This window comes from Anguilla rostrata, chromosome 2 (assembly GCF_018555375.3).
Source record: "Anguilla rostrata isolate EN2019 chromosome 2, ASM1855537v3, whole genome shotgun sequence".
Lineage (NCBI taxonomy): Eukaryota > Metazoa > Chordata > Actinopteri > Anguilliformes > Anguillidae > Anguilla > Anguilla rostrata.
This window is the reverse complement of record NC_057934.1, coordinates 64,481,048-64,553,136: the sequence shown is the minus strand read 5'-3', so window position 1 is coordinate 64,553,136 and position 72,089 is coordinate 64,481,048. Positions and strand designations below refer to the sequence as shown.

Below are 72,089 nucleotides of genomic sequence, written 5' to 3'. Positions count from 1 at the left end.
AAGAATGAAGAGGAAAGGCTAATACTGGATGTATTTCAGACGAAGAGACTTGTTTTTATGGTCTATTGGGGAGCATTAGGTGAAATGGGCAGCGAGCGACTGATTGGGGGAAAATAGGGCATACAGATATAGGTCTCTCTCTCTCTCTCTCTCTCTCACCATCTCTCAAAAGGGGGACACACGGACTGAATGGTGCCTTTTCTAAATCAGGACAACAAGGAGAGAAGTGGACTGAAAGGTATGAAGGGAAAGAGGAAAGGCTAAAAGGTTAGTGACACTATTAGCTCAGAGAGAGAAAGAGAGAGAGAGAGAGACGGAGGGAGGGAGAAAGAGAGACAGAGTGAAAGGGAGGTGATACCAGTCGGAACTGACCTTTTAGTGACTTTACTCTAACTATCATATCATTTAGCGCAGACCTATAACGCATTAGAGGAAGCACCGACGCTAATGCTGAATGGCAGAGCACTATTAAATGTGGCACTCCGTGTCATATAAGTGAGTTTAATACGAGTACATTTGGAGCCAGGCTATCCAAAAAAAAAAAGAAAAGAAAAAACCACATTCAACAAACCAAGCAACTGCCGGGCCTGATAGAACATCGCCCCCGAGAAAGTGAGAGAGAGAGAGAGGAGTGGGGGGAGGGAGGGAGAAAAAGAGAAAAAGAGAAAGCAACAGACAGAGACACAGAGACGGGGGGGGGGCGGGGGGGGGGGGGGTTGGGGGGGGTGGGTTGGATTTCATCCCTGAAAAACACAACAGTGTGTCCATCTGAAATGACACCGACTAAATGCTGCCTGCCTCCGGACACAGGAGAGCTGTGACTGGTTGGCTGGGCACTGGGCTCCTCCTGCGTTTGTCTCAACGGCAGCTAGTCTCAGACGCGAGTCCACCACGCCGTTCACCCTCGGCGCCGGGGCTGGCCCGTGGCATAAACGCTCTCTGTGGTTGCTTAGGGCCACAACCGCTGGGGGGGTGGGGGGGGGGGGCACACGACCACGAGGGGAGGGGCCACACATCCAATGTTCATCTATGGTAAATAACGTCAATTTTCGTAATTACGTTATTCATCCCCTAACGCAGGCGGTAAAAATTTTAAAGGGAAAGGCAACAAATCCATCCCCCCCCCTTCCCCCCGCTAGATAGAATCCAACAGCCACCCCCCCCCCCCCCACTTTCTTAAGGCCACCAAAATCCTAGGGCCGGCCCCCTGCTCAATTAGTCCCAGATTACTCCATCCCACATCCATTTTCTGACGCCGCAAGCCGCTCCCAGCGACAGATCGGTCACTTTGGTCTCAAGGCGATGGAGCAGAACTGTTTTTGTGACCAGGATGCACTGCGGCATACAGACATGTCCACTGCAGGTCACAGCACAGCACAGAAGCACTTTGCTGCAGCGCGTCTGTCGTTAGCATGGCGTTAGCGTCACTTCGGGTCGTGGCTTTCAGTGGGACGGCGGGCTTGTTTCGCTCCTTCTCGAACAATTCGGACGAAACAGCGGGCGGCGGCTGCCCCTAGCTGTTCCTCTATGTGCGGTAGCGGAGGTGAGAGGTAAAACAGGTCACCTCACGCCTACGTACACGCGCACGCAAGCGCCCACACACACGCGCGCGCACGCACACACACACACGGACAGGCACACGCGTAAAGGCGCATATATGGGTGTGCACGCGTACAAAGACACAACCGAGCACCGCCTGACTACTGCGAGTCTTTTTACACAGGACATACAATTTTATCACAGATCAAAACGTTCTCTCAAAAAAAAAGGTATACGCAATGTTTCCCTCCTCTCATCTCTCGGAATGTACAGAAAATCTTTCTCTCTCTCTCTTCTTTCATCCTCCATCTCTTCCCCGCTTTCCCTCCATCTCACTTGCTCCGACTTCTATCATTTTCCACATTACAGCCATGAACTCCACGCTCTCTTTCGGTTGTCATCCATACCTCTCGTGCCAATTAACGCTGACAAGCTCTCTCCCCCTGTCCTACCTCCATCCCACTGTTTTCCCTTTCATCTCCTACTCTGGTTAAAAGCGATACGACAACCACCCTCCATCTCCCTGCATGTCCATTTCCCTTCATCTGGTCCTTTCTCCTGTTCCCTCCATCTCTTTATCAACCTCGTTCTTTCCGGTCCTCTCAGTCCTCTCTCTCTCTCTCTCTCTCTCTCTCTCTCTCTCCAGCCGCACGATTTTCCCACAGAAGTACATATTTCCCTCTCCCTCCGCCTTACTTTATATAGATAGAGCTATGTATGTGCAAGAGGTTGCCATGCCAACTGCCTCAGCAGCACTGAGTCTTGTGTGTGTCCGTACGTGTGTGTATGTGAGAGAGAAAAGAGAGAGAGAGAGAGAGAAATAGAGGGGGGGGTGTGAGAGCGCAGGAGGATGAGAGAGGTAATCATTAAATGAAAGATAGGGGGAAACATTCTTTCTCGCTAGCCCTTGTTTCATCACTTCCTCTTTCTTCCTTCTCTCATACATTCCAATTCACACGTGCCCCCATTTACCTTTAGGCCTCCTGCTATCCTGTCTTTCATTCTACTTCCCCTTTTTATCACAAGCCTTTTTTTTAAAACCCGCTTTTTAAATTTCATTTGTTTCACATTCAATCATTTTCCTTATATCTGTCTTCATTTCCCATTTCCAATATGTCGCTCTGTGATTTTAACAAAGGGAAAAAAAAGAAGTTAAAAACATGCATTGAGGAAGCGCCTGTTCCTCTTTCACACCCACACACTTTTCTTTATGAGCCTCTGTGTTCCAGCTCCATACGTCTGCTCCATCTTGTCTTTGCAACGCTCCCATAATCAAGCTACAGCATTCATCCTGCTTACCCTCCCTTTCCAAGGCCTTTTCTTTTCTACTAGCCTGGCCTTTTTACATGCAAAGTGTGGAAAACCACGTTTCCTTGCCCAAAAAAATTCTGAACCCAAAAGAATTTGTTCGAAGAAAACCCGTAAGAGGAGATTTCCGTGAAAAGATCATTTGGCTCACAGCTTTCAAAGGGCATTCCTTTGCAAAGAGCAAATGGCAGCTTTTTATGGCACAATTGAAGTGCATGCATTATGCATGAGCAAGTCACGTTCTTTTAGTGTTTTTATTAAGTATAAAATTAAGGGGAAATTTCCTGCTTGATACTTGTCCTAATTTTCCAGCTTGATGGACACTAAAAGTCAAGTTGTATGGGGCACCAAATGCGACATCAGATTTTGTGCACTAAAGGCATGTAGTGCCATGCAATGTTTTTTGTAACATAAAACGAAAAAAACGACTCGTTGCATTTTGTGCAAGAAAAGCTTTGCATTTTGTGGGGAAAAATGTTGAATACGTTTTACATTTTGTGCACAAAATGTGAAATGTGCTTTGCATTTCATCTATGAAATGCAAAACACATTTGACAATTTGTGCAGGAAAGACAAAATGATTTTCAAATGATTAAAATAAAATCATATTAATTATACGCTACAAGCATTTGTAGCACAAAGCGCATGTTCTTTTGTGACACTTGGCAGATACAAATGCATTTTGTGGCCACAGAATGCACTGTTTTGACACTTTGTGAGTATTTTGTGACATAGGAGTAAGTCTTACCACAGTTCCTCAGACATTTCTTAATTGAACAACTGAACAACTTGAAAACAAACCGTCTATATCACATGACTACACCAGCCAATCATAACAAATAGCTTCTTTTTTTTTCTTTGCGGCCACAAAACTCCATTTTGTGTACAGAATGCTTGCCAAGTAGCAAAGAAGTGCATTTCATGGCTGTCTAATGCATTTTGTGCCACAAAATATATTACGTGCCGCAAAATGTTAGCCAAGTCTCACAAAATTACATTTTTGTAATTACGTTTTGTGACCAGTAAAAGTACTTTTGTGCCACGAGATCCTTGCAGCGCATAATTAATACGGTAATCACATATTATAATTCTATTATAGTCATTCAAAAGCGCATTTTGCCTTTCGTGCGCAAAATGCAGTGAGGTGTTTCTTTCAGGCCGCGGCACGGGAAACGCGGAATGCACGTCGCGCGCGACATTTAGCATGCTACGTTCGGCGCCCCGCGATGCTAGCGACGAGGCGCACGCATTGTGCCGGGGGCTCTTGTGCACGTTAGCGAGGCACGCGGACCGCATTCAAACCACCGGCGGCGCCCGGGGAGGCGGTCCGTGGCGAAGGAGAACAAAGCGGCGCGCCTAATCCCATTTTGTTCCATTTCCCACGTTCCCCGGCCCGTTCCCGGCCCATCGTTAGCGGCGCGCATTTCTGCCCGCTAAGAGGTGGACAGTTTGTTCAAAAAAAAGGGAGGTCCAGAACATCTGAAAGCATTTCTGAAATGAGGAAGAATAGGATATGCAACACCGATGGAGGCCTAATCGGTCTCCCAATACTCGAGTATGCTCTCTGTGGATTTATTTCTACGCGTCGCATTTTTAAGTGTTTCGTGGTCATTAAAGGTGAGGAGAGCTGCCGGCGTGTTGCAGACGCCCGCCAAAATGAACGGGGCGGGTCACCGAGGGCTTTGGTGGATTTCATTGGGCGAGACAATGCGTCCATCACTGGCGTGTCCTTCACCACTGACTGTCTCTTCAATGCTCAAAAGTAGAAGCTGACAAAGACATCAATGCTGTGGATTTTTTTTTTAAACTATATATATATATATATATATATATATATATATATATATAGCCTATAATCGTGTACTTTCAAATCTGCTTGTAAAATGTCTGGACTAGACTCTTACTACTGGGGAGGGCATGGCGAACGGTAGGTTGCTTGGATGCTAGCTTTTGTCAGCATTAAGCTACAGCGAAGCAGGATGAAATATTATCGACTTGTAGTCCCTCCTTTTAGTTATACCAGGTCATCTTCATTCAGATTCTCTGACATTCCCACTCTGTTCTCTATTTCCGCTCTCCCAATTCATCTCATTCCCTTTATCGCCCTATTCCTTGGAGTCTTTCACTGATAACATCTCCAGCTGTCACTCTCCCACTACCAGCGCCAGCGCTGTCTCCAACTTCTCTTTCACGTTTTATCTTTCTTACATTCCAAACCTGAATATCTGCCACCTCTTCCTCTCTCTCTCTCTCTCTCTCTCTTGTAAAAAGGGGCAAGGTGGGAAAAAGTATCAGAGGTCATTCTGTCGGCCTCCCCTCAAAGCCCAGGATAAAATTCGGCACAAAACGGAGCCCAAAAACATCCATAACACACACCATCTGAATGAAATATGCCCATACTTCAAAAATGTCCTCTCCTTCCAAAAAAACTAGAAATACATATATTCATACCTATATCTGGTGCATTGTCATTTAAAGCACAAGTGAAGCATCAGCACCCTGAAGCACTGGCACTTTACAGATTCCCGCTCTACCTTGGCGGCCATGATCATGGAGGACCCTCCTCGGATGCCCAGGATGGGGATGTGGGTTTGGGCCGAGATGAAGTCCAGGATCTGGGCGATGGCCTCCTGGTCGGTGTCGTCCCCAAACACCACGCCCTGCAGCCAGTGCTTGGTCATGAGGTCGCAGATGCGGGTGATGATGCTCTTGGGGTCGGTCTCGTTCATGGTGACCAGCTCCACGTTGGGCGGGAGCGGCATGTACAGGAAGTCCTCCTTCTCCCGGCCCTCCACCAGGGACACCTCGCTAGAGTTCCCCACCAGGATGACGGCGATGCTCAGGCCCTGGGTGAGCTTCGGGGGCGGGGGCGGGGGCGCGGCCACCGGCGGGTAGTGGGGCGGAATGATGGCCACCCTGCCCCTTTCTCCTCCTCCGGGCCCACCTCCCCCGCCACCGCCCCCGCCCCTCCGGGACTCGCACACGGGCACGAGCAGCAGGGACAGGCAGAGGAGCGACAGAGAGAGGGAGAGAGAGAAGGAGGGAGGAGTCCTGTGGCGGGAGGAGCCGTTTCCGGGAGGGGAGAGCAGGGGAGAGAGGCGCCGGTCCAGAGGGGCGGACGGGGGGAGGCGGTGGCAGACAGGCATGGTGGAGGAGTGTAAATGCAATCCCTGAATGAAAAGAGAGAGAGAGAGAGAGAGAGAGAGAGAACCAACAGAGGATACTTAATACAGCATTTACGCGCTGACTGAATCCAACAGGGTCAGTTTGAGGGAACAGTGCAGCACAGGGGTTAGAGAGGGGGACAGAGAGGGCAGTTCAGGCAGCATGTTCCCTTACTAACACACCGAGACAGGGGCTGTTTATTATGTGTTCAAATAGGGTATAGACTGAAGCAGAATACATTTGTACACAGACTAATATTTGATGACACTTATGCCAAAGTGGGACAATGGTTTTTAATTATTTATGATATAAACCTTCCCCAGGGATGAGAGTGAGTGAATGAGAGAAAGAGAGAGAGAGAGAGAGAGAGAGGTACAACGAGGGGAAGTAGAATGATATATTTTCACTGACTGACTGATACACTGACAGACTGATTCAGACACCAAGAGGCTTACTGAGTGACATACAGACTGGCTGATCAACGGACGGGCTGATACCCTCTTCATGTCACTTATCCCAGTTACGACCCTTGCCCCCAGCACACCTCCCTCTCCCTCTCAGCCCCCTCTGAATGACTGCAGATTGCCTGCCATTATTTATAGCTCTTTTCATTAACGGTGATGCAGGGAGGGAAGGAGAAGAGAGGGAAGAGAGGGAGTGAAGCAGCTCCCATAGTTAGTCATAGCCTGCTAGATCAAATGTGAGGTGCGCGACCGCATCTGTGTGTGTGTGTGTGTGTGTGTGTGTGTGTTCCTGTGTGCATGCGTGTGTGTGTGTGTGTAGGTGCATGCATTAGTGTGTGTGTGTGCGTGTGCGTGTGCGTGTGCGTGTGTGTGTGTTCCTGTGTGCATGTGTGCGTGTGTGTGCGTGTGTGTGTAGGTGCATGCGTGAGTGTGTGCGTGTGTTTGCGTGTGTATGTGTGTGTGTGTGTATGTGTGTGTGGAAAACACACAGAAACTAGTTTTAGATAAAATATTCCTGCAAGTGATTAAAACATATAGCAGAATGGGGCAATGAAAAAAGGCGAAAGATAAAACAGAGCATAAGGATAAGGGGGGAAAGTGCAATGCTGCAATAAACACGCAGAGAAATAAGGGGAGACACTGGCAAGATGAAAGGGAGGTATGGAGACTATGACAAAAAAGCTTCTTTGAGAGAACTAATTAATGGAACCTTGTCAGCACTAATTACAGGTCCACATGTTAATTGTCAATTGCTCACTTTTCTAAAGGAAAGCTCGAGAGAGTGGGGGTGAGGGAGGGAGTAGGAGAGATAGAACAATGGAGGGAGGGAGGGAGGGAGAGAGGAAGGGAACGCAGAGATCGAGGAACATGTACATACAAATATATGCAGAAGGTCAGCAGGAGCAGAGATGGAGGTGGAGGGACAGAAAAGCAAAACCATGGAGTAAGAGAGAGAGGGAAAGGGAGAGAGAGAGGGTGAGAGAAGGAGAGAGAGGACCAAGAGAGTGAGAGAAGGAGAGCGAGAGTGAGAGAAAGAGAGAAGCAGAGAGAGAGGGAGAGAGAGCAAGAGAGTGTGAGAGAGAAGAAGAGAGAGAGTGAGAGAGAGCGAGAAAAAGAGAGAGGGGGCATTGTGGGGGGTGGTGCGAAGGGAACATGGAAAAAGTCTAACTTAGCATATGAACAAGAGGAGGAGAAACAAAGAGAGGAGTAGATGAAGGACACGAGACAAGAAAAAGAGGAGCAACAGACAGAGAAATGGAATGGTGATGGAGGAGAGAACATAGGCACAGAGAGAGATTCTCCATTTGAGTTTGCTCTTCACTTTAACCATGCTCAGTTTCCATGGTAACAGTTGAAATAAGCCTCCACATAAAGTGTTGATGGACAAGGAGATACACACAGACACGTTTTACACACTGATACACACTGACACATCATAAACGCGGATATACACTGACAAATCATCCACACTCGTGCACACTGACATATCATGCACACTTTTATATCCTGACACTTCGTACGCAGAGATGTTCACTGGCACTTCCAACATAATGATAGTGTACACACACAATAGAGCTAATACACAGGAGCTACTTTACACAGTAATCCATTTTACACAGGAGTCATGGATATATTTGGTGCATTTCATGCAATAATTATAACACGAATACTCCTTTCACTTTGATAGATACAGAAAACCTGCTAGACCAAGGGTGAGCTTTTCGTATATAACAGAACTATTCACCTAAAACAGTATGACTACGCGTGTATGTGTGTGGGTGTGTGGGTGTATGTGTGTGTCTGTGTGCGTGCGTGCGTAAGTGTCTGTGTGTGTGTGCGTGCAGGCGTGCGTATGCGTGAGTGTGTGTGTTTAGTGTTCTCTAAATTTATTCACACTCTTGATGAAAATGAGAAAATAAGGCTGTATAAACAATGCAGTTAATGAGCCATATTGTATGCTCATAAATGGGAAAATTATATTATTTTATACATATAAGTTTTCCATTTTTAACAAGTAATTTTTTTGTTGTTGTTGAAAATACAGGTCAGTGTTTTCAGTACTCTGTGCACCCTCCCTTCGCACAGATAAGTCATTCTTCAAGACAGCATCTTTCAAGATCCTTCAGACCCCTTAGTCTGCGCTGATGGACTGCTTTCTTCAATTCAAAAGACACATTTTCCATCCAGAGACAGAGGTGGCCATTGCAAAAGAGTAATTTTGTGGTCAGTTAAGCATTTCTTGGTTAATTTAGAGGTACGCCTGGGATCACTGTCTTGTGAAAGACCCGTTTGCTGCCAAATTTGAGTTTCCTGGCAAGGTCATACCAGGTCAAAATGTCTTAGTACTTGCTGGAATTAATGATTACATTCACTTTAATAAGGACCAGCGGATGTATAATAAACCCAAAGCATCAAAGATCTGACCGTCATATTACACTGTAGGTATGACGTCCTTTTCAACATGAACATCCTTTTTTTCCACGTCAAACCTACCACTGATGTGCACGGCGAAAAGGCTCGATTTTAGTCTCGTTTGACAATAACAACCTGTTCCAATCAAGGCCGGGCATCGCAGCCAAGCGTTACGATCAGATGCCACACCACTGTGTGTTGCTGTTGATTTCACTGGATCTTTGTGCGCAGTAATTTTAATGAAAACCAATGGAACACTGAGCTGATGACTGGATTATGAAGTACCCGCTTCTTCTCTTAAAAGACATTCCGGCTGATCAATAATTGCAGAGCTATTAGGTTAACAAAATGACTTATTCGTGTATAGGTATTTATTATTACAATTCAGATGTTAACGAAAAATTTTAAAACGAAATTTAGCATATTTAAATAACCATTCCACCCGTTTTAAAAATGCTTCTGTTGTTATTCCAAACGTTTACATAAAACATAAAGTTCTATTTGGTAGGCTAGCATTCCATCATATTTATTTTTAGTGAGAGAGTCACGGTGTTGATTAAGCTCCGCTTAATATGTGGATGTAACTTGTCTTCATGGAGCACAACCCTTGTGGTTGAATTGGTTCCTGTTAGCTCAGATTATGGTAAATGAGGTACTGTACTCCATAGAAGACTATGACGAACAACTGGCTAATGTTTACGCGTCGCAGGCTTCTCATCTTCGGCGGAACTATAACTGTGAGACTAGCAAAGGTCTTAAGAAAAAAACCAACCCCCCGTCACAGTTAAGTAGACTGATGGGCAACGGGGCTCCTCGTAAACCAGCCAAAACCTATTCAGCTGATCGACTACTGGCTTTAATTACGGTGAATAATGAATTCGTACACATCCGCATATCTGCTTATCTGTTTCCTGTCAAATTAACGTAAGGGGCACTCCACTGAATAATTCTGATTTGGCATGCTGTCCTTTAAAGCAGCTGGCTGATAATCTTGGAATCGCAGCACATCCTGGAAGCACCGCGCGCATCCCCTCGTGATTGGGAATTTGGAAGTTTGTAGCGTTTTCGGAGATTACGTCAGACTCAAAGCTTTGTGGGACTCTGAGGACTGAAAAGCCTGCTTGGCTCTGAAAAGCAACCGATTCCAGATGGAGGCGTGTAGTTTGCCCATGATATAATTCTTTATTTATTTCTCTCTTATTTCTTTTTTTTTTTTTCTTTTTAGCACTGGTACCAGTCAGACTGGATTAAAACTGCACATAGCGCTTGTAGCGGAAAACTATTCAACGTTAACCTGAATATACAGTAACAGAGCTGTCCGTTGTCAGTAGTGAAGTCGGTTGTCAATCCTCTAATCAAGAGTGGCTGAGCTCTCGGAATCATTGCCTTGAAGATGGAAACACAGCCAAGCAGTCTGCTTGCATAGTGCCTATGACTCATCTGGGACATTCTGGATGGTGTGCTGCTCAGATGGTAGAGGAAACCGCACAAAATCTTAGCTGCTTAAATCTTAGCTAGCTAAAATTAGCTGCTCGTGATACAAAGCTAATCAATGTGATGGCCTCTGAAAATTTTTTAATTTCTAAATGATAAGATTCTCTGACCTTTTAAGATTCTAAATATTACAGTATTAAACATATAAATGTCACCATAATGTTAACGTCTCCCACTGTAAGCACAGAGATCCTCAAATCACTGAAAACCACCGAATCCAATTGATAAAAAAATCTCTGAAACCCTAAAAATCCCTTGACACTGACCAATATCATGAAAATTGACTGCAGAGGGTCATGGCAGAAAAGAGAGTCACAGGGGGGAGAAAAGATGATGGAAAGAAGGTGAAAGCAGAGATAAATGAGTCGCAATGATAGGATTAAATATGGGAAAAGGTATGGAGAGAAAGGAAAATTGGAATGGGCATTTCTCTCTGTCTCCTCTGTTCAAGCACTGCTGTCTTGTTGTTTGCTTATGTCTGTCACCTCTCTCCCTCCCTCCCCTCCCTTTCTCTACATCTCCCTCTCTCTATCACTCAACCTGATGTATTCTTGGGGATTTGCCATAAACTAACATAGACATGCCAAAGACACACGTCATACACAGACACAAATTCATATGCACACACAGAGACGCACACGCGAGCACGCACGCACACACACACACACACACACACACACACACACGCACACACGCACGCACACACACATACATGCACACAAACACACACATATGCACACGGTGCAGCAAGTTGTCTGGGTCTGTCAGAAGGAATAAGGTGTAATTATTACATTTTTCTAGGTGGCTTGATATCCCTTCCCATTGGGAGATGGTAGTGGGGTTGCGAAGGACTGCTTCTTCCCGAAAACCTTACTTCAGCATCCCCATCCCTAAAACCCCTTTCCCAACCATCCTTCTCTCTGCTCATGGTTAATTAAATAGCAAGCTGTTGTCTGTTAGTGCCAAGTGTAACATGGACAAGCACTCTAACTTAGTCACAAATATACAGGTTCTTCACAACAAAGTTGAATAAGCAACTGATTTTATGTTATAACTAAATAATAATTCCGACTGACATAACAACCAGAGCATCAACATTAATAGCAGTGATTACTAGTAGCACAACTGCAATGATTTATACTACTTATATCAATGTCACAGTAATAAAATAGTATAAAACAACAAATATCACAATAATAAAATATTCAAAGTAGTGGCAGCAATGAAATAACAATAAAATTATTATTGCTGTTATCATCATCATCACCATCATCATGGTCTTCATCACCATCATGAGCTAATCTTATCTGTAGTGCCTTACTATGCAGAAGCCATAAACCCAAATGTCTCATTAAATAAAATCTTAAGATTAAATCTGACATTGCATGTCCATCGGTTACGATGGAACAGTCGCTGATGTGAAAGCTATTTTCCACTGGATCAGGTTTAAAGACAAAAAAAAAGGAACAACATTTTTACGGCAGGAACATTGTATGAGCTATGAAAACGTTTCAAGAGGCGGCACTAATGTATTACAGAAGAATAGCGGGAGAAAATTAGGAAATAGAGAGAGACTGGAGAAAAAAATCAGACTGGTAATGGAAAAACATAATTTACGGAGATGTAAGTGTTGTCGTCAGCAGATATAAAATTTTGCTTAATGCTGACATTGGAGGGCAGATCTGTCCACTTGTGAGGAAGCTGGAGGTAGATATGGAAGAGGAGGACTGAGGCCGGTAGATGAGTATCTCAGTAGACAAGAGGACCCACAGCGAGAAGTGGCGTGTAGACAAATCGCTCTTGGAGGGGAAAATGGAAAAGAAAGGTCTGCCGATTACAAGTTAACGAAAAACGAGGAATTACAATAAGGCTTGGATGGTGCAAAAGATACGCTGTCTGCTTCTTAAAAATCTGGTCCTGAAAACAAGACATTGGGGCTGGGGCTGAGGCTGGGGGGGGGGGGGGGGTGAAGAAAATAGATTTATGAAATCTCAATTATGTTTGTTCATTTAAATTCAGCAGTACGCGACGTATTTTAGCACACATCAGCTGCTTGTCCTCTTTTTGAAAGTCATGTTCGTTGCAAGCAATTGGACCAGCTGGTCAGTTATACTGCTGTGCTTCAACTTTGATCAGAATGAGGCTGATAACTGCTGCGGGGGATGACAAACTGCCAGTTTTAACGTTTTTTTTTTTTTTTTGAGAAACCCTCTCAGGGATCGCTACAGTGAGGATATCTATACATCTTATGTTCCCGCATTTGTGAATTCACATGAAAGTGATATCAAATCTTTGTCATTTTTTGTCAGAACTCTGGAAATCTGTGCAAAATCCTCACCGGGCACATCTACCAGGAAATACAGACGTAGCACTTCAGCAGAAAAGGCTATTATTATATTCATAAATACACAAAAGTGATCCATGCACAGAAAAAAAAATGTTTTGTTGGATAAACTTAAAATTTTAGGTTCATTCAAATGTGTGATTCAAATGTGATTTACTGGCAAACGTGACATACATGGAGACTTCATTTCACTGAAAATGAGTCTTGATTGATTGATTTTGACCAAGACAAAAAACAAGGTTTCCAGGTTCACCATCATTAGAATGAAAGCATTTAAACTGAAAAGAATATTCTCTCTCAGTTTTCTCTCTTTCTCTTTTTACTGACTTTCATGAGCATGTGTGAAAATGACTACTTCCTCTGTTCTTTGTCTCTTCCCCCTTTCTTTTTTTTTGAAGAATCTTCTCTCTGTTATATTACAACCTTTCCTACTCACACTCATCAAATACCCCTTTGTCCTCATCTCATAACAAAGATTCAGATCTCTCTCACTTTCAGGACACTGTTCACCCAGTTTGAAACCCAGTTGTACTTATTTCCTGTTCCCCGCCATTCCCTAAAGCTCCATGACCCCCCCATCCTACTTTAAGTCTGTCGAATTCAAAATCAAACATGCACTGTTGGTATGACAACAGTGGAAGCACAACCAGGAGAATGTATGCACCGCACAGAGCTTTGCGTCTTAAATGGCTGTCTCTGCGCTAAACATAAATTAAATGCGACTGATTAGAAATTGAATGCAAATATCCACATATGGTTGTGGGGGAGGGGACGACGACGAGTGAATCAGAGAATAATTAACTAGTTAATGCCCAGATTGTTACCAGAGATTTCTTTTTAAAGCTTCAATAGTCATCCAAAAAAAAAATATTCACAGATGGAAAAAAAAGTGGTAGAGATTTCAGCAACTTTAGTTGGCCCGCGAGCTAAAAACTGGTTAAAGCTGCTCCAGGACAGGGAAACTGAAGCTTGGTTTATGGCAGCGCTACCCTGAGTCACTTCCTCCTCGGCCGCAGCGTGGCGGTTACGAGTGGAACGTGCCCCAGTGACCAGCAGCCACTCAAGTCCGTGCTCCTGCTGTCCACTTAACAGAGAGATCTGTTCGCCCGGCGGGTGAAGCTGCGCAGGCCTGGCTGCTCTGCGCACAGCTGCGCAAGGACGCGCGCAGTTAGTTAGTCAGCGGGAGGCGGCAGGGGAAACTGTCACACCTGGCGCCACGCGCAGGTACAGTACGGTACATGGGGTGGACGCTTGTATCAGACATGTTATTCCTGAAGGGCCAAGTCGACATAAAAGCACAGATATGTTGTACAGTGCCAGCATGGCAACCTCGAATAGTTAGCCAGAAGATGCTGTGTCTGTTTTGTATGTAGTCATCATTTGCAGTCTTTTGATTCATTTTTTGTATGCAACGACACCCACCCCTCCCCCCCCCCCCTTCCACCAGCACCAGCACCACCATCGCCAACACCATTAGGGTAATTTGTTTCATTTGTTCTAAAAATTATTTAAAACTTATAAACATGTTAACATGTTCTCAACTATTAAATACAAGTATAATGAGAGTAGTAAAACTGACGACACTAAGATTACTTAACAATAAAGTATTAATACTTTCATGCACTGCAATGTTCTAACATTATTTTTTATTCAACTTTGTTGTGGTTAAGAAGAAGCGGCAGAAATAGCAGCAGCGCTTATGGTTGTTATCGTCATCATCTTACATCCCCTTACGTAAAAATGCCCTCTTTCTCAGTCTATGTCTCTTTGCCTTGTTCACAACTGACTGATTTCCTTTTCTTTCCACAGTAAAAACAAAAAGAGCCTGATGTGGCGTGTATGTTCAAAGTCAAACGGATACGGGAGGTGTAGAGAGGGAGAAAGAGAGAGAGAGAGAGAGAGAGAGGGAGTGATGGATCGAGAGAGAGAGAGAGAGAGAGAGAGGGAGAGAGAGGGAGTGAGGGATCGAGAGAGAGAGAGAGAGAGATGTTGGTCAGATGTGGAAGTGTCTGTGTTCTATATTGAGGAAAGTGAAGTATAAATAGGTAAGGAGTAGTGGAAGAATAAAGCAGATAAGGCTGGAAATGGGAAAGAGGAGAGAGAGGGTGAAGGAAAAGGGGAGATGAGAAGATACAGTTTCCCCAAGATGAAGCAGGGAAAGACAAGCAAAGTGATAAAGGATCTCCCTAGCAAGGCCCTGTCCAGGAGGAGGGCAAAATCAGGGGAAGTCAGTGGAAGGAATAGAATCTTATTTTTAAATTCAACTATATTAACTGTGTTTTTAATTTCTTATTTTGAGGAAAATTGTCATCATTGTTATACTTCACTACAAACTGACAATCAATTAATTTAAATTTCTATTGAACACCGAAGACTGGGTCTCAAAATATCAGATTGTATTAATACTCTCAGAACATCCAAATGACATCATATTTTTGACTATTCCTAACTTTGCTTAAAATTATTAGACCATGAAATGGTCTTATATATCATTCATAACATGTTAATAACATCTGTTATGCATTATAACTGACATCATAAGCGTACATATTACAAAAACACATAACAAGGAATATAACATTACTACACATAAACAAGTGGTCTTCACAGAACATGTGACAAACTACGCAGTCACTAGTGGCATAATTATATGATCATTACATGCTTCATAACTTTATGTCGCTTGGTAAAAGCGGCTCATAATGTCTATGAAAGCTTATGACACAGATCATGGTCATTATTCAGAGGTAATGAGGGAATAAAGTAATAAAGTTTAAATAAAATAAAGTGCTTCCGTAAACATTTATAGTACAAATAGGCCAGAAACAAAAGAATGCAGGCAGAAAAATTAGCAAAACACACACGCGCACATTAATTGCTTGCTCACAAAGCCATGTGCACAAATCCGATACTCAACAACGCCTGTTAAGAGTCCTCATTCAACATTCTCACATTGACACAGTCAGACTGCAGTTTAACATCCTGAACACCCAAGAAAAATACAGATTTATGATTGCACACAAGGAAATTCACTCTCTCCCTGATTCTCCATCTCTCATATTCTAATTCAAGGATGAGAAAAGAATATTATAAACAAACAAAAAAAAAAATGAATCGCTTATTATGCCTCTATGGACAAGTCAACGATGAATAAATTTGAAAAATGACAAATATAAAACACCTAAATGTTATCAACGCATGAAATATTATCCATGACCACAGAATGCCCACAAAAAGGATTATCTAACTGGAATGAAATCCAAATATCACACACTCACACCCACACGCGCAGATAAACACAGATTTAGATTTTTTTTTGAAAGAATGCTTGGCAGACGAACTGTACGTGCAAACTGACACACGAGCAGGTCAGGTGAAATCAAGGAGAGTGAGAGACACTGGAAGGGGCCTTACCTTGAACATTGCCAGCCCAAATCTCATCCCTGCTTCTCAGAACTGGCATGGTGGAGTCGCCTGGGTTTCCTCACTCCCTCTCATAGCCTCAGATAGAGGGAGGATGAACTGATGAAGCCGCACAAATAAAAGGAGGATAGGATGGACAGAAAGAAACGAAAACCGTGGCGGATGTATGTGTGACGGTCAAAAGGCTGGCTGTCCGTCCTTCCCCAACTGAATGATAAATGAATTCATGAATGTTTGAAATAGTTTTAAAAAATATATATTTTGTGTAAATTCACATGGCAACGTGATTAGAGTTGAATGAACGTTTATCTTGCTGTTTTGATAATGCGATGGAAATCAAGATATCATAAGATATATCTGAGTTAAATGATCCCTGTATGAATACACAGGGAACCAGCTGTTTTGATTGAAATCTTTTTTTTTTTCCTAATTGTATTTGAGAAATGTTATAAATGTTTAACGATGCTTTCCTCTAGGTAAGTTGATTGTACAGCTTGTAAATGTGTAAAAAAATTACAAATAAGTTACTGATCACTACTGTGCTGGATAATAAGATAATAAAACAAACACAATGTTTTTAGAATTGATCCAAGCAATATTTCAAACAGAATCAACATCTGAAAAAAATCTGTTCTTTTAAAATCAAATTGCTTGGTTGTTCAAAATTTTAATTACAGAGAATAATTTTAAATTGGAACAATTATGCACAAATCTATCTATGTGTAAATAAAAGCAGTTACCATAAGAATAGCAAAATAACGTCATAGAGAAAAGGAGATCACAAAAGAAATCTGAAATACAGTAAAATCACTACTAAAATTATGCAAGGTTATCATGGCACAGATGTTTATATATGGCAGTTTATTTCCTTAATAACAAACAGGGTAAAGTGTGAACAGTATTTCCTATCTCAACTTGTTTTTTAGTTTCACGCTTACCTATGTGGATATGTTTATGTGTGTATGTCTGTAAAAAATTGCTGTTTTGTGCATGTCTGTAAATGAACAAAAAGGAGGAAGAATGAAATGGAGAGAGAGGTGAAGTGGTGGGGAGCTCTTTTCATTCCTCTCTTGTCCAGCTCATAATCCTTTTGTTTCTCGATGAAGAAGGGCGGCGTTCTCCGTCTTTTTCCGTCTCCAGAGTTCTGTCTCCTCCGTATCGAGCAGGTCTTGGTGTGAAAAGGCTTGTGTGAGGGACACAGGTGTGAGGGAGGGAAGGTTTCCTTTCCTCTTCAGCCTATCTCCTCCAGACCTCCTTATTCAGACACTGCCATGTCTGTCATTTTGTCTGATCCATTCTTTTTCAAGATAGGACTGTAGGGGAGACAAGCAATGGAGGACAAGGTGAGATTTAAAGACGCAACATTGGGGGAGCAAGCCAACGTTTCAAAAAAGTTCTAATGAAAATGTTTGCAAAACCCAGTGACACTTCAACTTAGAGTAAGTTTAAAACCTGAGCCCTAATGGCATTTGGTTCAGGTCAAAGTGACATTTTGACATATACAGGCTGAATTTTTTGAATAAACCAAAATAACTGTCCAGTTATATTGTTGTCTGGCAAAAATCCACATCCCTTGTCTACTTGATCCAGCAGATTACACAAAAGAATTCTCACTCGGACAGCCATGGAACACTACCTTTACTTGTACATTGCTGTTGGTATTGAATCACATGTGTCAAACAATACTTTTCCACAAAGATATCCACAAAATAGTGTTCGTGTATGCAAATTGACTATGTAATATCTCTCTCTCTCCCATCTTTCTCAGCATGCATAGTAAGGGAATCTGCACAAATCTTAATTCATTCAGGCAAAGTGATTATTTATGTATTCGACCAAATGCGTGATCAAAACCCCCTCTTCCTTATTCACTCTTTAAAGCCTTAATGAACTAAAACTGGATTGGTAGTAGTGTAAATAATTAAAGCAGTGGAATTTACATTACTACGCATTACTGTTATGTCAAAGTCATATTTCTGTGTGTAAGAATGTGCACAAAATATTTCATAGCCTAAATTATAACCACAAAATCCCAACATTCCTTTATCTAACCAAAATGATGGAATATGGGGAAAAAATTTTTTTAGCATCTTCAGAGAAATACATTCTATATTCTGTATTTTATGAATTCATAAATATGTACACATACACATATACTGTACACACACAAATATGGTAAGCAAAAATGATTAAACCACCAATATTAGTATATAAGACAAATGCACCTAATTCACAACTTCAGAAGAATTTTGTTCCCGGTACCAGTAAATAATTGCCGATAATCACTGACACTCTTCACACTTAGTAACAATTCAAAGCCTAAAAACTTTGTTATCAAGACAAGAGAATATATATTTTGGGGTTGGGTGTGTGCTGGGAAGCCAAACTGGTTTTGAGTTAACCTTCTCAGCCTCATTCTATACCTGAATTCAGACACAAGTAGTGGCCATTTTGGAGCTGAAGTTGAATGATGGTTCGGAGTTACCTTCAACTGCTTGTAATGAAATCAGTGGAAAACAAATGTGGACAACCATGCTTATCCTATTTTTGGAAATATCTGGTCAACCATCACCTGGGGTCATCAAATACTTAAGGTGCAGGGCTAATTTTGGCACCATTTACAGGTAAGACGGACAGGTCAGTTTTTTTTAGTCCACACAGAAATGCTAGTGGGTAAAGGTTATGCTTACAGGCCCTAAGTGGTTCCATTGCTGCTAGGCACCATGACGCCCAAATTGAAACATGCTCCATTTGAAAACATAATCCACGTAACAGGGGCAATAATAAGTATAAAATGGCCGGACATGCATGAACGCAGAGCCAGTTGTGTAGGGATTAGCCCACTGAGGTTTCATAACAGGAAGAAAGATTTTAAGCTATCAATGTTGCAAAATTTAGGCGTTGGTGTTTTATGTAAGACTGCAATGAGCAGCAGGTAATTATCGAAAATAGGTCTGAAGACTGTGATAACGTCGATGACACATGGGCTGTTTGATGTATGCTCTAACATACAAGACATACAGATGCACTTCATAGGATGCAACTGACATGCAGTGACACATTCACTGGTACAAAAAAAGGAACTGCTATTAAAAGAAGAATCTAGAAATGCATTGAATGACACAGAAGCTGGGGGAGGGCTAAATTCATACATTTTCTTGAGGGGAACAGTGAACTGTACACATATGACACACAGAGACACAAGTTATATAAGCCTACATACAGAATAAAATATAGGACAAGATCATTGATAATGATAATGGCCTATCACATGTGTGTTTCGTCTCAGTGATGAAAGATAGGTTCAGGGCACAGATTGATTGAGAAGCATATGTATTTCACATATTTCATGTATGACATTAAAAAAATTCCAGACCTACTACAAGTTCATTGCCTCTCTCACGCTGTGATATTCTGACACATGTAAACACATGATACACTAATATAGTACAGTAATATACCGATATGCCTACAGATCAAAAATACTCACGCCCTGACAAATTCTTATACCACATACATTCTTACAACCAAATTGGGAAGGCATACATAAACACAAATACACACACACACACACACACACAATGTCAGCTGCATGGATAAAATTAGAGATAGGTTTGGATATCGCAATAGTACTGTACTCACCTAATTAACCCTTTCCTTAAATTCAAATAGTCAAATTAGATGTTGTGTTTGTTTAGAGGAGGAAATTATGACAGCAGTAAGCATATTAATCAATATTAACATTTTTTTAAAAAAAACATGTGGTCCATCCTTAATCCTTGATAGTGAAATTCCATTCAAAATAAATGTATTTAAAATGGGCTTTAGTCCACAAGAAAAAATACCCAAAAAGTCTTTAATGTTAAGTCTATCAATTGCAACAAATATAAATAAATGAACTGTTTCACAGTGAATTCAATCACTGTGATATTCAGAAAACCCTGAAAAAAAAACTGAATCCAAAATGAATTTATTATGGTGAAGTGGACTCAAAAAACAGTTGTCGAAATCTTATTGGACATCAGTGGAAGAGAAGCATTAAGATCTCAGGAAGGAATCAAGGGGGAAAACAGTGAGATGGTGAGGTGAAATGAAGGAAGTCATTTTTCTCTCTGCATATCTGTCTGTCACTTCCCTTGATACACACACATACACAGCCAAAGTCTGAAATCAAGTTTTTCCGCCATTTCGCAACATGCTCAGTTTCAACAAGGCCTTCACCGTCCCCTTCTAATGAAATGCAAATTTTTGAATACTGCAGAAAACCCAGGATTTCTTAGCGAAATGGAAACACAGAATGGGTGTGAAGGCATTAGAAATTTTTTTTTTCTAATTTCAAGTGAAAAACAGAATGACAGAAAAAATGCACTGATGAAATCAATCGCAAGCACTAAAGGGGAAAAAAACACTAGACACAATAATAAGAGACGAGAGATGAGGTGATGAGGTGAGTTGGGGGGGTCAAGTCATTTAGTAGCTAAATAATTTGGCAAGGGGTGTCATCTGTTCCCTTTAATTGCTCCTTTGAGTGTGTGTGTGTGTGTGTATCAGAGGGAAGAGAGAGAGACAGAGAGAGAGAGATTGGTTACCGACCAGAATAATAGGGTGGCGGAGAGAATTTAGGAGGTATAATTTTAAAAGATACGTTTCAAAATAATAGTTTCATTATTCAACAGATGCGACAAAGGTCGAGGAAAAGTGCTGAACAACCCCGAACGCTAAAAGGCAGCACTTTTGGCCAACTTGTTCTCAGTTTATACAAAATAATATCATTGTCTAAATTGGCATTGCTATCGCAAGGCTTTGACTACAACCCAAAAGCAATGGTCAAGCATGGAAGTGAACTTTGGAATTCACTGTCATACTCAGAATTTTGGCATCTTAGAGCAAAACGACTGAAATGTGAAAAATGGGAATTTTGAATGGAAAAATGGGAAAATGGAGACAGGGTGGATGGGCTGACATAGTTCTTTCTGAGGGATGATTCTTTGAAGCACATGAAAGGCAACTGCAAGATGGATAGCTGCTTGTCAGACAGCTGACAAAGAAAAATGGATGAAGTTTGGAAAGATAAAAGAATGGGGATTGCACGATGGCAAGAAATATATATATCAGCTGAATAAATAGCATCTTTTTTTAGCCATAGTTTAGTGCATGTGTATGTGTGTGCTAATGTGTGTTTTATGTATACGTAACGCACACACAAATACACACACAGACAGACAGACAGACACTAAACAATAATAAACCTACCTATGAATAGATTAAAGAATCCCCAAAATAGTGATGCAGAGGATGGAGGGAGGAGAGAGAGAGAGAGGGAGAAAGAGAAGGAGAGAGAGAAGAGGAGAAAAAAGGGGGAAAATTCTGATGAGGAGACGTTTTTGAAAAAATTTGAGAGTTAATTTGAAAAAAAGGATTCAGAGTTAAGAATGGAGGGAGTGAAGAGGGGAGGATGGATATAAGGGGGATAGAAAAGATGGAAAGGAGGGAATGAAAGAGAATGATGATGAAAGAAAGAGGAACAGATCAAAAAGGAAAATAAAAGGCAAAAACAAAAAAAGTCTCCCTCCCCTCTCTCTCTTTCCCTCCTTCTGTCACTCATAAATAGAAGAAATTGTAGACCAGGTAGATAGAGAAATAGATGAGGAGGCAGAGAGAGGACAGTGCGAATAAATGAAAAGATGAAGCACCTCCCAGCACCACGATGAGGAAGAAGAAGAACAAAAAGCGAAAGAAAAAAACAAATACTCCAAAGCCTTCCGTTTTCCCTTCTTTCTTTTTTTAAGGAGGGGGGGGTGTTAGTTGTTCCCCCACCCCCTCTCTCTATCTTCTTTCTTCCTTCCTCTCACAAAGAGAAATTTTACCCGGTAAAATAAAAATATCCCTTCTCTGTGGTGACTACGCTGCCGACAGGTAGAGCATGCTACAGCCTGGCATCAGCGCTGCTGACTGTAGGAGAGACTGGGAGGTTTAGCTGGGACCAGCGCGAGAGTCCGCTGTCTGAGAGAGAGAGAGAGTGCTCAACTGACACTGCTGTCTCTCTCTCTCTCTCTCCCCCTCTCCCCCTCTCTCTCTCTCTGTCTCTCTCTCTTCTCTCCCTCCCTTCCAGGAGAAAAAAGAGAGGGAGGCAAGGAGGTGGACCCTTTTCCCAGCATTTGCATGCATTTTAGAGAGAGAGAGAGAGAGAGAGAGAGGGGAGGGGGAGAGGAGGGGTAGAGAAATAGGGGTATTCGCAACAAATGTCAAGGAAAACGTTTTGTGTGTGTTTTTGTGGGTGTAAAATTAAAAGAGAACAGCTCCCTCTAGAGGTAGGAATGAGACTTCTTTGCATCAGTCTGAGACACATTTGAGAGTGCTTAGTTCAGAACTCCTAAACCTATGGACGAATAAAGGCTTAGAGTCTATTCATATAACCTGCCTGTGTGTAGATGTAATTGTTTACAGTTTATTATACACACACAAACACACGCACACGCACACGTGCACACACACACACAACAGAAGCAAAGGCAGAGCAAGTGACAGATAGAAAGAAATAGAGAGAGGGATGGGGTGTCAAAGTAGGTTGTCAGATGAGAGAGAAGGTAAACACACTGCTTTACCATCCCTCTCTTCCATTCTCTCCCTCTCTCCCTCTCTCTCTGACACACACACACACACACTCACACACACACACACACACCGCCCGCACACTCACACACACGCGCACACACTCACACACACACACACACACACACACATACTCACGCACACACGCGCGCACACACTCACACACACACACACACACACACACACACACACACACACACACACACACACAATGACCCTTCTGTTTGTGCCCCCTCTCTCTATTTTTATCTCCTGCTTTTAGCTTTTGACTCATATTTGTCCTGATGCCTTTAATTTCTTTAGGGTCTTCTCTTTCTCTTTTTTCACTCACTTCTAGATGTCAGTGGCAGTTTCTCCTCTCCTCTGAATCACTCCACCTTCACCTCCTCCCTTTCATGGGCCTCATTCCCCCTTTCCCTCTCCACACGGATGTAAAGAGCTACATTTTCTTTTCCCCTTTCCTGGCCTCCCTCTACCTCTCCCTCCTCCTACTCCCCCTTCTTTCTCTCAGACCCTACCTCTCAGTCTCTTGCCCTTCTCCCTCTCCCCCACATCTCTCTCTCTCTCTCTCTCTCTCTCTCTCTGCAGCTGCTGCTGCTGCTTGCTGCTGCCAGGCCTGTTGTTCCAATCTCTTCTCTGGTGAGACAATTTCTTGAGAATATTCAGGTGGCTTGGGTCGGGTTAATCCAGTACACAAGGTCGACACCAGCCAGCCCCAAGCAGTGAACCCATTCAAACAGCTTCATATCGATAAATCTGTTGATTTTACTTGTTGCTATTGCGTAACGGTGGAATTTCCTTCATGCACTGTGTTGTTTTGACACAGAACTTTTTTTTTATTTTTATTTTTTATTATTGTGCAGCGACACCTGGTGTTGAAAGCTGTCAACTGCAACAGAACTGCAACGTAGCCGTTTGGGTTTTTGCGGACCGCCGTGGTTCCGTGCTGCCCACGCGTGGCTCGCTGTAAATCCTGCACAGAATTCCGATGGAGACCGAAGGCCAGAGTCAAGCGGAGATTAACGCGACGCAAGCCGTGGGAGGGAGCAAAGAGAGGCTGAGAACACCGCATGAAATTCAGTCGTGAAAATATGAATAGAAACATGATTTCATGTTAGCTGCATTTTCTCCTGCTCGTGATGTGCACTTTATATGATTTCCGGCAACTTCCGGGCCAGTTCATTTTGACAAGACAGTCTTCCTACACAGGAGTAACATTACTATTAAATGCCAAGGAGAAGTGTGTGTGTGTGTGTGTGTGTGTGTGTACAGTATAGGCCAAATGTATGAGGCTTGTATCAGTCTTAGTATTACTATTAGTATTAGATTTTTTTTCAGTTAATATATGCACATTTATTGAATAACAAACTGTTTCTACCTAAAATAACACAAAACGTTTTACTTAAAAATAATCTTACACATGACTTTCCTTGAAATAGCCCCCTGGCTTTAATTACATCAGAACAAAGTACTAGAAGTCAATCCAATTATTTTGCAAAGTGGGGGGGGGGTTTAGACCAGCAGATTACAGTTGTCATTTCATTGTAGACAGTAGAACTGGTTTCTCTTAAGCTGCATTGAGTTCTACTTGTAGCTGTGGTGCAATTTTACAATGGCTCCTTTCGCTGGACACCACAAGGTATTTGTTCGCTGTCATTTGATTTTCCTGGTCTTCTTCTGTTAACATTGCTGCCCATTAGCAGGATCCTGCTGAGTGTGTACAGAACACTGCACATATAAGAAATATTCTTCAGTGCAATTTCTCATTGGGAATAACCTTCTTGCCACAATATTGACTTGGCCCTGAACATCTAGGCCTAACACCTTCTGCTTTGCCTCATGTAGTTATCAGGAGAAATATTAGAATCCCCAATGAGTATTTTTTTCATGACATGATCTATCATTCTGTAGACATTCCAGATGCTGATCTGGCCTTGAGTTTCTTTGCAAATACCTTTAACTTATTTGTGAATAAACATGCTCCAGTAAAAATAAAAATAAAAACTTAGAGGATAGAGCCAGCCCTTGGTTCACCTCAGAGCCATCAAATTAATTTCACTTGAGAAATAAAGCATGGGCCCTAGATAGACACTTAGGAGGCTCTGGTATCTGGCTTACTTTTAGACAATTAAGGAACAAATACACATCATCAGTGATTGCCATGCCAGGATAAAATGTGGCACAGGTTAATGCCACACTAAGATCATTTCTTTGGAGCCACTCTTTGGTTACCCCCCATCAGTCTGGGTTCAGGGCAAAGCAAAGCACCATCACTGCCACATTCTTTGTCATAAAGTGTGTCTGGTTTAGACAGGATGCTTCATTGTGTTGTACTTTTTGTTGACCGTTCTAAGGTCTTCAGTACAGACGACCATTCCACGTAATTACACAGACTGTCACTAATCAGATTAAACGCTGCTCCACTAAACCGGTTCCATAATTACCTCTCAGACAGATCTCGGACAGTGCGTGAAAGTGGGGGATGTACAGTCTGAGTTTTCCAGTTGTCAAAGGTGTTCCTCAAGTGTCCATACTGGGTCCGGTGCTGTTCATCATTCACATCAATGACGTTGTTCAATTTTTAAATGGCTGTCATTTTCATTTTTATGTGGATAATACAGTTCTCTATTGTTTTTTCCTCTCTGTCCACTAGCCTGTAAAACCTCTGCAGCTTGCTTTTGTTGCTTTTCAAACAGCTCTCATAAATCTTAAGCTTGTTGTAAATAGTGATAAAACTAAATGCATGCTGTTTTTCCGTACCAAAATAAAATCCCAAGATATGCACTCTAGATGGCGTTCCTATTGAGTCCCCCATTATAATTACTTAGGCATCTGGATTGAGGATAAATTCAATTTTAAGTTGGCAAAAAAAAAGAGTCGTGAGTGAAAATTGCCTTCTTAAATAGGAACAGAACTTGCGTCCCTATGTTTACCAGAAATTAATTAATTGAAACCACTTTTCTTTCTGTCCTTGATTATGGCTATGTAATTTATAGACATGCAGCTTGTGCCGCTCTGCAACCCCTAGATGCTGTTTATCATTCCGTGCTTAGATTTATTACTGAGGACAATTATGGCACTAATCACTGTGTGCTATTTAAAAAAGTCGGGTGGCCCTCTCTCACTGCAAGAAGAGATCACCATTAGTGTATCTATTTATAAAGCCAAGCTTCACAAATTACCTTTTTACCTCACTTCACTTTTACTCTTGAAAGTTATGCCTGATCACACATGTTCCCATGATTGTCTAGTTCTTCAGGTTCCTCAAATCTGTTTCTGACCTGGGTAAAATAGCTTTTAAATTTTATTCACTTCAAACCTTGAATGTATTACATAAGGAATTGAAAATTGACACTCTTCTATTCTTTTTAAATTTTAAATTTTAATTAATTTCCTCAATATTCTGAGAATTAAAATTTTTTAAAGAATTTAAAAAAAGCTTATTGATTGTCTGATGCATGTAAACAGGAAACTGTAGTTGCCGTCACAATGAGGCTACAGGGATTCTTTCCATGTCACACAGTTTTGAAAGGTTTTACCACACTCCCTGATTCCAGTACACTGCATGACGGACAAGTAGACAGAACAGTGGGAGAGTCAGCGCTGGTCTATGCGCGGGTCACGGATTCTGGGTTTGAGCTCCGCACATGATACGACTGACTTGCTCTCGCCAGGCTAGGTCGAAGGATCTCCACATGCCCACGAGATGGCTATTAATCGCTGTCTGAGATAGAAAAGGCTAATTCAATTCCCCGTAAAAATAAATAAAAATAAAAAAAGTGCCATTTGTATAGTTGTGGCAGACAGGCTTTGGGTTTTGCCACCCACTCGCTCACAGCTGGAGAGCGATCGGGGGAAAGTGAGGGAGGTCATCGGTATGCTCAACTGGACGCACGCTCCCTAGCGGGCCAGCGTCCTGGCTGTTCATGCGCAAAGCAAACAAGAGGGCGGACAGCACCCCTCGCTGTGAAACCCCTGCTGGATCCCGACTGCGGCGCTGAAGTGCAATGCCCCCGCTTTTCGGTGAGATCTCAACCCAGAATGCACATGAGGGACGGCCAGCTGCAGAGAACAAGGCACAAGAGACATGCAAGTGCCCTTACCGAAACTGAGTACACATAAAGTACTTATGCTGACTTTCTACATGTATTTAAATACTGTGGTGTGGGGATGGCAGATTTGACCTGTGCACAGTGATTACCTCACTACGCACAGGTGCAGCCACTCCTGTTCCTGGGTCCAATTAGCCTGGCCAATTATCTAACTCTTAACCAATTATCCAATTGGCCAGGTCTAATTAGCTTGACCCAGGGCAGGTGTGGCTGCTTAAACCAGCCATCCCCACACCACAAATACATTCAATATAATTCACAGCACTGTATTAAAAAAAGTATATATATATATATATATATATATATATATATGTGTGTGTGTGTGTGTGTGAAACTGTCAATAATTTGTATATCTGTCCATATATTGCAATGTGTTATATATATTTTTTCAATATTTCTATGTATTCCAGCTCTGCTAAATAAAATGTGCTTCCACAAAGGCATGCACGGTAACTGTCCCATAGAATTTTCAGCAGTGCTGAGCTTGCACAGTTTCATAATCATACTAGAATAGCCTCTTGCCTGTATGTTGCTTCTAGGTATAATTTTTTAAACTATAAGCCGCGTCATTCCCCTTTTCATCTCCCTCCACTGGCTACCTGTACCGGCGCACATCACATTCACAGCCTCGGCGCTAACCTATCAGACAGTTGAACATCACATTCACAGCCTCGGCGCTAACCTATCAGACAGTTAAAAGGACGCCTCAGTTTGCATCTTCAAAAGATCATCAGACCCTACACACCAATCAGACCCGTCTGTTCCGCCACCTCTGGGCATCTGGCACTTCCTCCCGCGTGCTTGCACTTCCAGGTCACGTCTCCTGTCTGTTCAGGCCCTCCGGTGGTAGAACGAGCTTCCCACTGCGGTCTGAATTGCAGAAACCCCGCCCGTATTTCGACGCAGACTGAAGACTCCCCTCCTCAGATTGCACCATGGCTTGCCCTTTTGATATACTTGTCTTTTCTTTTTTTTTTTTTCTTTTTTTTTTCCTTTAGGGTAATGCTATAGGTTCAGCTGTGTACGATTATTTGTCTAATCACACCTTGCTACAACACAAATTGTAATGTTTGTTGCAATGTTTGTTTGGTTAATTGTACACTTTGTGATTCTGAATGATCCTCCGTGTCTTCTTGGTGATACCTCATTTTTGTATTTCTGAGTGTAACTCTGAACTCCTCCACAACTGTTCATTGTTCTGGATTAGAGGGTCAGCCAAATGATTGTAATTTAATGCAATGTAAAACTATTTAGAAGGAACCCAAACTTGTGGGTGGACATCCACAAATCAGAGGGAAGCATGGTGAGAGGCCGATACACGATGACTTAGAATTGTCGTGAAACCACACGACAAACGTGAACCGATACTGAACTGATTTTGAACTGATAGCCTGAAATGTAAATTGGTGGCAAAGTACTTGGCTTCAGATGTGCAGTTCTTTGGTGCTGCCCAGCAGGAATGCTGAGTCAAACCGGTTGGTTCTTTGAGCAGGCAAATTGAACCAATGCCCTGTGTTAACAGCTGAGCTGAATAGAACTCACGCCCAGATACTGTAACTCCTCTGTCTAGCCACAGCCTGTTCGAGTCAGAGAGGAGGGATGTATTTCATCGCCGCTGTAGAACACATGGCCCAGGCCCACCATGGGAGGAGCCGGGGTCTTAGCCAAAGCCATACTCATGAAAACCATCTGTCGTCAAGTTCATGTAAATATTCATGGTCAAATGCTGCTGCCAATATGTAACCGTGCTGCTGATGTATGTGGGCTTTTTTGTTTTTTCAAGTCCCTGGCTGCGCAACCCACAATGCATCACTCACCCGTCCCCCTCACCTCTTTCCCTCCTTCTGAGTTCACAGAGCCGGATGAGGCCTAGAGGCTCCGCTGGCTGACTAAATTTTGGGGCCCCGGTCTTTGGCATGAGTCCGCTGGCCCTGCCACGCCCTGGTCCGGCCCCGCTGTGAAAATGCGGCCTATCGTGTGTGCCCGTGTTCCCCGTTCTCATGTCAAACCAGCTTTGCTGCGACTCTGAGCTAACCCTCCCAGCAAACTGCCTCCTGCCATTTTGCTCTCCTGCGTGACCCTCGTGTGGAACCAAGGCACAGAACAGCACCCCGATCTGGGACGAGGAAAGAAAACGGCAACGGGACACCTCCGATTGGTCTTTTTGCATAAGTTACGCCTCACCGATTTGGCCAGCAGCATTCACCACGTACTGTGCGTCATTGAGTAAACAGAAAAAAAGAGGTAAAGACGGAACGCGTGCATGGTGCTCACCGAAGACACATTCTTCGCCTGGCCAGCTCCTGTGCGCTGACAACATTGTCTGTTGGCTGTGTTGGTTTGCAACCTTTGTGCAGTGCAGACATTGTGTTTATGAGTATGTTTGCACACATTGTGGACGCTCTCTTTCTGCTTTGTCCATTATCACAGCCAGGCTGGTCTCCTGGCTCATCAGCTCATTGGCTGTTACTGTCACATGGCAGTAGCAAACCATACATATTCCAGCAAAGTGATGGAAAGGCAGCACTCGTTGGTATCTGTTTGAAGCCGGTCATTCGTGAAGTCAAAGTGCAAAAATAACCTGATCGCGGCAAAGAAATTCCTAAATGCAGCGACTGCCATTGAAAATAAATAAATAAATAAGCATGTAGCAAGAATACAGAGCTGAGCAATAAATATCCGTACCTCACGCAGAGATATTCTTTATGGGCCATTGTTTTGAGCTCAGTTTGCTTCTGGCCCAGTGGGCTTCATAATGTTCACATCGGAGAGCGACAGAAAGGCACTCGGAGGGGAGTCGACCCGCTGCTTTTGGAACGGAGAGGCATTTGAGACCATTGAGAAAAGGGTTTTGCTTTCATGCTCTCTCTGTCAATACCCTCCCCCCCCCCCCCCGTATCCCCGGTGCACTTTTTCACTCCCACTCCGCCCTCCCCATGTTCCGCACACCCGGCCCAGCAGTCGACGCTGCCGGCGACAAGGTCTGGCCAGGTCCCCCCCGGTAGGGGGTGCTTTAGCTGGGCACAGCTAGGGTGCGGCTCCCGGGAAGGTCAGCCAATGCGGGTGCAGGCACAGGCGCGAGAGGTCGCCTAATCGAACCCGGGTGACGTCCCCGCCGTGTTTGTGTTGCACGCTCCTGTGTTTCTCGCTCTTGTGCTCACGCAGCCTCTCTCTCTCACTCTCTCTCTCTCTCACGCTGTCACGTCTGGAATAGCGCACCCTTCTTCACACCGCCTCCGTCGAAAAACAGGAAATGCCCCATGAGCGGGGTATTTATACACGGTTGACGCACCTTTTATTTTCATCGTATCAGTTGTGCAGTCATTATATAAACCTTCGGGAATTCATAAAATTTGTTGTTTTGTGACATATAGGGTAGGTGAAGGAAGCAAGATTTGAAATGGTTGAACGAAGAAATCCTGTTATATGCATTTTACAGTGTTCATGTTTGAGGTCCCAAGATGTTTCAAAATATATCCGGATCTCATCTAATTAAAGCAAACATTACACCTTTACTTATGTCAACATCTTATATACATATTTAAATGAAAGAATAATAGCAATGGTTGTCTCTGGCAACATAAACGTCAAAATTTTATTTGACTTATTAAACAATGTATTATATGCTATCTAAAAGCAATATTTTTGGAGAATGAGGAGTAAAATATATATTACAATCATTTGGCAGATGCTCTTGTCCAGAATGGTGAACAGAGCTAGAGAACATAAGTGTTGCTCTCAAGAATACAAGAATGTGGTGTCACCACAAAGGCCCCATTTAAAATCGCTAAGGGTAATATTAACCTAACAAGCAACTACATGAATTGTGATAAGAAGGTGCGATTAGACGGATAACCTTAATCGTACCCCTACCCCTGACATAATCCAAAGGGAACTGACAGGAAAGGAGAGCGGTCAGGAAAGCCATTGTGCAATTTGAAGAGGTGAGTCTTCAGTCTACTTCAGAAGACGAGCAAAGTTAATGCTTTTTTGACTGCAGTGGGAAAGTAATTTGACCAACGGGGTGGCCAGAATTATAATAATGATAATACAGCACATTTTATTTATGAAGCACTTGCCCCCTGCTCAAAGCACTGTACAGGACTCTCAAAAATAGTAAAATAACTAAAGAGAAACATAGGTAAAAACAAAAATGTATGAAGAAGTGTGACACATTAATTCAGTGACAATGAAATAGAAAACACAGAAAAGAGTAGTGAAACAGGTTAGAAAATAAAATTAGTTTGAATTCTGGGCCAGATGGTTTTTTTTTATTATTGTTTCACCTTAAAGGTACGTAGAGAGTCAGCAGACCTGATCTCTGTAGGAAGGGTATTCCAGTGCCTGGGGGCCACAGAGCAAAAGGCCCGGACACCCACTGAGCAGAGATTGGTAGAAGCCAAGGTGAGTTTGTCAGAATCAGAAAAGCGTAGAGGGTGGGCCGGGGTATATCGATGGAGGAGTTGCCGGATATAGCCTGCGGAGCAAGACCGCGGAGGGCTTTGTAGGTCTAAAAGGAGGACCTTGAAATCAATCCTGGCTTTAATGGGGAGCCAGTGAAGGGTGTACAGAACCGGGGTTATGTGCTCTTTACTGGTTCCACAGGTGAGGGCTCTGGCAGCAGCATTTTGGATTAACTGTAATTGTGAGAGGAGGCTGGAAGGAACACCAGTGAGGAGTGAGATTCAGTAGTCCAGGCGTGATGTGATGAAGGCATGACCTAGCCTTCATCACATGGAAAAAATGATGGAAAAAATGACACTTTCTTGATATGATTAATGTGGGCCTGGTAAGCGAGAGATGAATCAAAGATAACACCGAGATTTCTCACTATGGGAGAGGTATGCAAAGTGTCATCACCTAAGATTATTGAGAATGTGGTTGCTATCTTAAGAATGGCTTTAGTCCCGATTGCAATGAGCTAATTTTTCTCTCAGTTCAGATTTAGAAATTGTTTTGATAGCTTCCAGACAGGCAGTGAATAGAGAGACGTCAGCAAAGCTACTGCTTTTGGTACTGATGTAGATTTGGGTGTAGTCTGCACAGAAATAATAATTGAGTAAAACAAACTATGGATAACATGACCGAGGGGAACGATGTATATTAACTGTGGACCAAGAACAGAGCCCTGTGGAACACCCAGAGGGACAGAAGCAGGGCTGGACTTACAGAGACCTGAACTAAGAACCTCAAGTCTGTGGGTAAGGTATGACTTAAACCACAGGAGAGCAGTGCTGGAGATGCCAATGCTGTTTTCCATTATATGCAGTAAGATGGTGTAATTTACTGTGCCAAACATAAATGTATGGTCCAGCAGTAGGAGAATGGTAGCAAACCTGAATCCTTGGCATGAGTATGTCATTACTGACTCTGACAAGAGCAGTTCACAGTTACAGCAAACTCTGAACTGAGACTGGTAGGGTTCTGGCAAGATACTAGACAGCAGAAAATTTTGGACCTGGGGTGATACAACACATTCAAATGCCTTTGCCAAAAATATTCAATTTGAGATGGGTCAAACATTACTAAGATTTTCAGGGTCATGACCAGTTTTCATTAAAGTCAGTGTAACAGAGGTTGTTTTCAGGCTAGCAGGGACAGTGCCAGTAGCAGGGGAAGCATTACCTATGCTAATAAGAACAAGACTAATGGCAGGGAGACAAGATTTGACCGGGGCTGTGGAAATAGGGTCTAATGGACAAGTAATAAATCAAATTTTGTTAATCAAGTCAGTAATGGCCAAGGTAGTAATATGGGAGAAGCTAAAAGAATTAGCAGTGGTGGGAGGGAGGGCAGACGATTAGGGGTCAATTGAAGAAGTAACTTGGAAAGTATTTTAGATTTTTTGATTGAAAAAAGTTGAGAAATGAATCACATTGCTCATTTGAAAAGTGGGAAAGAGGAGCTGGTGGTTGAAAAATTCTGTTAACTCAAAGAAGAGGACTCTAGCTATAGCTATTCTCTATAATATTCCCATAATAGTAGTTTTTTTCTTATTTTTTTTGCCTGAGCCAGAGCAGGTGTGTAAACATTGAGTTTATCTGCAAGAGTCTGAGCATGTGCAGTATGGCCAGATTTCTTCCACAACCGCGCTAAACGTCAGCCTGCTGCTTTCATAGAATGCAGGACCACATGATGCCATGGTGCAGTGTGCTTTAAGGAGACTATTTGACTTCTTATGGGAGCAGGGGTCCGCAGATTTCATTGTCGGCATCCTGTGTGGACAGAGCCAGAGTTGATTTTCCACGTGAGACTTTCTTCCAATTTTTCAGGTTGGTACTTTGACGGAATTACGGAATTTTCCACGACTGTTGTTGTGTGAACAAAAGCAGCAATGTTTGCTGATAAAACTGATAAAAAGTTTTTGACTTTTTTGCTTAAGACCTTATTTTTTAACACAATCTTTATTGAATATTTTAGGCTACTGAATCTGCACTGTGAATACTTCCTGCACAAATCGTTGTTAATAGAGGATATTGGAGATTTGCATTGTGATTTCAGGAGGGAAATTTTAACATCTAGCCTACTGTAAGCTTTTTTACCCAATGTAGCACCACATGTGCCTATCAATGGCAGATATAGCTAACTATTTAACTTGACTAACAGAATTATTTTCATTGCATTTGACTGAAAAAAAAACTCTGTACTATTTAGTTTATAACCATTGTTTATCTAACGCAAGCTATTTTTGGGATCATAGAACTGAGCTATATTGCTAATGGTATCACAGTAAGTTATCTTAACACTGTCACTCTTAAACTGTAGTACTGGCAGGATTTACAGGGAGGCCAGAGAGAGAGTGAGTGTGTGTCTTTTTTTATCAATCAAAAACCTAAATAACAGCATTTAAATATCTTACACTGCAAAGCATGTAAATCCTTTGGTAGAAGGTAAATGCCTTCCGCACAATAAATCCTATCTAAACTAGCTAAATATAGTAAGTAATGCCCAAAAGGCACATTACTTTGTCTTACCGAGACAAACAGTACTAGCACGTCTACAGAAACGTAAGTTACGCTTTAACAGGCGTGGTGTAGAAGTATAAGCGCTCACCTACTGCCGCAGAGTTCAATCCCCAGCAGCGGTACTCTCCCCAGACCGACAGAGAATAGCGCATCGACTGGGATTAACGAGAAAATACACACGGGGAATTGGTATAGCGAGAAAATAGGGGGGGATTTTTTTTTATTTTTTTTATTTCAACCTTGTAAACATTGGACGTTCAGAAGACGTCATAAAAAGACGTCATAAAAACTTTCATTCCGGCTCTTCAGGGCACGTCTTTTGAACGTGCGACAAAGACGTTCAAAAGACATCTTTTGGACGTGTCATTGCTCAGTGGGCTATTTCAAGTGCTTGTTTACTTCAGTCTGTTTTTTTTTTTTTTACCTGACTGACTCCATTCACAGGAAAACAGCATATTGGCAGATTGTCTTTACTATGTTGGCTGGCATTCTATCAATGTTAAAAAGGAACACCTACAACGTAACCACCAGCTTTCATACAACTTTGGAGCTGTTTATTACTGATGTGTGAATAAGGGTCGGTGAGTCTGTATTCTGTATGCATTATTGCAGAAAACAATGTGTCACAAATACCATATATCTCTGCCAAGCACAAAGCTAATTTTTTTACACTACCACACTTGGCAATACTACCAAAATAAAAATAAATAATCAACAGAAAAACAAAACAAAGGCATACACAAATATATTAATTAGCCTGAATGATAAATGCCCACATGTAAACGATAGTGGTACTTCCTACAAAGAAATGAACGTGAAATTTCAGTTGGTGTTGCCATGGAGAGCACCATGAAATTCATAATTATTCACCTGTCAGTCAGACATGGCTATAATTTTCACAGAGAGAAACTGTCATTAAGATTATTAAAACCTGCAGTTTTTGGCACATACTTTGTTTGATAATACTAATTCCTTGCAAATAAACATGTCCAAGGTTGAAGGAAATATTCAGACGCAGCGAATGACCAGTACAAGCAGTTGCCTTCACAGGACTCTTTTTGGAGGGGACTTTGGGGTTTTTTTTTTTTTAGACAATCCAACACGTATACCTCTCGCTCCACCATCCAGTGGATCAATAAAATAACATGCGGTATAGATCTTATAATGTGGATATCAGGGCCACGTGAATGACATGTCTGTTTGAAGGGGTAGTCCGAATTGTAAGATTATGCCAGTCTATGCCAGCATTCATTCACACCAACCAAGATAGCAGTATCACTGTTTTTCATACTAGTCTGACCAGGTAAGTTACCAGGTTGGTCATCCTGAGCCAGTAGATAGACTTGCAGAATAGCAGCCATGGGCGACATACAAGGAGCTACTGCAGAAGAAGCTTTTTTTCTGACACTGTATTCTACATTCAGATGACATGAGTCTTGAGATGGGATTGGTGATTATGAAATGTATACATTTCCTACGTCTTACTCCCAGTGTGAAGCAATGAATAAATATGAAAACTAAAAAACTGAAGCCGTTTAAAACCAAAGGAAAAAAAACAATGATAGAAAAGAAAAACGTAACTTTATTTAAATTTCTCTATCCAATAAAGTCTGGGTACCAGACAAAACATACAAAATTAGTCCGTTCAGTTTTATCTTTTCAATTTCTTACCGTAACAAATGTTCCTTTTTGCAAACTTGCATTTTTTTTCTTTACAAATTTTTGGTTTCATTTATTTATCTTATATAAACACACAAAGTTCAAGGAAACTGAAGAAGCTACATAAATAACCGACCTGCCAGTTACCCATATTTTAAATCGTATTATTCTGTTGCAAAACAGCAATCAGTCCTATGTATCTCTTCCACAAAGAGTAGTCTTGAATCAAGAATAACAGAGGGAGAGAGTGTGTTTGTATATTTTGCGTAGCATCACTGTATTTGTCTATTTTTGCACTGTACATTCAGTCCTAAATGTGTAAAGCTGTCAGTCTTAGCACCAGTTTGTCTCATTCATCAAGTCATCAATCCTTTGATTTCCTTAATCTTATTCTTCTTTTTGTAAAAACAGCATCCGGGGATTTTGTATCCGTACCTGCCACTGAACATGTAGTTTCAACACTTGAAATCAGACTGAACTTTTCAGGGCAATATTCACATCACCCCCCCCCCCCCCCCAAATTAGCCTCAGGGAGACATGGTCATTCCAAATGCTTGGATCAGTGCCACCCCTTAAAAAATACCGCTTTATAAGTGCTTGGCGGACCAACAGAATGTATTTCCTGAGTTTGAGCCGACGCACAGTAGCTGGCGCAGGCACCGCACTTGACGCCTTTTTTTTTTTAGCTTCCAGCCGGGCCAGCTCCCGGGTCTCCCGGGACTCCCGGGTCCGCGCTTCGGCGGGCGCCTCAGCCGGAGGACGAGCCGACGACGTCGGTGCACTGGGGCTCGCAGAACGGCCCGAAGCGGCTGTAGATGTCGCGGGCGCAGACGGCGAAGTAGTACGTGGAGCCCGAGACGAACTGGGTGAGGGTGCAGGCCATGGGCAACGGGAGCGCCTTCACCTCGCCGATCTTCTTCCAGTGCGGCTGCGGCGCGGCGGCCGCCTGGTCGCGGTGGTAGGCGTACAGGTGGTAGCTGTCCACGGCGGCGCAGCCGCGGTCCGGCTCCTCCACGCACCAGGACAGCACGATGCCGTTCTGGTTCTGCACGCGGGTCAGCTTGAGCTGGGGCTGCTGGGGGAGGGAGGTGTGCGCCGCCTCGGGGGGCAGGCGGACGGGCGCCGGCGGCGGGGAGGGCAAGGGGGGCAGCTGCTGGGGGGAAGGGTTGGGATTGGCCGGGCGGACCTTCGACGGAGAGTTCTGGAACAGCAAAGGAAGAGAGAGAAAACAAGTGTAAAAAAAAAAATAATTAAAAAAACAGAAAAAATAAGCAAGGGGACACATAATTGGGCAGTAGGTAACAGTACGGATGACGGGTAAGGGCAGTGATATGAGAAGACGTTTATGCCAGGCAGAAAATGAGTTTGTTACATTACACCTAAATGTTATCTTGATCAACACTGCTGGCAATACTGGTTGAAAAATAATACATGAACTTTAAATGAAGGTGCTACATAGATGATTAAAATGAAAATTCCCACTTGAGCTGCCATTGCTTAGTAATATCCCAATAGGGTCTGGCTGCAGGATTCACTGAGAGAACACACACACTGTCGGGCCACAAGCATTCTCAAAACACACTGACTTACGTCCGTTACTTAGAGAGGGCGACAAGGATGACAAAAAAATAGGAAAGCACAACAAAATTTTATTATTTTTTAAATTAAATTTCATAAATAAAGAACAAGGAAAGAAACGTTCAAAAGCGTTGATGCCTGATAAAGGGAAGTGGTTTTCTTTCTTTTTTTTCTTTTTAAATAGTATTTTTTTGTTTTGTCGATTTTAAGCTGTCCTGGTCTAGCCATAAATTAAAAAGCCTCAAAAGTCTTCAATATATGGCGCCAGCATTTGCTGAGTAATTGGTTGATATTATTTTTTGATATACTAATGAAACCACATATCATAATTCAACACAGTCAATATGCACAATACAGAAGTACCATGTAGTAGTACAGTATGTTTATCGACCCACAGTTTATCAAAAGATTGTCACAGAACATTACAGTATGTTTGAGTGTTTTCATTGTAACACATATCCTGTTAATTTATTTTTCTCAGTAGATTAAAAGTTCTAAGGTGCTATAACTTGATGCTGTGAACGTGAATGATCACTGTAAATTTTTCTACCGACAGGAAAAGGTGTTTAAATATTCCAAAATGTGAAGTGTTAAGTTTGAGTCATTGAGCTTATGAACATAGATTTAAACATCAGAGGTTTTTATTTAAATTTAATCAACAAAATAATTTCTTAAACCAAATAACAAAATCTTATACAGGATTTCTACTCAAATCCCCTTTCTACATCTCAGGCCAAACTATAGCATGGCAGAGCCTTTTGTGCTTGGTCTTCTACCAATGAGAGGACGGGTGGGGCAATCACTGGACCCTTTCATGTGCCACCACCACATCGCCGATGAACTTCTCTCGTGGGTGATGCCTGTATAAAGGAACAGAATAGAGATGCCTTCTTATCAGCAATAAGCACAATATTAGAAGAATATATGAGGGACAATAAACCATCAAATATGAGTCTTGCATTCTGAAAACCTTTACAATTTTTAATGGAAGTTATACTCCTCAATTCCTCTCAATTGATTTGCTAAAGAAAACACATACCTCTTTTTGTTGCTCCACCACAGCAATCGCATCAAAGGTGTCCTTCCTTGTGCGATCATCGTCAAGTAAATTCTGTAATAAATTGAACATTACGCAACACGCATACCCTTTCCAGGCTGCACTTGATAACTGCCACAGAAAAACACTCTCTCCCGAGCAATGAAAAGCAAATCTGACCTGAGTGTCCCAAAAATTTCATTTCATTTCCTGGCAACAAACACTGGTTCCAGGTCCCCTCTCATCCTGAGGGGTCTACGGTGGAAGTGCATCTGCCGGTTTGGCAGGCGGATCTGGCACGGTTGTACTCCACAGGCATAACAACAAATGGGTAACCATTAATTCCCGTCATTTCACACAGAGGGCAGTGGTAATGGCCAGCTCCTCTGCAGTTTATGTTGCACCTGGATAACCTGTAATCTGCAAAAAGGGCGCACACACACACACACACACACACACACAAAAAAACAGAAGTTAGTGGAATTGAAATAATCACAAACAGAATTATGTAGATAGCAATGGGACAGACACTCGTACCTTTAACAGCCAACGCTCTTTTTAAGTGCAGCACCATGTGCTTCTCCGCCCGTGATAACTCGGTTGGCTTAAATTTGCGCACGGGACACAGTGGGCAGTGATGAAGGGTACAACAAGATTGACATCTTGCCAACTTTGGGGGCACATTTGCCAACCACACTGACTGGTGCATCTGTAATACACACACATATAAACACATAACATTAAAAAATAATAACACTGAATATGTATTGCAGTATAAAGTATTACAGTATAATGTCTAATTATAGCAACAATTCATTTAGAAAGTCCATAACAGCTTAAGAACACTCGCGTGCTACGCTACACTGCATCAGCTAAATGTTTGAGCTTTCAAAATGCTGAATGCTAGCACAAATATTAAACAGAGTAAACAGACCAGGTAACATTTGCACAACATAATAAATGTTGTAATATGAAATTCAGACTATACTACGCTATTACTAGCGGCCAGATATCGCTAGCCGGCTTTAAATAAAATAAAACGATTATGTTATTTACCGTTCTTCGAAGCACTCCCTCGTTCCTCTTGTCGTCCTTTTCGTCGCTCTTTCTACCGAGTAACTGAGGTTGTCCTTGCTGTTGCCCTCTCTATGACGTGATCGACGGAACACGTCAGCGCATTCTGAGTGCGCGCGCGGCCCACATGAGCTCTCTTAGTGCATCCTCCAGCGAGGCCCTTCTCGTGACGTCAGAACGTTTGAAACTGAAAATTCCGCGTAGGCTATAAAAAATTTTTATATCGTACAACGAATGGTACTATTTAATAACGTGGACATGTTGCCTTTCACCTTCCATCCTGTCAATAAATTAAGCATGGATGGACACTGTGTGTGTTTAATGCCAGCCTTAGCCCTCTAGGGGCCCGAAGCATGATTTGATTTGGGGGACCCCCAATCTCCCCAGACCATAAATATTATATTTAACAATAATTAGGGGATATAGGGGGCCCCCTGGCAGTTACGGCAGGTTACATAAATGATTATTTTGTTTTTTGGTTCTGTGACTTTTGGTTCAGATTGCCTTCCTGAGATTCTTGCATATGCAAAACACGTTCAAAGGCAATAAAGGATTATTTGATCTACCTATCTATGAATCCATCCATTCATCCATCCATCCAACCTCCCATTCATCCATCCATCCATTCATCCATTCTTCCATCTAGCCTCCCATTCATCCATTCATCCATTAATTTCTCTATCAAATATTGGCATTTCTTTGCAGTTGAAGTTTAGTCTACTCACCTGTGGGGAGCGATAGGGAATGGTGAGTGGTGGTCCATTCACCGAGTGCAGGCCACCCAGTGGAGAGGATCTCATCGTGGAACCTGTAGCAGAATGTACAGACAAACATTTCAGACCTGGTATGGCACGGTAATGTCCAAACAAAGGTTAGCCAGTTCATAGCACAGTCGCTTTGTGTGAAGGTAGTTCCAGGTTCAGATCCCAGCCAGCCCAGATTCTCCCTGCATGGAGTCTGCATGTTCTCCCAGTGTTCGTATGGGTTTCTTCCAGGGGTTCTGGTTTCCTCCCACAGTGCAAAGGCAAGTGGCCCAGGGGACTAGAGAAGACATTTTAGCCTCCCTGGCTAACTCTAGCACATTTACAGAAAGGTTATCAATTTGCACTGTCCCTATCAAAAAAAAAACAAATAAATTAAATTCAATTAAATCTATAAATCTATCAAGAACAAAGTCCGAATCAAACAGTAAAGCAATCTAACCCTTACTAATTCCTCATTTTTGGTTAATTTAATTTGAGGAACTGTGCAGGGTGCCTTAAGCCTGTGGTATTGTTAGCCAGAACCTCATCAAGCCTGCACGTGGGTACTCCCGTGTACCCCAGGGTTAAACGTACCGGTCGCGGGGCCGAGTGCGGTGCTGGAGCTTATGAGAGGGGGAGGAGCCCCGGTACTGCGCTGGGTTGCCGGGGAAACAGATGAAGCTGCATTGAGGCCAGACTGCACCGGAGCCCTCTGTACCCCAGTCACTACAGGAAGGAGAGGGAAGGAGGGTCATTACATGCAAGCTGATTATCTTGATTGACCAGACGAGACACAAGACACATCTTTTTTTTTCAGCATCACTTTTCTATGCTCCATTTTTTGGCTGGACCGCAACAGCGGGGCCAGCCCTACAAACGCGAATGTCTGTGACTGAGTGACTGACCGATGAAGTCACACCATTGGTCAGGCGAGTTATGAAGTTACACCATTGGTCAGCCGGATCACGTGTGTTAGGTCCAGCCATACACTAGGTTTTAACCTGGTCTTGTTTCTTCATTTCTTCCCCGGTGTCGATCGATCACAACCTGAAATGTCTGCCGCCACTTGTCACTTCCCGGGAGTTCTCGCACTCTGTAGTTTACCAGCTGAGGCGTGAGTCAGCTGTGTTTGAAGCCTGCTTCTCCGGCACAGTTTGTGCCGACAGACTACGTGCATTCAATCGACCGGATAATTCGCCGCGGCGCGATTCTGCGGGAAGTGCTCCGCTGACACGAGGCTCTCGTACCTCGGGCAGCTGCGCAGAATAAGAGTCAGGGAAACGGTCTAATAACACAGAAGCTGCCGATTCGATGCCTACGTGGGCCGTCGCCGTTGTGCCTTTGAACGAGGTGCTTATCCCACAATGCTTCAGTAGACACCCCGCTCAACGAGTGGAATGTGCCAATGCAAAAATATGCAAAAACGATAAACCGTAAGTGGACGGCGAGGGTGACTTGCCTTACGATATGTTAAACGCCTAACGGTAAATGTAAACGTGTGGGGAAATGTTGCGTCACCCTGCAACTGCCAATGTTTGCACCGACATGGTTAGACTCCATTCCCACGTGTGGGAGGCATCACTGTGGCAGTGTTTTTGGCGGGATACCCCCACCAAGAGCCTCGTGTCACACATTTCGCAACGTGTCCTCCTCACCTTGTACGTCATCATCATCCTCAGTCAGGTCTATAACTGCCCGTGAACTGCTGGCTCGAGATACCTAAAAAAAAAAACAACACAACTCTCTTGGGAAATCTGATGCACATGTATAGACATGTAAGCATACATGGTTTTCTGTAACACAATCATCCAGGTATAGTAATGTATGTACACACACACACACACACACACACACACACATATATATATATATATAATTTTTTTTTTTTTTTTTATGTGCAACTTCCTCAAAATAGAATAGGGGACATGTCTGAAATCCTGATTTGATAACCTAATGCAAAGTTTATAGCCTGTAAAATGACTGGATTAACAATAAGTAAAAATTAGATCATAGCCTTCAATGTAAACTCCCACCTTGTCTAACATGGTGGTCTGAGAAACAGTGTGTCTAACACATCAGATAAGCCATTTTGACATGGTAAGTTCATCCATAGCAGTGCTTAGGTCACCAGCCATTAAACTGAACAAAGCAGACAGTCTGGTGGTGGTTCCTTTGACTACCTTTAGCCTTCTGTGAAGGGCAAGTTGACTACCTGAAGCTCAGTGAACTAAGGCATAACATCACCACGTTCTTCATCACAGTGGCTTTGGATTGCGAGTAGCAGCCATGTCATTATTCAATTACACTTGAATATGCAGCACCAATAAACAAATTTCTTTTTTTAAGTTGTGAAATCTAATTATAAAATAAAGCCACCCGTGTCACTTACCTGTACAGGTGGCTTGCTTGCAGCAGAGTTTGTGGCCTGATTATCTGACAGGAGATAAGGCAAAAGGCCAGTTAATATAATTGTACATTTTATTGTTTTTTTTCATGTTCAGCATCATATGCAAAATTAAGTATGAAAAGCAAATGTGACATTTCAAGGATGTTGCGCGTAATAAAATATAGTTTATTATAAATTGTAGCTTATACTTTATGCACTTACAGTATATAACTATAAATATATTACCTTTCTTCACAGAAAATACAATACAATTTTGTGGCTCAAAACAATCATTACATGGCACAAAATTGCATGGACATAGAATAACAAATTTTTACTTTGTGAAATATCATTTATATGAAAACAAAGCTGCATAAATTAAGCATTTTCTACCACATAATTCAATATTGTGCCTGCATATTGATGTAAAATAATGTAATCTACCATCCTGCAGGTTTTCATTTCAACCCTGATTTGGCACAGCTGATTATACTATCAGCTCGATGAGATCTCTAACCGTTGACTGAGATGCGCTTTGTTAGGGCTGGAGTGAAAACCTACGGGACGGTAGATCTCCAGGACCAGGGCCGGGAACCGCTGGTGTAATTGGCCCCACCTGTTTTGGAAGCCATCACGGTGGCCGAAGGCGGGGCCGAGGCGGCCAGGCCTCCCGTCGCCGCGGGTGCTGAAGACACGGGGAGCGAGGAGGACGAGGTAAACCCCGCCACAGAGGCGCACTGCGTCGGGGTACGGGCGGTGGAGACCGACACCCCCGAACTGGGCACGCTCACTGTGCCGCCGCCCCCCGGGTACACGGCCCGGGCGATCGTGATCTGGGGGAGGGCCGGGGCAGAGGGCAGCGACGGGGCCGAGGAGGAAGGGGAGCCCTTCTGGAGGATGAAGGTAGCGGCGGTGGTGGTTTTGGCTTTGCTGAGCGTGCTCACGTTGGCGCCCAGGGACGAGACGGGGACGAGCTCGACGCCGGCGCCGTGGCCGGTCACGACGGACCCGGCGAGGGGCAGCTGGATGAGCAGGGGCTGCAGGGAAACGGGCTGCGGGGCCGACGCGGGGGCGGGGCTCTGAGCGACGGCGCCGTTGCCGAGGGAGGTTTTGAGCAGCAGGGTCCCCGTCTGGTTTTGGGAAGCGACGGGCGCCAGGCCGGAGACGGAAGACGTGGCGTCGGAGGCGGCCCCCGCTGCGGCGGTGGTGGTGGTGGTGGTGGTGGTGATGAGCAGCGGGACAGAGGCCGAGACCAGGGGAGAGGAGGCCGGAGGGGCGGGGGTCGACAGGGGCTTGGGCTGAGCTGGAGAGGCTGAAAGGAAAAAAAAAAAAGGGGGGGGGGGCGAAATTTATCACAAAAAAAGACTAAAGGAACCACAGATGCAGATGAGCCATTCGGCGCTGACTCACTGACTGACACACCGAGGGTGCCATTCAGTCTCATCCGCAATGTCAAAAGCCATGAATGTGAGCCCATGCAAATGGCTGCGCTCTGAGATTCTGCAGCCCGTGCATGTGCTGCCATCTGGGAGAGCAGGTGCAACGCAGACAGGTGATGAGACAGAGAATTCAACCCTTAAATTCATAAATGTCACAAGCCAATCAGATTTAGCATCACCCACTGGCAGAAGAATCCTCTCCTTGTGCCAGGGATCTGAAACTGTGTCCACTGGTTTTCGACGTGCTCCTGCACTTAAGAGCATAATTCACGTCAGAGATTAGCCAAAGAGTCAGCACGCCTTGTTTTCAAGGTCTAAATTGGCCTCTGGGGTCTGAGGGTAAAATGAGGAACACTGGTGATTGTGCCATGCTCTGAAATTTGTGTAAATTTCATCAACTTCATATACAGTGATTCCAAAGTGTATCTTTGTTTTCAGCACAAACTCAGCTACAATAATATGACAGCAGTAAGTAGGTCATAATCATATGTGGATTGTAAGTTGCTCTAAAAACACACAAACTGTAAACAGTAGTTTTGAACATGCAGAGGAATGTTGTAATAATACACACTAAACAATAGTATCAAAGTTTTTGGATCACTGAAATGTGTTCATCAAGGTCTTGGGTATCAAGATGACAAAATATTCTAGCAAATCCAATGAGAAATATAAAATAAATTGCTAAAAGTTAGTGTTGTGACTACTATTTTTCAACACCAGGGCTAATGGCCTTTCTGTAATGAATATGTATTGGGTAGGAGGACCTACCAGCTAAGTACGCTATTCACACCTGGCCGCATGCCTCCCCACCTCTAAGAGAAATACTTTTCACAAAGCAATGCACAGTGAGCCATTTAGAATTACAGAAACAAAGACATCTTTCGATTTTGGTACATTCATTGAATTTGGTGCACTATATGAATGGGAGATGCAATTCACACACACTTCCAGGTTATTTCAAGATCAGAATCAACTTTAGTAGGCAAAGTGCATAATATAAAAAGAGAATTTACACAATATACACCATTATTTCTGCTTCACGGACACAATGAATTTGACTCCAGAATGATTGCCACAAGTGCCTTACAAAACAACAAACACAAAAGCCAATGAATATAAAAACGTGCTTAATGTAAAAACAGCATTAAAAAGAGCATCTACACAATATACAGCATTATTTCTGCTTCACAGTTCTAGCTTAAATACTGCACATGCATTTTGTGTGTAATCTTTCAAAGTTGCATGTGCCATTTTTCAAAACAGTTCCTGTCTGGCTGTAAGCACAGGGGGACATCACACTCCTTGCACTTCCACGGAGTGTTCTGTTTTTTCCCAATGTTCATCCTGCAGAGTTTGCACGTCTTTCGTCCAACCGAAGCCGCCATTCTGGCGCCCAGAATCTGCGTGCCCGTGCGCACAGGCACGTGATCGTAACTTTCCCGTCTTTTCACGTCGGGTGCCTTCTGTGAGACGCCGCACAGCTGCGCGCTGAGCTCCTCCATGAAAGCCTTGTGGGTCATTGCTTCCTGTTGTCCCAGCGATGACAGTTCTTTGTGTAGGATGTACGCATTTGTGGCAGCAATGTCCAAGAAGTGAAAAAACAGTTTCCGGTACCATCTCATTGTTTTGTGCTGTGCTGTGTAATATTGGATCAGTTGGTCGGACAGATCAACACCCCCCATGTGAGCGTTGTACTGGATGATAGGCGAGGGGCATGGAATGTTCTTTGAAATCCAGACGCCATCTTCCTTCACCTTCCGCTCTATTGTGTCCCCAGTGAATGCTGCATGGATGGTGGAACAGACAGACACCTCCCGTGCGTCCATCCACTTCACAAAAACCAGAGGACCGTCCCTTATCCACCGTAAGGCTCCTCTGCCTGAACTCTTAGTCAGAGCATTACATGCAGGTTGTGGATATTCCTTCCTGTTGTCCCTATATGTCCCACAGGCACCAAAGTTTTGTCTATACAAGTCCCTGAAGAGCTTTGGGCTCGTATAGAAATTGTCCATGTACACATGATAACCGGAACCCAAGAACGCACGCTTCACAAGTGACATGACAGTGTTGTATGAAAGTCCTTGTCCCGTCTGAAAGCTGCTCTTTCCCGTGTACACAGCAAAGTCCACCGTGTATCCATTGCTGGAGTCACAAAGCACAAACAACTTGAAACCCCACTTTATTGGCTTTTCTTTCATGTACTGCGTCATGCCTGTGTTTGCTCTGGTTGCCACCATTCTTTCATCCACTGAGAGGTTCCTGCGAGGATGGTAGAAGGCTTTGCAGGCATGCTGGATTGTGTCCATGAGAGGCCTGACCCGGAAGAGTTTGTCATGCTCTGGCGTGCCCCGCTTCCTGTCATTTTCTTGGGCCTCGTCTACATTGCTCATGTGCACATTCCAGCAAATGGCTCTGTATCTGTCCCTCGTCATTATGGTCGCCGGGAATGCCACGGAGAAAATGTTACTCTGCCGCCAGTAATCTCTGATGTCGTTCAGCTTCAGCAAGGCCATGTAAAAAATCAGCCCGATGTACTTGTAGAACTCCTCCATCCCGATGTCGGCCCACTTGTACTTGCTCCCCCTCGCTATCGCCCTGGCGGCATGCTCGTTGGTGTTCCTGCACAGCGTCTTGACGGCGTCCGTGGAGAAGAACAGTTTGAACAGGTCCAGAGGGGTGTGGGCCTCCGCCGGCCGCAGCTGCACCCCGGGCTCCCGCGCGGGATGGAAGCGCATCGCCGGCGGGGCGACGTCGGCGGCCTTTTCGGTTTTCCACGACGTGCTCCCGCTCCGCTTGCGCGGCCTCCTGGCGGGCGTCGAGCGCGGCCGCGGTGACCCAGGCAGCGTTTCCTGATCGGCGCCTCTGCAAAAAACACAACAGAAACAAAACTGTCAGGAAATGTGACACAGAATCGAAACTTTATTTAATACGGAACACGTTTCCTTCAACGGGTGAAAATTAAATGCGCTTTACAAAAAAAACGGGACGAACCACCAACTAATGAAAACCGAACTTAGGAAATGTGACAAGTTACATCTTACACAAACAAAGAACCAAACAAACACAGCCAGACGCAGAGAGGTAGCCTATAATTTTGAGATGCAATGGTTAGTGTGGGAATTTACAAACGCGCATATTACTGGATATTCCTGCAAACACACAGATAAGTTGCAATACAGTACACATACTTACAAATAATGTAAGCTATCAACGAAACAACATTAGCTAAACTCACGCAACTCAACAATAACAATAGCAATGCCTCAATCTGAAGTAGGTCTGTTTAGCTAAGTGGTTAGTTTATTTCCTGAACTTACATACAGTATGCTAATATCGATTGTGCGAGACACCCAGTTTCAGAATATCAGCCACGCCAATACACGCCACACATAAGCTATTTACATACAGTGGTCAAATAAAATACAGTGCGATTTTTTGAGATGCAATATTGAATCGTTCGTAGTGTGGGAATTTACAAACGCGCATATTACTGGATATTCCTGCAAACACACAGATAAGTTGCAATACAGTACACATATCATCCTAAGAAATACACTTACTCATGAAGTTGATCCTGAGCTGGATCAGTTCGCAGTTCGAAATGACACCACTCTTCATCAGTGTCGGCTTCAGTGTCCGGACTTGATGAGTTGTTCGCGTCTTCATCGTCGTTCTTCCACAAAGCACGAACTTTGTGTCCAGTAATTCGTGCCATTTTCCAAAATGAAATGTAATGTAAGGATTGCCCGAGAAGACATGGGCTATGGTTCTGTATGACATTTTATCCTTGTTTACAGTAGGCATTCTCGCATTTGAAACGCACCGCCCCTCCCCTGCCATCGATAGTAATTGTCATTATCTTGTGAATGTGATTTGGGCAGACTTACTGCTGAGCGAAAATCACATATTAATGAGTAAGCATTAACACACGGTAATGGGCTATTTCATCTAATTTTAAATAGCTTAAAACAATTCATATTGTTTGCCAACGGACACATTGGAATGTCACGATTCTAAGGCTTCTGTCAATGTCTTTGTTGTGTCTGTATGATAAAAGTTGATGTTGATACGTGAAGTTGATCATCCAAATAGAAACAAAAGTAAATTTAATCTTGTCGAGCTCCGCCGGCGGAGCTTCCTACCACAGAGGGTTAAAGGAAATCACAAAAAATTAGCCAAGACGGCCGCCCTTCCAGGACTTGAGCTCAAGACCCCTGCTCTCCGCTCGCTTGCAAGAACTTGCACCTCACTTTCAAAATGGAAATTTACCAACAATTTTCCATGATATGCCTCATGTTAAGTTCCCAAAGGTAGCGCTATCACAATGCAATAAAATGAAGAATGAGCTTCTGTCTAGTGATCCTGGACCTATCAGAACACAGATACAGTCATACAGAAAAATGGCAACTGAGCAGGTAACTCACCAGTGGAACTAAGAGAGCGAGTAGCTGGGCTCTGATTACTTTGCTTGGAATCCATTGTTGTTCTGACAGACCTGAAAAGGGGGAGAGAGAGAGACAACCAATGTTTTAGAAGTTTCTGACTGGTATCAGACACCCTGGCATTGACACTTCCAAATGGCTTTTCTCTGCCTTTTCTTCCTTGTGCAAAAGACACAAAACTTCCTTTCCTCCGTAGCTTTGGGGGAGGAGCTTACCTACGAGCCCTCAGTTATGGGGTGGGACAGTATGGCCAGAGAGAGAGGGGACTACAAATTGCATTTGGTTTCGCAAAATTTCAAATTATTAGAAACTGACTCAGTTTTTCAGCAACAGATGCAAGTTTTCACGTTATATAGGTATGCTGGAAAACACTCACTATTGACAGGGGTATGAGGTATGCAGACAGACAGGGTTTGCGGTTCGTACCAGTAGGATATAGGGGATTTGGATTTTTTTCTTTGCAGGTAAGACTCCAACAGCTAGGTCGACCACTGGCTACTTGCTATACAAAATGTATTACCTATTTATTACCTAGCAAGTACAATATAACAATTGGAATGGAAAGATTGGTGAGAAATAAGGGATTAAATGTGGTCTGGTACCCTGGCAAAAGGCAGCTGGTTTACCAAAATAAAAGTGGTTTACCAAAAAATATTTCTCAGCTTGTTGTCATGTGTAACAGCTGAACTCAAAGATATACGATACTGTAGATGCAACTACTCTTTGAAACCACTACTGTCATGGAAATAAACACACATCACCCATAGACATGGGCATCACCCATAGAGAGGGACAGGGTTTCAAACACATTTTGTTTGAATGTTCTGCATATTTTTCATGAGCATGGAGCAACAACATGATTCATCACAACCAAAAAGTTATATCGCCCTCAGTCCCTTGTGGTCAAACGACACTAGATTATGATACATTTCTGTCACTGCAGCAAGGAGGGAAGGAACAATAAAAAACGAGGGTGTAAACAGACCCACAGTCACTCACCGGAAGGTGGAGGTGGTGCTCGCAGTGGAGGTGGGTGTAGTCATAGTAGGTGTAAGTAAGGTTCCCTGAGGAAGGAGGAGAATGAGCCATTAAAGTGGAGGACATACCGATCACCCGTTTCTGCTTCCCTTGTGTTTCCTGACTGCCTTTTAGTTTGCTTTTTTTTCCCTTCAGCAATATTCACAAATCTCAGCCAAACACTGTGGCTTCCCTGATCTTCTCAAGCTCGTCATTCTCCTCCGGCTTCATCTTATTGCTCATGTTCACTTCAAAAAAACTTCGGTAACTGGAGGTGTCCAAAAAATGCAGTACCACTTATAGTAGCAAAACTCTTAACCCTCCTGTTCTGTTCATTTTTTAGGTACAGCAAAAATGTTCCCGGGTCAATCCCCATACAGGGGGGGTTTGCAAATACATGAAATGAACCATTTTCATTTAAAATGTTGATTACACTAATTAAGGCCAGTAGAAGAAGTTTCATACTGAAAAAATAATTTTAAGTATTTTTCCTAGATTTTCAAACTTTAAAAAGGGTCAATTTGACCCGCAACATAACAGGAGGGTTAAGGAGAGCAATGACTGCAGCCTCACCTCCAGAGGTTTCCTGATATTCTCCTTGGTCTGATTAGCAGCCCCAAATTTCTTGGCCAGTCGAGCAATCTTAGCCTGCGGGAAAGTACAGAGGAAAGTACACAGTCAGTGGCTTACTGGGCGGAAAGCAAGAGCACAGTAACACTGAGACACGGTGGAAAACATGTCCTTGGCAACACTGAGACAGGGTAGAGAACGTGTCCTTGGTAACACTGAGACAGGGTAGAGAACGTGTCCTTGGTAACACTGAGACAGGGTAGAGAACATGTCCTTAGTAACACTGAGACAGGGTAGAGAACTTGTCCTTGGTAACACTGAGACAGGGTAGAGAACGTATCCTTGGTAACTGAGACAGGGTAGAGAACATGTCTTTAGCCGCGTTTCCACCAAAAGTACCCGGAACTACTTTTCAAGGAACTAAAAGGTTCCTTCAGCCCATGGTTGTCTGCGTTTCCACCGCGGTCTAAAGTCCCGCGAAGATTAGGCAAATTAGCCCACTGACGTATGAAAAAGCGACGTTGTCGTCCGTCCATCTGTCCTATGATTTCTTCTGTAACCCCATACTACCACCGAAGTAGCCTACATTATTTTCTAATAACCAAGACAGCCCGGAGGGGTTTATTCTATTGTAACTATTTTATTGTAACTGTTTTATATATCCTCTCAAACACATTCATTATGTTTTTATGCGAACATTCGATTTCATGTCTTGACATCCGAAGCAACAGAATGCATTCACATTTATATGTATAACTGGCAACAACAGCAGAAAACATGCACACGTTGTAAACAATTTGCTGTTTGATTACTTTCTCATCGTCAATTCCATATAGGCTAATCGCAAAATGACAAGAATAGAACGAAAACTCGGACTTGCGTGAAAATTTAAATTAGTAGTGGTGCAGCCACCGTTTGCTTTCCTTCAAAGTTACTGCTAGCCGAGCAGCGAAGTGTGCCCTCCAGATGCGAACCATGCACCATAAATTAGTCCATAGTCTTCCTGGTCTTTTCGTGGAATTGAAGAATGGCAGTAAAATGGAGTAAAATTACAGCAGTCTGAAAAAGCTAAAGGGACGATTACTAGAATTAACCTGTTATTTTACCCTGAAAAAAAGTGCGGAAGGTGATTTCCAGTTTGCTTTTACTGTATCACCAATGTTAATTACGCAGAACTACCGCATACCTCACATAACTGTATCAAACGTTTTGAGTCAATTACAACGGGCTAACAAAGAAAATCCGGAAGAAAATATTCAGCAACCGAATTAATCCGTTTGAATGTTTTGGTAGCCTTCGTAATATGCTGTCCCAGCACGAATGCTTAGCATTTTATAAAACGAATACTAAAGCAAGAAAAGAACAGAAGAGCACACGTTATAATTCCAAGACGTTGGCAGGCTATAACCAAAACTAGGCTACTGCGCCGCATAACATACAAGTTTGATTTGAAGTTATTATGAAAATAAATTGGTTTGCGGCTGCATATTTTCAAACATGGCGGCTGAAAATAAATACAAAAAAATGCTGCAAGTACTCGACCAATCAGAAATGTTCAGCGCTGCAAGCTCCACCCAAAAGGTTCCTGTACTTTCGGAAAGTACTACCCCCCGAGCAGGAACTTTTTGGGGGGTAAAATAAAGCCCCAGGAACTAAATTTAGACCCTAGTTCCTGCGGTGGAAACGCACTGAGTTCCTCAAAAGGTTCCTAGTTCCGGGGTAAAGTTCCTGCGGTGGAAACGCGGCTTTTGGTAACACTGAGACAGGGTAGAGAACTTGTCCTTAGTAACACTGAGACAGGGTAGAGAACTTGTCCCTGGTAACACTGAGACAGGGTAGAGAACTTGTCCTTGGTAACACTGAGACAGGGTGGAAAACATGTCCTCGGTTAGGAGTACAGTGGGTGACAGCTACCTGCAGTGAGTTGAGGGTTTGCTGGTGCTTTGTGGCGCAGTCGATCTTCTCCACTCTCTCTCTCAGCTCCTGCAAACTCCTGTCGAAGACACTCAGCTGCAAGACCCGCAGCTGCTCCTCCACCAGCTGCTGCACGACCTGTGGGAGGGGGTTGTGGAGGGCAGGGAAGGAGTTAGAAAAGGAGCAGACTATAACATCAATCGTCATTAATGCCAGCACACTTATTTTCACTGGTTCTGGTGAAGGCAACAGTCGGCAGGATGCAGACGCACCGGGGCGCTCAGAGAGAGCCCAGCTCACCTTCTCCAGCTTGTGTCGACTGCTGGTGTCGGCTCTGATCTTCAACTCCAGCTGCGCCTCCAACTCCTCCCCTTCCACCTTCTGCCTCTTCCCCTCTCTCACTACTTCTTCTCCCTTGTTCTCTCTGTCCACTTCCAAGTCTGCACACAGTGTACGCTTCTTCCCAGAGAGGGTGCTGTGGCCCGTGTCTGCTTCTGGTGAATGATGGGAGAGATGCTTTGAAAAGAGCAAGCCTGATGTGGAAGAAACTGTAAACCTATTGGACATGTGGTCCATGCCTGTCCATTGAGGGCCACAGCTCTCAAAGTCTCCATTAATTTGAAATTATATTGTTCAAAAGCATTATACAACAGGCCCTAAGACATAAATATGCTCATAAAACATCTCAGAGAGGGAATACTCTTGGACAAAGAAAGAAACAACACAGTTAGAGGTCAATTCTGAATTGAGAATTACAATTTGCAAAACAAAATGTCTAAATTAACAAAATGGTTAAAGAATGCCTGTGGCAGTTCAGTACACTGAAGAGGCAGGTTTAAATAACCTCTTCCATTACCTGGGTCACCTGTAGGAGGAGTGGCAGGGGATGAAGTGGGAGAAGGGGGAGCAGTATCACTGACATGCTCTTTCTCTTCATCCTTCTTCATATCCACATCCATCTCCTCTCCACTCTCAATTTCTTTCACTTCTTGCTTCTCCTTTTCTTCATCCTTCTCGCCTTGGTTCTCATCTTCTTCACTAAGGACCAGAAATCCCTCTTTCACTTCCAGGTCAGACTCGGGTGCATGGGACGGGGAAGGAGAGGGAGAGGAGGAGGAAACCATGTCAGTGGCAGGGATGGACTTGTCTTCAAGGGCCTCGATCTCCATGGGGGCGGGGTCTGTATCCATGGCCACCGCCTCCTCAGATTCTGTCCTTTTGCCAGTCTCTGTCTTGCTCTCCTCGTCCTTGGTCTCCAAAGCCATGGGAGAAGCAGGAGAGATGGTGGGGTCATGAGGGGAATCCAAGGGTGATGAAACATCACCATCAGGCTTGGGGTTTTCATCCTGGCAAGAGAGGGGAAACGCAGTACCATTAACAAAAATTTTAATGATCTAGTCAGTCTGAGCTACACGTTTTTTCCTTTGCCATCAACACATTTGCTTTGATTTCCTTTGCCATCTCCCATTACAGCTACATTACAGGCATTTGGCAGACGCTCTTATCCACAGCGACGTACAACGAAGTGTATAACCATAACCAGGAGCAAGTATGACGAAAACCCATTCAACCCAACCCACAAACAAACCTCTTTATCTTCTACTTGTGGTCCAGCACTATCTTCCTTCTCTTTCACCTCTCCTCCTTCCATCTTCTCATCTGCTGTCTTCACTCCCTCTGCCACGGAGGGCCTCTCCTTTTCCCCTTCGCCATCTCCCTCCTCTCTGTCACTCTCGTTCCCCGCACTTTTGGGAGAGTGCGCTGGGGACAAGCAGGCGTTACTGCCGGACGGCAGCTGAGGAGACTGGGAAGGCGGGGAGGGGGACAGAGAGAGGGAGAGCGTGAGGGGAGACGGGGTGCGAGAGGCAGGCGGGGTAGGGCGCGTCTCTTTCGGGTTTGTGTCTGTGTGGCTCTCTCCCGCCGTCTGCTCCTCCTCCGGGTCTTTCCCGTTCACTACGGCGGGCGGGGGCGTGGAGGAGGAGGTAGCGCCGGTGGAAGAGGAGAGGGCCGAGGAGGAGTGGGAGTTATGGATGGATTCCAGCTGTTGTCGGTCGCTTATTTTCATGGTTTTTCTTGCTCTGAAAACTTTCTTGCTCTGAGCTTCGTCCAGGTCCGCCACCTCCATTTCTTGGCCTGGCGGAAAAGAGACGAAAATTAGTTGCTGGTAACACATGGTAAATGAGGAATGTCTTCATTGAAAAGTTATGTATAAGTTTGCTCGTACCAGTAAGACAACAACCATCTTCTAACAACCACCAGTAAGACAACCGTCTTCCACTTATAGAGTGCAGAAACACACAAGATGAGCTGGGCAGCAGTATAGTGCAATATGGTTATGGAACTGGACTGGACAGCTTCAGTAAATATCCAGTTGGACAAATTGAATGTACATAAAATGTAAATTGTGGGTCTGCAACAACCCAAATAATGTTAAAAATATATATATATATTTATTATATATGTAGATTTTTTTAATTTTTTTAAATCCAAACACAAGGATGTAGTGTGTGTGAACTAACACCAGGGGGTGCTCTAGTACTGTTGTTGCTTTTATAGCCTCTTTTTTCCAGGTGGGGCAGAACGAATCAATTAATTGTACTATAATAAATATGACTTGCGGCAGCCATTTACTGCACAGAGGACTTGGTACTGTACAGTTATACTAACCTAGAAAATCCAAGTGTATTCACATGTAAATTAGCACAGGCCAGTATACCCCAGAATCCAGGTTAGTCCAGACAATTCAGCATGTAATGTCTAATTGGAAAATCACTGAAGATGGAAAGACATGTCCTAAAACAACTGAAAATGTCTTGGGATTTGACCACAAAATACAATGTTAAAGTGGATAAGGTCACAATCAGTCAATCTACTCATCTTTTCGGAAGGCAAATCTCTGGTTTACAAGCCCTCCCTTTTTACTCCTCCCCTCTATTCTGACTGGTCATTTCTACTCAGCCAATCAGAACGGCTAGCTAGTCAGTCTGCCTGGTTACAACACGTGTGGATTACATAATGGTCTAACGATCTACTAGATTCCAAATTTTTTTGTTTGTTTGTACTCTAGCCGTTAATGTGCAGCAAAAGTTAATTTAGTTCAAGTTTTCTTTAACCTGTGGCTGTGGCTTACCACACAAGATAAAAGCAATACTATTCTCAGGGGGGATTTTTTAAAATAATAATTAATGTGCTTTAAAGTAATCATAACTTTTAGTTCGCAATTTCACTCAGAAATGTACTTGCGTACTGGGATTTCCCCCAGTTTCTCCACTTCATCTTTAAAAAATTCTAATAAAATCAAAGTTAGACCGGTTGACCAATGCTGCATTACTTGCTAAGTCAGCAGGTTGGGATACTGCTGATAAGATAGATAAGATATACTTCTATTGAACCCCGTGGGGTAATTTGTCCTCTGCATTTGACCCATCCTAGTTCCTTAGGAGCAGTGGGCAGCCACAGTGCAGCGCCCGGGGACCAACTCCAGTTCTGAGGCCAGTGCCTTGGTCAAGGGCAACTGCAGGAGTGCGCCTAACATGCACGACTTTGAGTGTGGGAGGAAACCGGGGTACCCGGAGTAAACCCATGCGAACACGGGGAGAACATGCAAACTCCACGCAGAGAGGATCCGGTCGGACCCGGATTCAAACCCGGAACCTCCTTCTTGCGAGGCAACAGTGCTAACCACTAGTATTTGAAATACACTGCTTGGTTAACATGGGCTGCCACTACCTCACGGATCAAACAAGGTGATGATATTAAAAATGGAAAATACAATATTTTACATGTATACATAATTATGACATGTTATGACTGGGCACATATTGACCTGGCAATCACAGTGTGTATTATTATTATTATTATTGATGTTGTTGTTGTTGTTGTTGTTAGTCCTCTACCAATAAAGAAACAATATGGCAACAAATAATTCTACCGTCCAAAAATGTTCCTGCAGTAATAGAGAATTTGAGCCACATGTTCTCTAAATCACAAAAATAATTCACGTATTTAAATAGCTTCATTTATAACATTAAATTCTATGATTCTAAAATACAGTGTAATATATATTCTATAAGGTATAGTATATATAGTTTCAAGCAATCGATATTGTTTTTTTTTTTGTTTTTTTTTTTTTAGAACTGCAAATTTAAAATGAAAGGAATTCATTTAGACGAGGCACAAATTATGGATGTGGGAACATGCGAATGGCGAATGATTATTTTAAAATTATATTAACAACTCACAATACCAAATACACTCGTCCCACACATTCTTCTAGAACCCAGTGGAAAACAATAGGCCATACGATACGGCAGCAGAGCTAGCGCTGATCACAGGATATTGTTCACTGACAACTACTGGAAGCCTACAGGTCCTCATGGCATTGAGAGGAATCTGTGTGACTGGCAGAAGCTTCCAGCCAAAGCAACTGAAAAGAGGAATGAATGCTGCAGTAACCTGCAGATCTCTGGACCACTTAAGCCCACCAAGATGAGGCAGCTTTGGCCACTGCATACCCTCCATTCCTAGTGACATACCCAAGGCTCAAAAATTCACAAGCCATCTGCGTGGCAAGCACCTTTACTGTGGGAGCCGATATATCATCTTCACTCCCAAATTTTTCTGTGTGAATCTCTAATACCCGTGTGCCTGTCCGATGGAGTAACCTGTAAAATACGTTCCCCCTCATTAGTGAATTTTTGCAAAGAGTCCAATACAATAGGGAGCCTCAACTACAATCACGCACGTACAGTTCAGGAGATGCCATTTGCTAGCACAGCCCAATATTAAGCTATCTCTTCTTAGGTTCATAGCAAACAAGCATATTTAGTGTGTATCCACAAATGTGATTTATAGGTCTGATGGCTATAAGCATATAGCCTATAAGGGTGACTGAAACTATGCAAACACACAAGCGACGAAACAAGCAACACAATTCGATGTTAAGGACAGCTGTCAACCAGATAAAGTTTGGTCCCATTTTGTGCTTACATGAAACCAGAAAACTAACCAAGCCATCATTAGTTTGTAATGATGAGCATACTAGCCATAGTTTCACAACGTAGGTTATTCAGAGAAAACTTCTGCCTTTTCGAGAATGTTTGCTTATGCCATTTATCGGTTTACAGACAGAGATAGTAAATCATTCTTACCTCTCTAAACAACAAAGGCTGCTCAATTCAGCTCATACTCTCATCTCTATATGATGTTGATCTGATCACCATAGACACAATAGACAGGTATGTCCAGTAGCCTTGATGTCACTAATTCCATACTTCTACAACCTGGAACAGAGCCTGTTCTTGTCTGCAACTATCCAAGCAGCACTTCCAGATGTTTTAGCCTGTTATTAGACACATTCAATGGCACATTTAGAAATACCTTTAACTGTGGATTAAGAGATGCAAATTAACTGAAGACATGTCATAGCTACCAAAATGAATCGATTTTCATACAAACCATCCAAATCACTATAATTCAAGCGGTGTTAATTTTTAGGTAACATTTGATTTTGTGGCACAACTTATTCTTATAATTTCCTCTTTTTACTTTGCAACTAGGCTCAAGAATGTCGATCAAGAGAACAACTACAGTTCCCAGCCTGGGATGTGAGCACACAACCTTTGGTTGACAGGGTGTCTGGTCTAGTCCCCATACCACTATGCTGAGATGCAATACAAGTTACAGAATATGCAAAGCTGTAATCATTAATCTTCTTTCCTACTTTCCTGTCTCATTTTTAGTGCAGTATTTATGCACTGAACAACACATGATAGTACATAATATTGCGCACTTAGTTTTGTGAGTACATATAGTCATTGCCAAGCGCAATATTTAAGTACATGCTTAGCATGCCTTAGCTCATTTAGGAAAACATAACAAGCAAAGTTCTTTTAAGATTTTTATATTAATTTATGCATATTTTTGGACAAGTACCACAAACAGCCAGATAAACATGCAAGAACATGCAAATATCAGCACTATCTCCTTAAAAAATGTTTATGCAAAATAAGTTTTAAAAATCAAATCAAAACAGTTACAATGGATCTGTTTTAACAAGTAAAATGTAATCTAGCAGTGTTTAAACCACATGCTACGACTAGCTAGCAAATATTTATTTGAGAGAAGGGTGATTAACCTTTGACTGGAGCCTGCATTGAGAGTGCTCCCAGCTCTTCCCTTCCTCCCGTTTCTGGGTTGGTCACCACACAAAAACAAGAAGGCGACGCTGTGGAGAGCTGCAGTAAACGCGGGAACGCACAACGGCTAAACAGAAAGATGGGGGAGGGGCGGGGGGGCGAACCACTGTTGGACTGTACCAAATATTTTCTTGCTGGGGGAGACTATGTGTTGTTGACACTACAAAAGAGAGTATGTGTTGTTGGCATACACAAAAACTACACTGGTGTCGTGAGCTTATGGTTTAACGCATTGCGTTTAACATAGTCGTTTGGTGCACAAAAAGTCACAGGCCCACATAGGCAAACAAAATGAGAGAGACATTCAGTACTTAAGTACCATTACACACTTTTTTAAAGACACAGTCTCGAACTTAACCGTAAGACTTGTCCACACAAGCACATGCCACTCCCCTGTCCAAAAAGACATAAAATGTTTTTTTGTTTGTTTGTTTGTTTTTTACAGAACACGTGTAATGTTCACACTTACATAAAACCTTCCCCTAAACCTCCCTGCTAAAATACATATAAACACACACACATTCACGTACACACCCATACACGCACACACAAACCCGCAAAACCTTTTGGCAAAACCTCTCCTGAACGCACAAACAAGAACATGTGGACACAGCACAGCATAGCACAACTCACACTGGAATGTATACCCCTCCCCCACTCTGAAACACAGTCAGCCAGCAACAGAGTGGAAAATTACAGAGTAGCATGGGCTGTACCACTCTGAAAGCTCGACAAGACTGGGGGGAGGGGAGATTCAGGCCTGCTGACACAAGGGGGAGCTAGGCTGAACAGCCAGATTTATTAATATTCAAAATATAGATGTGGTTATTTTTGTGTTTCCTCAAGCTAACAGCAGTTTAACAGTAAACGGCGAGCACTTTTCTCCTGTTTGAATTAAACTGTGTGCATATTCTTTTAAAATGGAGCTGAACCCAACTGGAGAAGAAATTAAGAAATGTCACAGTCACATGAACGGCACTACAAGCACTGTAGGCGAATGGACATTACATAATTATGTGTGCTTTTTCTCTGTAACCTCCAAGCCCTCTCATTCTGTGCTGATTGTACTTGATACTTTGCACAAGGTCAATCGGTTTTTTAAGGTTATGCTGTATTATGTCTTCCTTCTTTCTTCTTTGTGTTCAGTAAGTTTGCATTAGCTGGGCACATTAGCAGACCTGTCCAGCTACTGCAAGTTTCTGGCAGAGATTTCTTTTTTGCTTTAAATAAATCAGAATGATCTTGTCTTATTGTTTAAGCCTTTCGCAGCTCTCTGGGTGTTGTGAGAGCTAATGAGACAGAAGGACAGCTAAGTAACCAAACTGGCAGAAAGGTCATTTTCCAGAAGGTCAATAATCATCCATGGGGTTTGACTCTCCATTATGGTACTTTCTGCACTCTGATACCATCGCCATCTGTGACCCTTTCAGCTTTCCCACTGTCTCCTGCACCCTGACTTAAAATAAAAAAATAAAACAATAATAATAAAATTCAAAATAATCCAATATATTCACACAGAAATATTCATAAGTTTTTTTTTAAAATGACAAACGAAAAATGAACATCTATGACGAGAACAACATCTATGATTTGTATCTCAGATGCTGCTTTCTCATTCCTGAATATTTCAAAAACTGAAAAAATATATAATGAGGTTGGTCAAGCAAGATGCTCTGGGTCATATATGAAGTAGCACTTATTACCACTGCAGCTATCAAGCCACTCTAGTGAGGGCCATTGTTGCAGGAAAACAAGATTAATGCATTATGCATGTGGATACTCATGTGCGTTCCCACATAGAGCAATCTGCCAAACAGGCTTGAGACTGCTTGAAAAGTAGAGCCATTTCTGCCTCCCACACATTGGGGTAAAACCCTTGAGGATTTATTGGAACAATTCGCTCATATAACCACAGTATTGACTACATCAATATTCTTCTAGATGTCTACCTAGCTATTTAGCTGTACTCTTCCCAGTCCCAGGATTACTAAGCGACTGATCTATGCCGTTAGAAACATAATAGCTATCTAACCTGACAGAACAATGGACATTACAAATGAAGACTGTTGGACTTCTGTTATAAAGCAAACAGAACCCATCATACCAAATATATATATTTTCACCCCAGGGTGTAACTTACAAAGAGGAATGGTGGAGTTCTCTGTGGTTGAACAGCTTTATGCTTGGCTGTGGATTTCAGGTTTTCAATCCCAACAATTTACATTTTCACCTGTGCATATTTCAGTGGTTTTCAACACATAACAGCATCAAATGTATACTGGTGAAAGTCATTCCCCTTACGTCTGCTGAGCACAAAAAGGGTTCTTCGTGTGTCCTTAATCCACTTCAATATTATATTTAAATAGGTAATTAAACAAACATCAAAAAATAAGATTAAATATAATATAAAATAAAAATCAAAACCATCAAAATAAAATCCTAAATTTCTCACTGACTATTTCAGGGAGTTGGTTGACTAATTCCTCGATCGCCATATTTGAAGACAAATCCATTCCATTAGCAGGCTGAAGCATAAAGTTGTTATGTACAAACCTTTATTGGTAGCTAGGTAGCGCACCCACAGTAGAATGGAACAGGATGGACAGGGTTCTGCACTGGTCACACACTGAGTGCTTTCATTAGGATGGAATCAACACCACACAAGTCACAGTTCCAACGGTCTTGTTGCCCCTGGCAGCCAGCGACTGAACATATCCCGCCAGCATTTTTTTCCAGATGCGTAAACAGACTTTGTGCTCGCTGTCCTCACTGTTCTGTGTTTTCTGTCATGCGAGTTGTTACAGCGTGGAGCGTTCACGTGCCATTTCATCTACATGAGAGCTGCGTTTACACATACGTGTGCCAGGGTTTCTTGTTTATCCTCAGCCACATTCAGGCCTTGGTGGTGTTTCAGGCTCACCTTCTGGGTACCTGAAACCCACACTTTTGACTCCTCCAATTCCTCATAGTCCTCATTGGGCCAGGTGGGGTAAAGGGGCACAGCATTGGATGGACAAGGGTAGGGTTATCGCAGGTAGTTTGTTACAGAGGTGGTAGTACCGTTGACTAGAGCCTGTGCTTGTTGTCAAAATACAGAAACTAGCAGCCATCTTTCAGTAGAAGTGTGACATCAGCAAACAAGGAGGAATTCTTTTTTTTTGGGGAGGGGGGGATTTGACTTTGGCACCTACAAAGTCAAACAGTTTTCAAGCCTGGGTCAGTATTCCGTCAGAGCATTTTGCATGAGGCTTTGAGCTGAACCTTTGAGCTCAATCTGGTTGGCCTAACTGGCATTGTGGCTATTGACTTCTCTTTGTTTCTGGTCCAGCTTAGTCACACGAGGCACTGGGACACTGGAGGTGTAGAGGTGAGCTTGAAAAGACCCTGGGATGAAACCTATGAATAGCTTTATTTCGCTGGTACACCCAGTACTGGACAACAATGCATGAAATTCTCAGATGGTTCGACTTCCATCCCAGCTTACATATTTCGGCTTACATAGAACCTAATTGGCCAGGTAACTTATTTTACTGAAGCTTTTCTTTTCGGAGTGAGAAAAATTAATTGCAGTTTAGACATTTCTTGACTTTCTCTCTTCATTGACAGTACAATGTGTACTGTCAGTTCTAACCTTCATCTAATGAAACTAAAATTAACATGGAAGGCTCAATCTGTATCTGTATCATATTCTATTCTATTTTCTATCTAAGATGGCATAAGGGTATGAGGGAAATTTGAGACACGGTAATTAGCCACAAGCACTTCACACGGAGACTGTGTTTATTTAATTGAATTCTTACGCTCACATTTTTTCCCTTTGTATCACCATAATTACCCCAGAACAACAGAAACCTGGCAACGATCAGCATTCACTATTCTGAGGTCTGTTTCTGCTTTGCACTGAATGTGCCTCGATAGCTGCGATATGCTATACTGATGGCCCTATACTCAGTCCCCTCCATAAGAAAATACCGTGCTGTCTATTTTAGCATGTTTTGAGACCACAGAATGCCAGCAAACATGTTCAAATGAAGGGCTAAAATGTAATAGAGCACGAGAGATTACACCAGAGAAAGAAGGTGTGTCTCAAATTTCTTTTTCACAATTCCTTTTCTGTGACATCATGGCCCTGTGTTGGCAGGCCCAAATATTTCATTTTCTAACGTCTCGATTCTGACACAGTAGGCAAATGTTTAAATAATATATATTAATAGCTCAACTAAATAAAAACTATAGTATGAATTAAGATCTTTCTACTTTCTCTAATGTGGTATTTTGTGGTTATATTACGATATATAATGATATATAAAACTGCAAACAATCAAGAAGTGCAGGGATTGTGTATTCTGCACTGCATGCATGCGTATATATGCATATGTACTATGAATGTGTACTTGTGACATTCAGTATATCAAGTGATTGAAACATGAGTTTATGTCATGCTCATCTGAAATCATAATAATGTTAATTTTTAAAAGCATCAGTTAGTTCAACACAATGAGTACACAAATAAATAGCCTTGTCAACTATTTTCAAGATTGCGAGGTTCAAAGTACATTTAAAATACCTCTGATAATTTTGAAAAGCTAGGCCTCCTTAATGTACCATACTAGGAATGTGTATGATATATAGCTATAACTATAGCTAAATAATAATGGAGAATACATTTGATTAACTCTGAACCTTTGACCACAGCTGGAATAAGAGTTTGATTCCAATCTGTTCTCATTTTTTAGTTGGACAAAGAGATAAGAGAGTGAAAGGATTTTCAGTAAACAAGGGAATGACGCTGTGTTGCAGAGGGAAAAAGGAGTGGGGGTTGGGAAATGGGACTATACCAAGTGTTTCAATTTAGGAAACTCGGGAACAGTCAGAAGAGAGTCAACAACACACAATAAACACACAGCTGCAAATTACAAATATGGGCAAGTCAGACGCACAATCTGTGACACACGGTAGGGCTTTTACAAAAATGCACTTGTGCACAAATGGACACACCCTCAGGTGCATTGCAAACAATTATAACAAATTATAGCAACGCAGTTACACTTCTGTGAACACAAAACCTGCTAAACAAACAAAAGCACACTTACTCCATAAAAAAAGATGCACACATGCACATACACGCACACAAAACCACACACACACACACACACACACACATACACCATATTACACACAGACATGTGCACCTCCCCCATCCTCTTAACACAGTCCCATAGAAACAGACAAGAGTGGAAAATTACAGCTAAGCATGGAATGTACCACTCTGAAAGGATGGGGGGATCCAGGCCAAATTATGCATAAAACATAAGGGGAGCCAAAATATGATGCCAGTGTCATAAAAATACGCAGTAAAGGTTTGACTTTTCAGTTTTCAATACATAAAGAGGGATTTTTTTTTTAAATCTCAACTAATTCTCCTCTACAATGCTTTTATATAAATGTTGATTGACAGTTATTTTTTCTCTCAAATAACACAAGTCACCTTTTAAAAAAAGTAGTGTGCAAACTGAAAGTCAATTTCGTATTTTTGCAGTCATTACCAATTCAGGTCAGAATTATCATTATTCTGGTGCCTGGCTTGAAATGGACTTTTTATTACAGAGGAATTAATCAGGAAGAAATCAACAACTGAACAACTGAAAGAAGTATTAGTATTTTGATTTCTACATTTTGATTTTCTCCCTGGCCACTACAATCTGCTGGTGAAAACAACCTAACAGTGACTTTCATACTCTTTCTCCTGTGGTCCTACGTTATTTATACAGTTACAGGACAGTGTTAATCACGTTCATTTGAAGCCATGACTAATGAATTCAAAAGCGTAGATATTGTGACAGCCCTCTACAGTGCTACTCTCCCAACATGAGTAGCATATCTTCCCTTTGTCCTGCAATACATTCATTTTTTACACTTTATTTATTTTTCATATTTAAAAACAGCCTTTTCATATTCCTTCCTTTTCCCAGTCTACTACAATAACTTTATGAGTGTTCTAGAACACCAGCCAAGTGACCCAGATTTCCCTTGCTTAACTAGAGCAAAATCTACCAAATAGGACATAGCGAACAATTTGAAATTTTTCAAGTCAGTCAATACTTGTGGACATATATGTCATTACCAACTTGTTGGAGGACACTCGAGAAATACCCGCATCCATCGTGATTATGTTTTCAGAGTACATTTATCTTTTGTTATGAAATAGGCCATGTGATAAAGTGTAGAATCTTTGTATAGTCCATGTTATTACCAGAATGTTTGACACTAGCACACCAAAAATGCTTCTGCAACCAAATGTGTAATTGCTAATCTTAAATTATATATAATTCCTATTACATTAGCAGTAATGCTGATCTTTACATCTGAATGCAATCACTACTTTTAAAAATCAGGTCAGCTGTTTTAAAACGGTCTCTTGTGAATTACAAAAACTAGCAAAACACTTCATTCACATTTTTGTTCCAAGATTAAATATAATTGCAAGCATAGACAAACCAAAGAACAAGTCAACACAGAATAATTTAAACACACTGATCCCTCAAAATGAAATAAGATGAACATTTAAAACATGGAGTTCAGACAAATGCAAGATTACAAGAGCTGCAAATGAAAAAAAAACAGCAGGGATTTTTTTATTTAAATGGACCACATAATTTGCAAAACTCAACTTTGGGGTGTTTGGTAGACAACTAGCCATAAAAAAAATCACATCACAACCCCATTTTAGGGAATTATTTTCAATTTGCGATAAACTTGCTTACCTAAATCTCATATGTTCATATTTAGATTAAGTTATTAAGTTATTTTGCTTTTGGAAGTATCATGTGCCCACAATAATACCTTAGCCCAAGCTTGCATAAATAGCTTTTCTTTCAGTCTGTACATAATACAATGGTATGAAAGTACATTTCTTAAGGCCAATTTTCATTAACGAGGACACACAAACATTTTAAGTAACCAAATAATTCAATTTAAAACTCATTCCTGTTATTATTTTCAGCTCTCCATAAAATAAGTGTTTATCAAATAAGTCAAAATATTTACCTATTGCATAATCGCTATGGATTCCTATATTTAAAACTGACATTTCACCGTGGCTTATGTGTATACTGCTGCCAGGCCTCCTGCCCTGTAAATTCAGTAATGACACAGACGTAGCTGCGCTCCTGCGTAGCTTTGATAAATCAGTCATGCTCATACTGCAGGCTGAAACTGAAATTTCACTTTTAACATAAAGAGCTCAACCAGCTCCACCCTCGCAAACCCCCCCCCCCCCCCCAAAACACCCCCACCCCTACCCCCACACGCACACCCCGCCCTTGACTTCCTGTCAACATGCAGTACATGCATTTTGCCCAGTTACTTGGCTAGTGCATAGCTACCAGTAAGGTGCAAAGAGATAAAATGATTCCTCTTATGCTACAACTTTTGTGTTAAGGAAAGGGGGTGTTAAGTATGTGTTGAGTAAGACTGAATTAACAAGACAGCACTTGCACTGCCCCCGTGCAGGCAGAGGAAAGAAGAAAGGGTTGGTTCAGGGTTGTGCAACTGTGAGTGAGATAGACTGCATGGGCAGGTCAGCAAAGGACTGCAGAATAGCACTGCTTGCATGCAGCTTGCGTGCTGACCGGAGTAGCGCAGTGAGAAACACAGTCCGAAGGAAATGATCATGTAGCTACATAAAGGCTATGTTTTAAAAAAATGATGCAAGTCAATGGTTTTAGACGGTTTTCTGGCAAAATAAATAAATACATATCTCAAAGAGGAAGCATGATGAAAGAAAAAAACTTTAAGGATGCCAATTCTGCCCTTATTTCCGCTAAGCTACATGTTGATACAAAGCATTAGCAGGTTACCACTGCAAAAATGCATGTAATATAATTTTTAAAATGTCTTCCTTCAGTTTAAATGCTTTTTTTTTTTTGTATGTTCAAATATTTTCACAACTGGTCATCAGTAAAGGCTTCAGTCAAAGGGCTGTTCACGCTTCCATTTCAGTGCTTCAGTCCCACAGTGTTTGCCCCTCCCCCCTCTGCTCTCTATTGCAGATGGAGCCTGTGCTCATTCCCTGCTGCAAAACAAAATGGCCGCCGGTGCAGCAGCTAGGGCAGCCTGGCTTTCTCCCTTGTAGCTGTGCACTGAAGCTGTGGTATCAGTGCCACGGGAGCTTCATGAAGGAGCAAGATTTACACATGGAAAGGTTTACACTTATTCACATTTAGATATTTTCATACAGAAAGTATTGCAAGTCATATCAGTGGGTTTCGTTATTTATGCAGGTTAATGTAGATTAACACAGTTGCCAGCTCTCATGCTTTGTTGGGCACGCCACCCAATGTCCATCTCATGCTGAAAAAAAAACAACAATCTCAATACCGCACGCCCCCCCCAGAAATCTCAACAGCACCACCCTGAGAAAAATCTCTATGGGGAAAACAGTACATTCACATAGTATAATGCCATGCCAGACGAGAGCAAGTCAAATTCACGCATGCGCAAAAATAAATTTGAAAAAATATTATAAAATAAAAATAAAGCACTGTAGATGTAGTCTGACTTACAGGATATAGACTGTGGGTATAAGTCTGCCATTGGCCAACTGTTTCGGAATTCTCCTCCCCTTCCGCTATCTGCGTGTTACCGTTTTTGCAAGGGCACCATCGCTGCATCCTGGGCTTAGCGCCGCCCAAGACGATTGTGAGTGGTTTAAAAAAAAAACACAAACAAGCCAGAATGTTTTTTTCCCCTATACCGGAATGATAACGGGTTGAGCCAGACCTTTCTCTAGCGCTGAAACGAAGTGTGGAGATAGGTCTGGCTATGCGAGACTACTGTACATGTACCCGCAGCCATCAAGTCCATAATAATCTCGGTAACAACCTCAGTCGCCCTCCACCTGCCTCAAATAGAATAATTCTCATGCAAGCCAGCTCACCAAATTTGGCAACCCTGAGATCAGTCTCAAGCCTCGGTGGATAGGCTATATATATTAATACATTATTATTGTATAATAATAGTATGGTGTTGTTGTTCTGTTGAGGTTCCAGGATCACTGTGCTTCCAAATGGATGGATGTGTTCATCTCCATGTGAACTACAGCTTCATTCTTTAAGCTCTGCTTCAATATACTTCCCAGGGCTACAGGCTGACACTCCTGTGTGTCCATGACTTAGATTGCAACCTCCATGGCTGCAGCATTTTGGTCCCTGATACTCCTCTCTAAAATCTTGTAAATTGAAGTTCACTTCTTTTAGTCACTTTGCCTTGACGACTGGTCATAAATTGTATGACATATTTCAGAACAAATAAAGTAATAAGTGCATACTAGACATTCTTGCAAAATGAAGAGGAACTTGAATGACCTGAAGAGGAAATGGCAGAGTGTGGGATCTCCATCCTCAGGAGAGCAGGGTTGTATATTCCAGTGCCTAATCTTCAACTACAAACACTGCCTCCATCCAGTTTCACAGATGAGGCCCGCCTAGGGTGCTTTGGATCAGGGGCCGTTCCTTTCTTCCTCCACACTTTTCTCTTTCCATCACTTTTTACAGGTTAATACTCATCGCATCTGTCTAAAAGGCTTGGTTCCAGAACTTTTTTTAATGAATTTTTTTTTTAACTCCAACTTAGCCATTCAGTTCTTGAGGCTAAGGCTGCATTCACACCAAATCAGGCAATGCGGCACCTTGCCGCAGGGTTGTGCAGAGTAAATGGTAAATGGACTGCATTTATATAGCGCTTTTATCCAAAGCGCTTTACAAGGTGTGGGTGTGTCACTACATGGCCCATTTGTGTGACGTCATTTTGTGAACTTTTACTTTAAGCGTAGACTGCAAGCCAGACGCAGACGTCGAAGCTGGGTACACAAAATAAACTAAGCGAGGACACAACTGGGAGAGTATCATCGTTTGGTCCATGAACTCCGCCTGGATAGCGCCCGGTCTCAGCTGTATTTCAGGCTTCACAGTTGCTCGGTAAACAGCGGAATGCTACATGGTAATTTAAACAAGGCTCTTCCTCCCGTGGGCGTCTTCCTCCCTGATCACTGGCTTACGTGATTGGCCACCGCAGCATGACGTCGGGTAGCTTTACGGCAAAAGTTGCTTTTAGTTCTACTTCTACCTGCACGGCCGCTGCGGTTTTTTTTCTGCACCCTATGCGTCCCCCACTCCCGCTGCCTAAACGGACTACCCCCCATTCAAATGAATGGGAGGACTGCCGTTTTTCCCGCATTGCCGGATTGTGTTTGAATGTGGCCTTAACAGTGGTTTTCATATCGCGGTGAACCCTCGGATGTTATACAGGTGTAGTGAGTAAGCTTGACAATGCTCCCATACTATTGTTTGTCTGTGAGTCTGCGACTATCCATTTTTGACCACAGAGATAACTAGCTTTGTGGTTTAATTCCAGAATTGCCTAGAATACGTAATTTCTTTTGGTGGGTCCACGGGTTGGTCTGTAGAGTGCCTAATGGACTCCTGTACTAGGAGCTAGCTACTCAGTGAACGACACAAGCCATCGGTAGATAAGATCAAGCTTGGTGATGGCTTAGAAGGGACAGGTGTAAAATAATAAGAGGCATACGCCAAGCATACATAAAAATTCTTGTCATATGTCCTATTTTTAGTTGTTCTGCTAACCACAAGCCAGCTGTAGGTTACTGTATGTGCTGAAAAGCAGATGATGGAGCAATATTTCACTAATTCGCAGCAGTCTACTATAGCCATCAAAAAATTTCTCAAGGCATAATATTCTAGTAATTGAGGCTTATCAAGATACATATAGAACAGCAAATTTTAAGGACATAAATGTTTAGTAATTTTTTGTCTGATTATTGTTCAACATTACAGTTTTGCATTATTAGGAAGGACGAATATGAAACTTCGAAAAACTGAATCATACATTTGAATACATTTGAATTCTGTACTTTGATTAAGTTCAGTCAGAATTTATTTTTCAGATTAATTGAATATTTAAAAAGAGAGAAGAGGAATCTTTGTCTGGTCTAATGTAAAATCCGCTAATACATTCCAAATGCATCCTTTGCAGCCTGGAGAGGCTGACGCACTGCTGCAGTTTTCAGTCCCCTTCCGAATCATTTTGACTGACTCTCACAATTCCAGGGAAATGTTCCCAACAACTTCAAAATGTATTCATGTGGAAAAAGAGGACATGCAACCTGCGACAAGAAAGGCTGAATGTCTGAATCTTGATTTTTAAGCTATCTGTGAATGTTTTCCTGTTGTACTGGCAGTAGATTATGAAAGAAATTGCCTCTTGCTTTCACAAATAAATAGGGTCACAAGTGTCCATTTACAAGCATTCCATGAAAATTGTGTTTTTGAGCAAATTATTTTTCTGGCCCTGTCTGCAACATGTTTGATATGGGAAATTGTTATAATTTAGTAATAAACAAATGCATTTTAAGGTTTATCATATTAATGGTCAGTGGTTGTAAATATGTGCCAGAGGCTATTCCCTAAGTCACAGATAAGTTTTTTATTTTGCCTGCTTTTTTTTGCATTTAACTCACACGTCGGAATCTACGGTATAACATTTCTTAGCTCTGAGGAATACACATAGTCTTTTAAAGAGGACGAGAAAGGATACAGACAGAAGTTATCTTAAAGCAATTCATTCTTCTAACTTCAGTTTACAAAAGCCCTGTTTGCATGTTTCCATATTTTGCAGAAACTGAGACATCACACCAGCCACGTTAAGAGACTGCAGTTCCCAGACTTGCCACACTGCAACACTGACAGTGCACAAACATGTCATAGCCATCCAATTCACATTGCAAAGCAAAAATATATATGTTGGACTCTGTGACAGTGTGTGTAGCTGTGGCTATTTGTGCACAGTCTTTGTGGCAAAAGATGAGCCCAATACAACAATATTAATACTATGTATAATATTACCAAAATAGAAGCTTCCGATGTTGTTTCTTTTCTATAGTCAGTATCTGCATTTAATTGTATCAGCATTACCTACATTACAGTATTTACATTGATGAGTGTCTTCACTTGTTTCAGTAACTAGTAAAGTAAGTTAATCTGACATCTGATGGCAAATTTATTATCAAGTTAAGCCAATACAACCTTTATAAAAATGTAGTTCTATACCTCCCCATCCCTCAATTGTAAAAATCGCATTTGATCTCATTCTTCATTTAAAAAAAAAAAAACTTTAATCATAAAACGCAAAATCGTAGCTTGTGTATGAATAACCTACTCCCTGCCCACTAATCTGGTCTGTATCTTACTGTGTTGAATTGTCAGTTATGCCCAGGTTAGCAGTAACTTGGTGTCATGTTAGCAGAGAAAAAAGGGCACAGCCAGGTTCACAGGGCATCCTGAGGCAGGCAGAAGGCATCTAAAATAAAGTACCCTCAGCCTCAACTAGCAGCCGAAGGAATACCAACCTATTATTAAACAAATACACAGAATGCTTCAAGAGGGTCATCCATACACACTGTGAATACTCATGAGCAGGTAAGTACACCATTGAACGTTGGAAAACAAAAACTGTGGGGGAAAAAATGAAGACTTGATTGAGAAGAAAAATGGAGATGCAATTAGCTTTGTGATTAATTGGGGGGAATGGCTGCAATTATAAATGGGTGTCAGATTAAATTGAAGCCATTCTGTCAAATCAACGAACTCTTCCCTCCCCCAGAAGTTTGCAGGGGGTGTCTTTCCTCCTTTATTAGAGTGATGTTCATATCCTGTTATTTCCTAATTATTGGAACAAGAAAACCTACTGAGCATGAATATACACCTTCCCCCCACCCTCTCAAAAATAAATACATAAGGTGTACCATATACAGTATACACTGCCCCATGTTTCTATTGCAGTAACCTCAGCCAGGGTACCAAAAACATTTATGCTACCTCCTGACACTTCAGGACAAGGTTAACATCACAATCATTCAAAATCACCATCGTCATAGCTTTGAGATAAAGTAGGTTTATTGAACAATACGCCCTATAAGTGTTCCAGATATCATTTTATTTTCAAATGAACTGCCAATGACAAAATATTAGTGCGACAAATTAACGAAAGGAACACATTCCTTAGGGCTCCTTTGCTAATAGTCATGTTGAAATGCATTCAGTCACCACATAGCTACACCTGACTAGGCCTCAAGACCCTGTGATTCAAATGGATAGCTATTGACCCCTCAACCTTTCGGCCTTGCAAAACACCAATTTATAAGACTGAAAATGAATTTTTAAAAATGAAATCAAATAAACACAATATAGAAGCAATTAAGTGAAAACCCAAAAGGCCTAGAACATGGAAAACCATTGGAAATATAAATTCCACACAATTCCAAATGAAAAGCATTAAAATATTAAATGGGAAATACTTTTTTTTTTTTTTACAAAGAATCAGTGGAAAATTGAAACCTTACCTTTTATTGTTGAGTTCTGCACCCAGAAAAATCGCAGCAAATAAATCCCTTTCCCACTAACTTCTTTAACGTTCCTTTGCCGCTCTGCGTTTGTATGACGTTATGAGCCACTTGCTTCCGTCACTGTCGGTTGTGCACGGAACACAGCCACGTCATACACTCGTGCACACACACACACACACGTGCACACTCCACGGGACACACAAGGAAAAGTACTACAACAGAGCAAGGCCTCTCTCAGTCAGTGCGCTCCCGTTCTCAGCGGCCAATAGTGGAGCTCCGCTCTACCCCTCTCCTTCTGTAGTGTGCACAAAGCTGGAGGCGGGTTAGGGGGCAGGGCTTAGAGAGAGCGAGCGAGGGAGAGAACGGGGGTGAGTGCAAAATAAGCACCTCCTACCGTGCTCTTAAAAGCACAATGCAATCACACGGAAGCACGCATATGAAATAACATTACGTGTTTGTGGGCGACTTGTTTGCGGTTTCTGGCAAATGCTAATGAGAGCTGTGCAATTAAGACAAATATTATCACCAAGGACTCACCGAGGACTTTGCCAAGCTGTTCTTCCTCCTAACCCATGCAGGAAAAAATAAATAAATGCTTTTAAAATTCAGTATATTGAGTTTCTATAAAAATGACATGCAAAAAATAAGGTTTTTCTTAGCATCTCTATCCCCGTGTGACATATTAGACACTTAGCACCTACACAGTAGTGAACAAGTAACAAAATGTGACACCATTTTTAGCTTTTCCTTTCTCTACTTTCACCCCTCCCCCCTCC

General features: G+C 42.5%; 2 protein-coding genes across 11 annotated transcripts in view; both read right to left on the bottom strand.

Annotated features, from left to right (window-relative positions):
• grin2bb (glutamate receptor, ionotropic, N-methyl D-aspartate 2B, genome duplicate b) overlaps nucleotides 1-22,207 on the bottom strand; it is a 64,508-nt gene extending 42,301 nt beyond the window's left edge. Inside the window, exons 1-3 of one of the 2 annotated variants that reach the window (XM_064323920.1) lie at nucleotides 21,403-22,207; nucleotides 16,141-17,462; nucleotides 5,382-6,017 (exon numbers count right to left, since the gene is read on the bottom strand). In XM_064323920.1, the coding sequence (XP_064179990.1) occupies nucleotides 5,382-6,017; nucleotides 16,141-16,167 (663 nt within the window). In that variant the 5' untranslated portion in view covers nucleotides 16,168-17,462; nucleotides 21,403-22,207. The remainder of the gene's footprint in view (nucleotides 1-5,381; nucleotides 6,018-16,140; nucleotides 17,463-21,402) is intronic. The other variant, XM_064323921.1, reaches the window with a different exon arrangement.
• Nucleotides 22,208-35,402: 13,195 nt separating this feature from the next.
• On the bottom strand, nucleotides 35,403-71,613 carry atf7ip (activating transcription factor 7 interacting protein). Of its 9 annotated transcripts, XR_010328516.1 has the most exons (18): nucleotides 57,833-57,957; nucleotides 53,285-53,829; nucleotides 52,553-53,042; nucleotides 51,997-52,190; nucleotides 51,697-51,834; nucleotides 49,786-49,860; nucleotides 49,195-49,259; nucleotides 48,178-48,248; nucleotides 42,931-43,626; nucleotides 42,318-42,361; nucleotides 41,584-41,647; nucleotides 40,523-40,654; nucleotides 39,911-39,993; nucleotides 39,168-39,257; nucleotides 38,649-38,820; nucleotides 38,292-38,531; nucleotides 38,115-38,186; nucleotides 37,699-37,935 (listed from the first exon to the last, which is right to left on the bottom strand). XR_010328516.1 is itself a non-coding variant. In XM_064323916.1 (14 exons), exons 1-14 carry the CDS (start codon nucleotides 57,849-57,851, stop codon nucleotides 36,246-36,248), a joined length of 3,069 nt encoding a protein of 1,022 aa, XP_064179986.1. In that variant the 5' UTR covers nucleotides 57,852-57,957; the 3' UTR covers nucleotides 35,403-36,245. The 9 variants fall into 9 exon arrangements, 5 of the variants coding, with proteins under 5 accessions (XP_064179986.1, XP_064179983.1, XP_064179984.1 ...); XR_010328513.1 differs by having other exon boundaries at nucleotides 38,292-38,820; XR_010328514.1 differs by lacking the exons at nucleotides 37,699-37,935; nucleotides 38,115-38,186 and adding an exon at nucleotides 36,615-36,698 and having other exon boundaries at nucleotides 38,292-38,820.
• Between the last annotated feature and the right edge of the window lie 476 nt (nucleotides 71,614-72,089).

What these genes read in the sequence shown, in the direction of transcription:
- atf7ip (XM_064323912.1), bottom strand. An exon ending in TCCTCCTACAGGTGACCCAG is followed by an intron (nt 52,191 to 52,552) that starts GTAATGGAAGAG and finishes ATCATTCACCAG; the next exon opens with AAGCAGACACGGGCCACAGC. An exon ending in AGCACCACCTCCACCTTCCG is followed by an intron (nt 48,249 to 49,194) that starts GTGAGTGACTGT and finishes CCCCCTTTTCAG; the next exon opens with GTCTGTCAGAACAACAATGG.